Genomic DNA, 72,089 nt, shown 5'->3' on the forward strand with positions numbered 1-72,089 from the left:
TTTACATGCAAGGGCGGGGTCATTATTAGACACTGCGGCAGCCAACTGCTGTGAGACAGTGTCTCTCTCTCTGCTTCTCCTGTTCCACTCCTTCTTAGTCACCTTTCTGTTAGACTTGTTTCTTTGTCTTTCACTTTTCTCTCAGGTTCGTATGCTCCCGGCATAGGGGGTACCGCCTTTGGGAATTGTCACAGCTGAGTTTCTATGTCGCATGTGAGCGGTTGACACATGTAGCAGGTTTGCGCACCTTATATCTTGAAGCACTTATCTATTTATTAGACTCATCAGTGTTGGGTTGGTATCTGGTGTTACATGTGAGGGGGGGTGCCTCGTGACATCCAGTGAATGAGAAGCTAAATAGAACCCCAGAGGAACGATACATTATCAATGCTAGTAAATGGATGTACTTCTAGTTCATCTGAGAGTACAACCAAGTTTCTAATGATTTTTACTAATATTTTGCAACTTGGATTCCAGTGTCAAGCAGAACTTTAAGTTTGCACGATGCTGATTAAGCGCCAGGTTCATCTCTTTGTATTTCATTGTACACCACATTTTTAAATCTAGTGGCATTTCGTGCCAGAGTACCGGAAGCGATGTGTTTTATGTCAACCAACAATGATTTGTTTGCCAGAGTTGGCTACAGCAACTAGGAATAAAAACCGAGGAAGCAACCAAGAAAAGTTTCTGATGCTCCAGGTAAAAAAGAAACTCAGTTCATTCCAGAAGTAAGGCACGTAAACACCATGGTAACACCAGCATCTAAAATGGCTAAAAGTAGTGGCAGTTTAGTTCATTTTGATGGAATTGTTTGCAATTAGGGGCAACGCAAATCTGCAAAAAAATTTTGCATCAAACTTTGATAAATGTTAACCTGTGCATTTGTGCTGGGGACCAATAGCATGCCATCTTCACAATGAGTCAGAAAGTCCAAATTAGCTGTGCTGCAACATTCACTTTTGTTTAAACTCCTCTGTCGGAGTCAAAATAATCTCACAAAAGAGCAAAGAGTTACTACCATGAAACCAGAGTCACTGGTACAAGTACATCTCTTCAATGAACCGTGTGAACTTACTGTCCCATTAGCGATATTATATAATACTGGAAACCAGTCCTCCCACAATCCAAAGACATGCAGGTTAGGTTAATTGGTGGCTCTAAATTGCCTGTAAGTGTGAGACCTGTCCAGGGCCCCCCCCCCCCCCCCCAGACACTCACCACCACCACCACCACCACCAATATATGGATAAGGGGTATGGCTAATGAATGAATGATTATATTGAAACCAGTCTTTCCCAGTTCAGAGTGGTGAGTGCAATCACTCAATCTTCAGTGATGAATTGAATGGCACTGTGGTGTATGACATCCAGCGGTTTAAGGGTAGACCGCAAAAGGATATCTCCATAATCCAGTGTGGTTAGTAAAGAGTATGAGTTGTGTGATGTTTTTTTTTTTCTCCGTTTCTACACAGACAATCAGTGTGACGCACAAAACAGTTCTGAGTATAAAGGCAGAGTTTTAAAAACAGAGCCTGAACTCGTAGGTGTTGAGTGACAGAAAAAATACAATAATGTTTGACTTTTACTTGTTTTCTCCTTCTCTCTGTCTCCCTCTCTCTCTCTCTCTCACACACACACACACACACACACAAACACACACACACACACACACACACACACACACACTATGTCATTTGAAAACAACTCTGACAAATGATGTCATCCTGACAACAGGTATCAGAAAACACTCACGTGGGTCATTTTTCAAGCCACTGACAAACAATCAATTTTGTCACTCAGTTTGGAAGACTGGAGGACACCTTGTGTTTTGTAACATGCACGGTGATACTGGTCTCATCTTCCACTGCTAACACTGTTTCGGCGTCAAGGTGTTAAATTATGTGTTCAGCAATTTGGACTTGGCTTCAAACAACAGTGTAAACAGTGTAAATCTCCAATTAGCAAATCAGCACAAGATGAAAACACCATCATAATCATCATTTCCCTCACAACAGGCTTCTTGGTCAATCCAAGACATAACCAGCTGCACTAGCCACTTATAGCTACCTTACAGTAACAATAGCAGATGACTCATAATATTACTAAGTGGTCAATATCTATTTTTTCCTCCTTGCATTTGCCATTTTGTCTCATTTTATCTTCGAGCCAGCAGCAGCCACAGCTGGCTGATGGCCAGCAGCCAGCTACCAGCTGCTGTTGCTTACAGTGCTGATGCTTAGTGTTGTCTGAACAATACCCTGAAGACTGAAACAAAGAGTGAGCTGCTGGGAGCTAACAGTGGTGGCTAGCTGAAACCAACACATTCGGCTGCAGTGATTAGATTCGTTTTTTCTTTTTTTTTTTCGGGTCCCAAATGATCTCACAAGCAACCACATCTCACCTGCAGCCCTCTGGTGCCCTGGGAGTTGTACATAACAAGTAAAAACTGTGATAGAAATAACCAGTGTCACTAGCAATACAGAATGAGCTGACGATAGATTGTTTGTGACAACACTGTTTGTGAATGTTTGTTGCGGTGATTTGTAGTGGCTAAAAGTGGCTAACAGCAGCTTCTGGCAAAACGAATTCATTAATTCAGTAAGAGTGACCCTTAACTGCAGAAAGGTGCATTGCATGTTTGTTTTGCATACTGTATAACTACACGTTTGTGCATTTTGTCAGGCCAGAAGACCTGTCTGTTCAGATTGTGTCTGTCTATAATATAATAAAAGTTAAAGTGTAAAGTACTTGCAGTTTAAAAGTGTGCATTATATTATAGTTACAATAAAGAAAACTCTGTTTATAAAGGTCACGCCATCTTTTATTTGCTCTGACTCTATGGGGGAAGGAGGGTGACTGTGCCTTCACAACTACTTACTGGCCGATGTATTGAAAAAACCTACGTGACACAAACCCCCATTCATACCCACAAAATGTAAAACAGAGGCAAAATGAAAACCTGAATATTATTTCTGTCCTTTTCTGTAAATACATTTTTATTATCTGATTATATGCAAATATTACACACTGGATATAAGAGTTTTACAGATAGTATGGAAGGATAGATGAAAAAACAAAGCATCAGATGACAGGTATACTACCGACTTCATCCTGGAAGCCAGGCAAAAAAAAGGTAGACCATAGTGCCCTCTAATGGCAACATAAGTGACAGGAATCACATTCAACATTATACGCTTGAATGACTGGCTATCAGTAGAATGTGAGGTGAGGTAAAATGAGAGATGTACATGTAATTGTGTTCATTGTGTTGAGAACTTTGCAGTTCCACATGCAGTGAATGATGGATGGTGATAGGTTTGTAAAATTACAGTATGAGAAATGCATTGTCTCATACAGAAATCATGATATTTTGAATGTGGCTGTACAGCATAAGGTTTATGTGAAAACATCTTAACATGATAATGATTCTCAATAAATTAACAAAACAATCTGTCACTTTTGAAAACTATTTGCAGATATCTTTAATGACACTGGTCGCTGGGCAGGTGCTCGTGGTCGGGGTTCCAATGTGACCTGGCAAAACACTCAGCGGCCTTCCTGTCACACTCGCAGATGAACATCTCACATTCGTCGTTTTCGTCTGAGGAAGAGAAAGCAGAGAACACGTTGAGATTACAAATAAAAAAAAAAAATTAAAGGAACTGGGAACATTATAGATTCTATTATAATAGAGACAATTTGTTCCCATCAATGTGACAATAACAAAAATACAGCGACAGAAAAGGGTAAAAATGCATCTTACCGCAGGTTTTATGAACAAATGAACACGTTTATAAGAACAAATGAGCAGGAGAAGCTTTTTGTTTTGGTGTACTCACCGCTGCAGGTGACCTTCCTGTTCTTTTTATCACAGCTGTAGTCATAGAGCTCGGTGTAAGGGTTGTCGATGATGGGCCAGCACTCAGGGTGCTGCATAGCATCGCTGTAACACTGGTCGTGCACTTGACAGCACCTACAGATATAACAAGAAATACTCAAACAGACCGAACAGGCTTTTTTTAAAAGTCATTTTAGAATGAGACAGAGTAACTGAATCATCACCTGTCCAGATCATCCACAGGCGTGCCAGAGCCTCCTTTTCCACAGTAGCAGCCGTAGTCAGCATAGTCAAAAACAGGCCAGCTGTCAGGCATCACACAGAGGATCATTCTTCTAAACTGGTTGAGTGCCTTGTAGTCCAAGGACTGGGCTGAAACACAACAAAGTGGGAACAATCAGAATCCGACTAGAGGATGCATCTATTCAGAACCAACATGTATGCCGGACAAACAGCTGTGCGTTGTCAAGTTGTACTCACCAACAGAGAGGCCCGCAACCAAAAGACACAGAGTCTGGAGGGTATTCATCCTGTAAATAAAAATTTCTGCCAAAGTGTAGTAGCTCTCACTCTAAGATCAGGATCCTCTTTATATAGCAACCATGAGGACCTTGGGACCTGCCCTGTCAGCTGTTCATACGACACAGAGTCGCACACCTCACTGTGCACGGGATCTGACATTTGAACACAGACCAGCATGTGTAAAAGTGAATCAAAACTCCCACACTCTTTGAACTTTCCTTAACTCTGTCTTGTTGTCAAATATGTTTGATGTTCTTTCTGGACTCGATTTGGTCAGCTGTTACGTGAAAGACCATGTGGGAGGCATTGAATATACTGACAGGGTTATAAGTCATGCTTAAGACTCATTCATTTAAAAGGTTTGAAATATATCATCAAAAATGTCATTTTCAATCTCACTGTTTGACTTGATTCAAGTAAATCTCACCTGCCAAGTCTTAATTGTTTAATTGTTTAGCTAAATACAAGGGACACGTCTGCTACAGATCCTTCAGCATGCTTTACCATTTACTTTTAGCTGTGAAGTTTCAAAACAAAAGCATCTTATTTCAAGTTTCATTCTTTTGGCTTGCACAAGGGATATTTTAAACTTGTTTTTTAGGGACAAAATATCTAATTTCACGCTTTAGTCGGTTGTTTCTCATAATTTCATTTTTTTTCAACCTGTCAGTCTAACTACACTAATTAAGAATTCCTGCGGCAGATTTATTTGTAAAAAATCTTATCAAGTGACAATCCCTTGATACAGCAGCCATATTTTCTTGTTTCGAGCAAAAGCATGCTCATATCTGAAATGATTTCCCTTAAATATGTTTGCCAATGTTGGCCCATTTTCAAAGGAAACCTTCATGCTACATTTATACCCCCATGCAAAAATGGTGTTCCCTGACAGAAACCCCATTCAATATTTTTGGGATGAACTAGAACACAAAGTGTGAGCCAGCCTCAACATCAGTGTCAACCTCACAAATGCCCTTGTGGCTCAGTGGGAGTAAATCCACCCAACCAGGCTTCAAAATCTCCTGAAACACCTTTGAAGAGGAGTGGAGGGAGAAGAAAGAGAAAGCGATTAAAGGTCCCATATTTTACACTTTTCCAGTGTTTTATTTTAAGTGTTGATCCATAAGAAGATATATTCGTGATTTTAAGTACCAAAAACCATCTCAATGTAGTTTAACATCTCCTCTCTCAGGCTTCTCTCTGGAGCTCTAGTAACACCAGATCGTCTCTTCTGATTGGCTGACTGTTTTCTGAGTGATCGAATAAAAATATAGCAGATTTCAGGTAAACACTCAGAGAAACCAAATCCTGTATGGCTGGATGGTGGGTCCAGGTGAGCTAGGCTTGGGGCTTGGCTGAGGTTGGTGACAGCTTTGTTGTGATATCACAGTGTTACATTAGTCCTGACGGCTCATTTTAAGGCTCAGTTTCCGAACACAGGCTGTGTGTATTTCTCTGTGGACTGACCACTTTGGTACTTTCACAGTATTAATATGGAACATAGACCTGCTTTATATTCAGAAAATATATGGATATCTCACTTTATACAATATTGGACCCTTAATGCCCATGGTTTTTGAATTAGATGCTCAAAAATCCCATAACAGTGTAAAATTCACATGTCCACATGCTTTTGGCCACCTCAACCAGTAAATGATAAAAAAAATTGATGGGTCCCCAAATTGTTTATCACTACGTGTATTTTCATGCAGATCTTAATCCACATATAGAATAAATGTTTACCATCAACACATTTTCTGTGATTAAAGTAAATAATGTAGCGGACCAAGTGGCTTTAGGTGAGATTTATGCTCCCTTAATGATTTTCCGGTCTCTGTATAATCTATCTGGGCTCATAGGCATAGGTCATAGGTCAAACTCTGGTCAGACATTTGTCATCTGTGTGTGACTGTGCATGACACATCAGGAACTCCATAAATGTCCTATATGCCCCATATGCCTTGTCATAAGTGTAGCTATATTGCCACACACCAAGGGAAAAATTATTATTACTCAATGCCACTTGTTGCACATAAGACAGCAATTTATAAAAATGCATCATTATTTCTTAATAGGCAGTAAGACACACTGATAGAATCACTCTATGTGTAACATCACTGTAAACGTACATGAGCAGTCATATTTTAATTTTTTTTTTTTGGAATACTGTAAGAAAAATAGTCCTAAGTCAAACTGTTATAAAACTACAAGGTATGCTTAAGTAAAACCTTCTGTAGACACTGTTTGTTGCATAATTATGTAATAAATAACCTCATGCCCAAAATAGAGAGATAAACATGAGACTAAATTTAAACAGCAACTTCAGGTTTTCTGCCATATGCAACGGGACATGGAAACTCCCATACTTCCATAACACACCTATGATTACATGAAGAGCAGACGAAGGTTGAGAGCAAAGTGCTCAGAGGCTCAGGAACAGTGAAGTGGAATGTTTCTGTTTTCTCTGGCAGTTCTGTGAAGTAATAACAGTGACCTTTCTTCATCTGTATTTTGACTTTTACCATGTTTGCTTGAAGGTCATTCTGTATTTTTCTCAAGTACTGTATATTTTAATTAGCTTTATTAGTGTATAAAAAATAAAAATAAAAAAAATAAAAAATTCATTAGGGAAAAGCTGCTTTAAAAGTCATTTTCTGTGCAGCCTTAAAACCTCCTCTCCTTGAATACTCTCACCACAATATGTCAAATGACTCTTGTCACTTTTTTTGATAACCTCATTGGGAAGAAGAAATACATGTAAAATAAAATAATATTGTGGACAAGTCAAAGGACACTGTTTGGTTCATCATAAAAATGACCAGTACAGAATAAATTGCTTTCAAAATCCCTGCAGGGTGTCCTACAATGACTGTGAGTCAAAACAAGCCATTGGCCTCTACAGATGGACTCATGAGTGTTTTAGTGAGGCTGACAATAGGCAGATATACACACACACAAATAAAACAAACTGCATATGAATCTTTACTGCAACTTATCTTTAATACAAATATCTTCGAAAATGTATACACACCAGCATGGTTCAAAGGCTCAACATTTTTAATGATACTGCAATGTATTTGAATATCCAGCATCTTATCATCAATAAGTCATTACCATGTTAGTTCTGAGACAATAAAACAAAAGAGACTATGACTGAGGAGTGTCAGCATCCAGTGGCCTGTAATCAACATCATGGTCTCATTTGTTTATGGTAATTACACCTAGATAACAAAACTTGAAAATGATATGTTGATGGTTCAAGTCATAGGCTGCCTTTAACTTAAAATTCAGTCCAGTCTTTCAGACCTCATGAAATACACACTGACCATTAACAGTGCAGACAAACATGTTCACTATAACGCCTCTTCAGTAACAGTTCCAGTCTGATCCTATGCTGGTCCCTTTGTCAGTGTTGTGGCTCTTCAAGCAAATGTTGGTCACTTTGTCTTTAACATACTGTTGTCCCTGTCAAATAACGTTCCTGTTGGGTCTTTCTTCATTACCCATGGATCCATCTGAAGTTTCTGCATTACTACTGAAGATTGGCAATGTGTCATGGCACAAACCTAACGATCCCATATTGACTAAGCCAGCAGGGATCAACTCTATGGTGTGGAATGCATAAACACTGTATAAAAGAAGGAAATTATTATTGTGCAATGGTATATCAGTGTGACGACCACTAAACCTGTGTAGAAAGTGTGAGCATTATTCTTCTCATACATTGTCGTGGTGTAAGGGTACATATTCTACATAAAATTAAATGTTTATTATGGTAGTGCAAATCTAATAAGAGTTATTTAGACCAGATTCATTTATGAGATGGTTTTGGTCTCGACTACATCATCTTAGTCCTAACAACCTGCTAAGATACTCGACTGGAATGGTAATGACTGCAACGCTGCAACTATACTGAGAAAACTCGTGACAACAAAACAAATCACATCATCAACCAAAGTAGAAAAAAAAATTATATAACTAAATACTTCACAAATAATAGAAAAATAACTACTGTGTGCTCTGTGATCATACTAAATAAAATACAACTAATAAATACAACTATTTTAAGATAAAAAGGCAAAAGAAGACAGTGGAAAACTACTGCAGTGCAATTTTTTCCTTCTTTGACCTTCACATTCACATTCTTGATTGTACCACTGTTGTTTTTGCAACCATAGGAAGGACAACAGCAACCTCGCGTATCTGAGGTCCTTCAGTCCAATTTCCCCAGCATTACCAATTCTCCTCATTCCATTTTTGTCTGCTTTGATTATAGATGTGTGCCTCTCTATGTCTACTGAACAAAGTTACTGTTGTTGAAAACTACAGAGGGCAATCAGTGAAAAAATAAAGGCAGATTATGAAGGATTGTGGTAACTGTGTGGCATTGATGGTCCTCAGCAGATGTGTACAACAACTGGGTGTACAGTGAGTGTACAAGATATAATCTCAGAGCTGTGTGTTCAAAGCTCAGAATGGATAAAGTAATGTCATCATTTAACCAGCCTCTTGAGGCAGATTTGTACAATGATACAAATGATTAATCTGTTGACATTTTACTGTGCACACCCATTCAACACTATCATGTCATCTTGATATAGTTTATCCATTTTCAGGGCATTCCTATAGTAAACATTATTCCTGAATTTTACTTAAAATAAAAGTTTAATTGACAAATTTAACAATATCTATTTTCCTAATCTTTAATCTATCTCCCCCACCTCACTCAGAGCTGCTTCTTCAAGTCCAGACGTGGATTTAACAGGTGAAACCCATGACTGATATGAGCTTGCATTCACCTGGTCTCTGCTTTACGGAAAAAACAGGTGGAGCTCATATTTTGTACACTCAGTGTACAGTTAACACACTGGGATAAGAGAGTCTTCAATCAGATAGGCTTATATAGCAAGGTGGTGACGTACTTCTTCTTGTAGCGATGTGTCGCGCTGAGCACCATCACCCCATCCTGTGACAGAAAAAGAAAACATGGAGGAAAAATTCACTTAAAAAAACACAGGCTTTCAAAACAAAGCATGCTGGCAGCTTAGATACACATGAGCCTTGTGGGGAGAATGGTATCGGTCATACCATGTGCACCTTTACCGTAGAGATTAGTGGGAGGGCCACCCACTAATCTTGAAGACCCGCCGCTCACTAATCCCCATCAACAATCAGGCAATATGATGTCTACCATATTCCAGTTCTTATTTTCATATAGAGACACAGAGCGACTCATTTGTTGTGGTGTAAAAGCTGCAAAACTGCTGTTAACCTGCTACTATTGGGAACCAAACACTTTGTTGCTGCTTTACATTACAGGGGAGGCTCACAACTTTTCAAGTCTGTCTTAAAACAATAGTCAGGTGCCCGTGTTTACATTCAAAGACTTTTTGGTTGCTGTAATGATTCCTCGTTTTCATGTTGGCCATTAAGAGATCTCATTCTAATGTGATTCCAATGAAAGTGATAGTGGCAAACCAGCGCAAAGCAGCGCCCGCCCCACATTATTTAAATACCAAGTGCACTTGCGCCCTGAGCACCCATGGCGCGTTGGGCTTAAAATGAAGTGTGGTCAAACGCATTGTTGGCACATTGCTAGCTTGAGGAAGTGGAAAGTGAATTCGCTATTGACCAACAAAAACTCTTTCCAAATACCCAATATATGAAAAATTTGCAATCCTTCCTAAAAAAACAGTTTCTTTCATTAAATTCAAAGTTTAAGAAAATGTTGTTTCCCATGTATATACTGCCGCATTTTATCCAACACCTGTATAACTGTATGATCACAGTTGCACAGTCCCCTTAAAAAGCTTTAAAAAGAACTACACACACTAAAAACAAGGTCAATTGACCAGCCGCCAACTGATATGAAAACAAGACTAGGTCAAAACTGTTGTGGAAATGCTGTAAACAACTGAGAGAGAGAAAGAGAGAGCGAGAGAGTGCATAGCAGACAGTTGCTGATTGATGTGTTCATCCTATGTCTGTCGACCACCTGTCTTGTTATCGTTATCAGCGGCCATGGTTCCATCTATTTGTGTGTCCCAGTGCAATAGCATGTGATCCATCTACGCCGGGGCTAAAATACAATGGGGAAGGTGAGAAAAAGGCGAAGCAAACCTGGGGCACTTTGTGTCCACAATGCACAGGTTAAGCAACCCACAACGTGGACATGAAGCCAACCGACCTGAGACCAATGTAGAGGCATCTGAGTTCATTTGGAGCGTTCACAAAATCTGATATGTTGGCAACACTGCATAGAAACTTCTTGTCTCAATTCATTTTGTCAGAGAAGCGGCCAATGAGGAAACTCCAACTCAGTCACGTGACATTCAGCTGACCAATGGTGGAAATATGATCACTCAGTCTCGAACAATTGTAGTTATAAGGCAGTCCATCCAAATACTGTGCAGGATTGAAAGGGAAATGCAGGGAAGGGAAGGGCAGTCGTTTTTTTTCTGTCTTTTCCTCCATGTAGTCTGACACTGCTGTTTGTATTTATATCTTGCCATGTATATTGTGTTTGTTTTTCCTGTCACAATTTTTGAATCATCTGTCCTTCAACTCCTCTAATAGCAGCTTGTTATCATTGTTGGCATTCCACAGATAGAATCAGCTGTGCATGCTACAGCGGCAACAGCTCACACTTTCTATTTAAAAATGCTATCAAATCTGGTCATTTCTAAAGTGTCACTGAGTTTTCCCACATTTCAGCAGCTGAAAAATAGCAAATACTGAATTTATTTTTGGCGTGAGTCAGTCAGCTTCAGACCTTACCTTAATTGAAAGAGCATAGAGGTGGTTCAGCATGACATGGTTGGGTTCTGGGAGTAACGCAGGGTCACACTGGAAAAAGAATTATGAAAAGAAACAGAAACAACTGAGAATACTGGAACAGATTCTGTTTATATTTCTATTTTCCATCTTTCTATTTTTATCATCTCTATTTCCATAAATGCATATTAACTCTTCATAATTGCTTGCCTCATTTTATAGATGTGTTTTATCAGTTACTGGCAGTGTTATTTGACAGATTTTTTTTAATTTATTTATTATTTATTACATTAATGAGCAAGTTGTTGCTTTTTATTATAACCCTCAATATTTTAACTGCGTTTTAATTTCAAGGAATTTTTTACACAGATACAATACAAAATAGAGAGAAATAAAGAGTAAGCAATTCACTATATCAAGAACATCCACAATGTAAATAACTGTGTGTGGAATAGGCCTGATTTAATTACAACACAGCTACTTACAGATATCCCCGTGTCTTTGTTGAGGATGACCTGAAGCAAGTGCGGCGGGAGTATGGGTGGAGACTTAAACTTCTCTTCCTGTTTCGGAATGTAGGCGTCCTGATGATATGGTCCGGGAGGAGAGCTGGAGAGGTCTAATTGAGGAAGGGAGGAGAGCAGAGCAGGGGCGGGAGAGTATGAGTAAGAGAGAACATCATTTGCAAACATTTTCTTAAGAAGCTGTGTAGAAATCCTGGCCTCAGTTCACACAACAGCACAAAATTTCAATTTTAAAATTATACTATGATGTTTTAATTTCTGACTGAATTCATGAATCATGGTTTATATTTTATGACGTCTACTGATGTTTGGTGGACTGAGTGCCCAAATATTAGAATATATAGAATATTTTTGTACACTTTTCCATACCCGCTTCCAAAAACCTGTACGCTACCTCACTGAATTTTCACAGGGCAGACATGAAAAGGGGTTATCAGTACTCACCTGACATGTCAGAGCATTTCTGTGAGTCCACCATTAAAGCATCAAACACCTCAAAGTCAGTTTTCTTCACCTGGATGACATTATTGACTGTGCCCAGCTGGCTGGTCACAACCGGCTGTGAGGGAACACACAAGACAAATTACAAGTGTACAATAACTGAATGCGCAAGATGTTCAACCCCGTCTGTCCAATATTTCCTTCATTCCACAATTTCGCCAAGTTTACAGGATACGTGATTAATTATTTTCAGATATGTGAAACTCTATTTCCTTGCTGCAGATAAATGATAATTGTTGTTTCAACAGGATAATAGGTCTCACTCAGATTATTGCTTGCAGCCAAAATTAAAAACTCATTACATACACTTGCAGTTACACTATGTAATGCTGGCAAAGATACAACATACAATAATGCAAAACCATTCATTATGTCATGACAATATTGGTTTAGTGGTCTTTCCAGACTTTCACTCATAGCAGAGGTGTAATAGCTTTATTTACAGATAACGATGATAATAATCACAGGAAGTTGTACAGGAAATTTCCAGGTAGAATATACATAATGTATATAATGTTTTAGGAGGCCTCTATGTGTAATGTAGGGCTGAATCACAGCTGCAACAACCTCTCTAGTTGGATGGTGACCGATGAAAGCCTGTTTGACAAAAAGGGAGTGAGTATTTTAGAGAATAATAACTGCTGACCTCAGCTGGGTCGTGGGTCCACTGGCCGTCCACATAAAACTTGTACTGATGCTCCCCCTCAGGCAGATCGACAATGGCCACAAAGGTGTTTTGACTTTGAAAGATGACAAGTAAGGTGAGTTGTAACAGTAACTTCTCTTTGAGTCTTCAACCTCATTAATAATATGTGTGCCCTCTAAACCAGTGAACTGAATTTCAACAAGGCTTTATCTTTTACTTCCAGAAACTTCAGTCGTACAGTGAAATCATGTATATCAACCTAACAATTGTATCGTCCTGTTTCATTCATAAACCAAGCTGTTTCATGAAAGACACTCAAAACAACTGTCTTTGCGTGCTAGCTAGATTCAGTGAGAAATGGTAAATGTTATCTTATCAAATAACTTTAAATGAGGACACAAATTTTCAAGATACATCCTCACCTTCTAATAAGAGGAATCTTGTTGGCCCAGTTGTTGAAGGACCCAGAGAGGTAGACCTCCTTGCCATCTCCAGTCCAGCGAAATACTGTTGGCCGGTCTAAAGTTGGGGCTTTGTCGTCTGCTTCTAAGTCTTGTTGCCATGCAAGGAACTCCTCTTTCTCTAAAGGAGCCTGAAACATCATTTGGAAGAAAAAACACCACTAGCTGTTGATTTACATCACGTGAAGAGTTGGGTTTGAAAAAGTCTACGAGCACCAAATTATCATGTTGGCAGCAGATAGTCTGCCTGAGAGAGAGGAGCGTGACTTACTTTCAAATCTTCACCATGAAAAATATCAGCATCTTCTGGGCTGTCCATCAGGATCTTTGGTCTCTCTCCCTCCTTGATACCTCGGCTGTCCCTCCGCTGAGCCTTCTCCCCCTGGCCCATCGCGGCCCTCTCACTGCTTGTATTCCCCATGGCTTTGTCTTCTTGCAGGCCAACACAAGGTCACTGTTAGTAGGAGATTTAAAGCCAAACAGCAACTCAGAAAAGACTCCACACGATGTGACATTTCTCAAATAAGGTCATTAATCATTAGTGGCCAGTACTGGGCTACTGGCAGCAAGAGTTGCTTTTTAAGACCACATCAGTCAAATGAGACAGATAAAAGTCTTTACACCTTAGGCGCTAAAGTTCCTCTCTAGAATGAGTGAAGCAGCAGAATAAGCTTACTCACATGTATAGATCGTAAATTACAAAGAGCAGTGGGTCAGAATCACGTGGAAAGTTTTTTTTACTCCACTTCATAGAAAACATGCTGCCTGTATTACTGTATTCATCTAACAGCTGGAGCTATCTGTTCTTTGCACAGTATGACTGTACAAACAAAACTGTATAATCATTATAGAATCCCTGCTGCTGGGAACTGAATAACACAGGGCGGTATTGTTCGACACACCACTTGAGCACCTGAAATGTTAGAGTTTAACTTTTTTATTGTTAGGCTCAGTATGAACCTAACATGCCATTTCTTTCAGTATGCTACCTTCTCTCTTTAAAAGGGCCAGTGTTTCTGTTGGACAATTAAAGTTACTGCAGTATACTTCACAAATCCATCCCAACACATGGCTTTTATTAATTATTTCATTGATTTCTACTTACATAAGTTACTGCTGCATGATAATAATGCTGTGCTGAGTTTTAAAAATCACTTTTCACTGTCAGCTGGAAGTAAGCAATGGTAACATGACCTTGACAAACAAAAGGCAAATATGGCATTTACAGTAATGGATTACCTATTTCAAGGATGCCTCTCAGTGCAAATTAAGTTGCATACCAGTGTGAAATCAAATGAAACCAAACTCTGACATACTACTAGAGGTAACAATGAAAACTTGTGCCAAAATTGCTTAAAATTGGAAAATACATTGATTTCTTTCATTGAACATTACTGAGGCAATTCTTGGTATTTCTATTATCATGATGTGATTACTACAGTTAGTGTCACTACCACATAATCAAGATGATTCAAAATGATGACAGAAAAGGTTTGTATTTAAGAAGACATCAGGCAAAGAGATTTAAGAAGACATAACCATTTTTGTGTAGTTAACTATTGAATCTATTGGCCCTCTTGGGCCATTTAATTTTACCATTTCTTTGCTCTCTTTTCATCCTATGAAGGTAAGCCCAGGCAACGCATTTGTCAGGCAGTCCATACACATCAAACTCTTTGTGTAATACATGTGCAAAAGCCAAGGGCAAGCATTGCTCAATGCTCACACAGTGACAGCATTATTGTGGTTAAACCTCCCGAATCTCAGCCTAAGAAGGAATCTCCATGGCCACACATAAAAAGTTATTGTATATCAAACCAAAGCTGACAATCTTTTCACTTTCCTGTGAATAGTGGGGTATTTATTTTCTGGTTAATGTTTAACCTGTGAACACTTTTGGCATGTGACTTTGTTATAATTTTGTATCACGTGTTGTCAATTTGATCTTGTTTTTTGTTTTTTTTTTCCAAAATAGTTTGAACTACTTTTTCTGAGTATCTTCTCTCAAGGGGAGCTTTGCTGTAGTTCAACTTCTTCCACTGTGAAGTATCAGTCTGACTGAGGGCTTATCAAATTCTCTAACTGTCTCTGATAAAACAAACCAAAATAATCTGTCACTCCCCTGCCGGGGTCTGATCATTATAGTCAAATCATCCCTTAATTACCACATGTGACTTTATAGTAATTTGTTCAATTTAAGATCTGTTTTTCCAGGGTTGTGCTTCTATTGCATGTTGATCATGGATGCGGGGCATTTTCCCACTGTATGACAGTATCAACATTTTGAGTAAAGTACTACTATAAAACGGATACAATATCATGCAGCGTATACGTAGCTATCTTTCGAGGATGATGCTGTTCCACGGACGAGTTTGTGGCAATTTTACGTAACGCGAAATGATGCTTCCATTAGCGACCCCCCCCCCCCCCCCCCCCCGTGACCCCCGAAGAGGGCTAACGGACATTAGCTCATCTTAAAATCTGACTGCAAGAGAAGAAACAACATTACTAAATATTGTGGGATTATAACTTGATTCGCGTGAACTGACTGTACGGAAGGTGAGTTCAGTTTCAGCCAGTGGCACCTGTGCAATAAGATGCAACGTTAGCTAAATGATTTACTAAAGCTAACAGTTAGAAGCTAGCATCATTGTGTTGTGTAGCCGACTAGAGGTCCTGTAACCCAAACAGTGCTACTGCTTGCTACATAGAAGTGACACCCCTTAAGGAGTGAAAGAACTGACTATAAATACTGACCGGCGATTAGCTTTTTACCTGAGCAGTGTTTAGCGTCGTAGCTGTTGGTGTTAACTCGTCACAACCATCTCATTACGGCAGAAAACAAAACATTAGTCACAGCAAACAAACCCGCCCCCTCCGGTTTGCGCATGCGCAGTAGATGAAAAAAGCCTCATTAAAAGCTATCAAATGATCCCGCAATATTTTATTTCCCCATAAGCACGTATCATCACCTAAGCTGTTTGTCTTGCAGACTATAACTATCACTATCACATTATAATTCTGTTCCTAATGTGTAATGAGAGATGTAATTGTATGTAATAAACACTAGATGGGAGCGTGCATCAAGTATAGTGACAATGTACAGCATGAAACCATTTAGAGATGAGATCATGCAACAAATCTCTAATTCCTATGTCAGGCAGAACAACCTGATCCCAGGCCAGCGCCAAACCTCATCACCTGTGTTCAGTTGTCCCTATAGTGCTGTTGTTCTAGTGCTCCGGTGGGTGTTTTTGATTATTCTTAGCAGAAGAAGTGTGATATATAACTTTAATGGTGGCTCTGTTCCAATATGGATAGACCAATAAACCATACAAATGAGCTATCATGCATAATGCTAGGCCTCTGGAAAGTAGCCATTATCAGTGTTAATTAGTTACACCATCGCTGTACAAGCTTAAAGTGTCTCTTATTTGTTAATATTTTTATTTTGTATAATTTAACAGTTTTTCTTGGATGTTACTAATTTATTTTTTGCCATCAGCATTGCCTCCCTTAGCTGCTCTGATGCCAGCAAGATAGGGCTAATTGTTCTTTATCTCTTTCACCCCATGGGGCAGTCTCCTACACTCTCTTCTGTTAATGGAGTCATGTAGAGCTGCAGCAATAGCTCAAAGTGTCTTTTCATCTTTATTTGGTCCCCTCACCACCATTCCTACAACTACACCTATTCTCTTTTCCTCCAACATCGACAGATTTAAAATACATAATGATGTTCACCTCCCCATACAGCACACAGGGGGCAGCAAACACTGCAGTCTATGGCACATAATGAGGAGCTAAGTAAAAAAAAACGGTGTCCAGCAGAGATGTGTGAAATGAAGGGGGGGGGGTTAAATTTCACTGGACCATCTAAAAACAGAATTTACATTTCACCAAGCCCTATTATCCAGAATGTCACAGCAGACACAGCCCCAAATTATAGGCATGGTCACAGTTGATTGCAGTACACAGATGTCAGTCCACACCGGGTGTTCAATTACAGAGATTTAATTTTTCCCTTCACAGCCTTTATGCCTTGTTATTACCACCTAATATTGTTGGCTTCTTCTTTCTTCTCATTCTTATCTGGGAGAATGTATTATTTAGAAATCTGAAAACAACAAGACCATTATTGTGTGATTTAGACATTTATATGCATGTTTTTGTGCAGGTAGAATAGAAGAGAGATGCGTGCCATGCATCACTTTCACAAGAGCACTTCAATATTTCATTAAATGAGCTTTTAAAAAGAAAAACAAGAGCCAGGCATGTTAGACGACTGTCCTGGAACCAGACCGCTGTAATTGGCTCACGTCAGCTGAGGAGACTGAGTGGGCTCCAAGGAAGAAGTTGGCCTGGCTGCTGGAGGTGGGATGTGATATTTTTTTTTTTTTTTTTTTTTTCCTTGTATGCGGAGGTGGATCTAAAAATGGATTGGAGGGATGGAGTTGGATGGTATGGCATTTTGTTAGTTTTGATGTGTTGAAAATCAGTTGGCAAAGGTAGAACAAGGACATAGGTGGGATTAGGTAAATTTTGATATTGCATCATTTAAAGACTTATTTTCTTGTAATTTATCCTGTGTGATTAGGGCTCCTACTTTATTTCTTCTTATCTGTCAGTCAGACTGTTTATGTAGACATCCCATCATATCAAATATACATAATTGAGGCAAATGCTTAGGAGAGCGAATTATACATTTATTTAAATGTTTATAAATCTAAACTGAAGAAACTGACATAACATATTTTACAAGATTTTTTGTCTTTGTAATATTTACAACCTGAATGCCTGCTTTGATAGAATTTCTCTCTAAAGTCAAAAGCCCAAACTGGGAGAGCTTTCACAGTCTCATCACAAACCCTGTGTTGGCTCACAAACCTGCTGATTAACTCCGTGATGTTACTGATGTGCTGACATTTTACTGTGACTCCGTCCTGGCACTGCTTCCCCAGAGCCATGACCAGGCTGCCACTCTTATTTACCATTACCCATCCCTGCTGAGTCAAGCCATCAAACAGCAGCAGTTAGCCACTCCGTAACACCTCAGCCAGCAGCTGGCCCTGATACACTCTCCGTAGGACAAGCCAGATAACCTTTATACTGAGCTACTCGTGGGGAGGCGATGACTCACAAACTCATACTTGTTGCCGTGGCACTCTCACAGGCTCACATCTGTTCATGCAACACATTTGTATTCATGCGATTATTCCTTTGTCAAACACTGAATGAAAACTTGTTTTATTAAAACATTCAGAGCTTAACATTATGAAATAGAATTCTCATTGTTTCCCGAAGACATAAACATTTAAAAAAAGGTCACAAATATATCGTTTCCTTTTAAAAATGCTTTACAAAACAGTGGGGCACTGCTGTTTTTAACAAAGGTCACTTAAATAGGCCTATGTCAGTTTGTTTTGGTCAGGACTATTTTAAGAGGCGAGTTAATATACATTTAGTGCTTGAATGAGTACTTACAGCGGCAAAAGGGTGTATGTGGGTTTGACTCAAAACTTTAGTGCCCATGTTTGTGGTGATGAAGAAACATGTCAGCCAGTAGAAATTGCATGCATTGTCTCTAATTGATGTATTTATCGTCTATGGCCTGAAAAATTATTTGGCCGCATTGGCATCATTGGTCTGTGGAATCACTTCATTGTAGATTTTGGTCTTTTAATGGTATTTCCTGACAACATGAAAAAGTAATGTCTTGAGTATTGTCAGCCTTATCCTTTAACAACAATGTCTATATACACTATTCTATAGCAGGAATTTCAAAACGTTTCCCTTTATTTTATCTGCTGTTTCACACTGCCTGCCTGAAAGTTTGATTTGTCCATTGACCTCACATCTTGTCATGATTTGTTATGGTCTACTAGAAGTTTGAATTAATTGGAACAATTTTGTTGAATGAATGGTTCCACTGACACAGTCCATCAAATTACGTCACTGCAGTTTAACTACATGACTGTGAAAAACTCTCTTATACAGAATGTGTAGAAGAAGCGTCTGCTCTTTGATGACATCAATATCTCTGTAATTGCAGTTTAAAGGAGCTATTTGTAAGGTATGCTATTTCTGCATAGCCAACATTAGCATTAACAGCTGTTAACTTACCAGACTTGCTAAGAGTTTCAGCCACTGTTGTGTTTACAATACAGCACTTTTTCTTCAGGGCAGAACTTCTGATGCTACACTGACTCAGTATTGGGAAGTGACAAGATGGGCCGACCATGCTAGCTGGTTAGCATGCCAATTTTAGTTTTAGAGAAGAAATGATAGAAATAGAAGCAAAACAAAAGGGTTGCTTTCAACCTCTGGAGACAGCTATTGGTGAGTAAAGGAATGAAGTCTGATGTATTGTATGTTCTAATCTATTAAACTTCTAAATGTCATGACCTGCCAAGTTACTTGAGTTCATGGTTCTTTGTCTTTAATGTTTCCCTCTCTTGTATTTTGGTAACCATTGTCTTTTCTCATGTCAGATCCCACGTCCTGTCAAGTTTCCCACCTGTGTGATTACCTGCCCCGCCCTAATGTGTTTCACCTGTGTCTCATTGTCTCCCCTACCTTAGAGTATTTAAGTCCTTGCCTTCCCCTCATGAGTTGCCAGATCGTCTTTACCCACGTGTGAGCGGTCCAGCAGTTTCTCGTGTAGCCCCTCGTGTTTGTGTGATTTTTACCTGTTTTTTTGACCAGTGAGTTTTACCTGACGATTTTGATACTTTTTCCATATTGACTGATCACTTGTGTTCGGATTTCTGGACTGATTAAAACTTTGAACCTGACCCTCATCTGAGTCTGCTTTGTGGGTCCACATCCAGTGTGTGCTTGACACTGTAAAGCCTTTAACATCCATTGTAAATAATAATTTTTTTATAAAGATGTTAGCTCTTATAAAGAAATAGATTAAATAAGATTGACCATGAGAAAAGGAAATAGAGGCACACTATTCTGCCCTTTGTTGCTGCCGTGTTGCTGCTGTCATACCCAAAAGACAGAGATGTTGTTTATACTCACACTGGCATGTACAATTTTTTTGTTTCAACCCTGTAAAGTGTACCAGGCCTTTGACTGGAAAAGAGAACTTGTTCATTAGCTGAACATTTCAGATGGCATGAAGGCTGCATCACAGGGCCTAAAACAATCTTTCTCATTAGCCCGATAATTTGTGAGGCTATTTGGGTGGGATAACCTTGGACTAATTCAGAGCTCAAGTTTCACATTTGACTCAGCATTTAATGTGGCAATTAGCCTGGTCACGACCATCATCATTGAATCTGTTATGAAACAGTTACATAATATCCTCATCTAAACGATTTCTCTCCCACACACGCTGTCTCATTCTTTGTGTCCTTTTATCCCTATTTCCTGTTTAGTCTCTCTCTCTCTCTCTCTCTCTCTCTCTCTCTCTGTCTTTCGCTCTTTTTCTACTTTTTGTGTCTCTCTCCCATTCTCACTGTGTGACCTTCAGTTTAACATTTGGGGGGAGATGCTACTGCTGCACTCCTCCCTATTCTTTCTTCTACTGACAGATAAAAAGAGGAAGCTTCAGGGTAGCAGAGGGTTCATAGCTACAACATGTCTGTTTTCCTTCTCTATTTTCACCAATTTTGCTTCTTTCTTTTTTTTTTTTTTTTACCATGGCAATCCTTTGAGGCAAGGTATGGTTCATAAAACAGTTTCTGTCCAACCCTATCGCTGGCAAAACCCTTAGCGAGAAGGTGATCTTCTCGCTAAGTCCTTTTCATGTCAGTGGTTGCCAGGTGAAAGGTCCAGTGGCCATGAAACTCTGAGAGCCAGGGTTCTGTCCTCTTTATGTAAGCTAGAGCAGACACTCAGCTCCGATCTGCTCCACGATTGGCACTTTACTGTCCCTGTGCTACCATCCTCTTGACATTGATATATTTGAGATGGTATGGGTGAGATTCTCAGGGAAAGCCATTTGCGCTCTGTGGAATGTATAATCTGTGTATACATACTTGATGAAGCAACAGTTAAATCACGCCATGTTTTCTGTTCCTGCCACTTGGAATAGTGTGCGGAGGGTAATCAAGCTGAGGGAGCTGATAAATGGCTGAATTTTAAATGTAATACTACTCTTGCTGCACCACATTTGCATTTTTGCATGGTGCTGATTATAATGACAAATGCGGCAGATTTATCATCAGCTGTAGCTAGCTAGAGTAAACTAGGGCTCATGCTCAAATTATGTGGGTTGCTTAAAACACTGTCTCTAACTGTCTATAAATTGCCAACAAAAGCACAACGTTGGCGGGTCTTACTGTGTTATTTGACCAGTGGAAAAGGGGCGTAACTGGCTTTTTGATGTTTTAAAACAAGTAAAAGAGTAAAACAGTCTTAACCCTTTCACAACTCCACCAAGAAAAAGGCAATGGAAGAGTCAAAGTGTGCTAAACCATATGGTCGAGCAGGCAGTTAAAGGGTTAAATTGGACATGATGGCTAAGCTATAAAAGACTGAAGTTAAAGTTGCCCCACAGGCAAAAAGTCAGCATCCTCATCAGCTAATTAGCCTATAAAAAAGTAATTAAAATGCTATTTCTTCTAACATAATGTAACCCTCAAATGGCTTGGATACAAGCAACGCAGTGGTTGTGTTTGTATTTTCAAACACTGCTTCCCTTTCACAAGAAAACAGAATTTGAGGATGAGTAATAATGACTAAGCTACTGTAGTTGGCAGGACATGCTAGTGTTTGTATAATGTTAGAGCAGATACACACACAGTTTAATCCATTCCTTATACTTTTGCTCTTGTGTTTTTTTGGTTTTGAAAAGGCTTTGAAATTTAATTCAGTTCAATTCTGTTCAATATTATTTAATTTATTTTGTCCAAATTAATGATTTATGGATTATGGAAAAAATATTTGTATAAATTTTGTGGTACTGATTTCAACCATTTCCATTGTCCATCTCTATGGTAAATGTTTAAGCATGTTTATTCTTATTTTTTTATTTTTTGTTATTATTTTGCCTAAAAAAAAAGGACAAAAAGACACAAACCCAAGATTCTCAAGAAGGAGAGTAAATGCCATGCGTTTATTTCAGCACTGTGACAAATCCCTCAGACTATCAACATTCATATCGTAACCATACTTTATTCACTAAAAGGACATGGCAGATAACCTTAATTCATGGCATAAACACTACATGAAGTTCTATTTGTTACAGTATATTTCCAGTGATTCTAGGGGCAGTTTCATGTGCATTTAAATTGTTGTATAACTTGTAACATCATAGAATTCCCACCACATCTTCCATAACAAGTTTTAATCAGTGCTTCTGCAAATTAATTTAACAAATGACAAATGTTTGCAGCCGATCTCCCACTGTCTCTCAGTATTTCATGACATGATTATCTCACACAGTGGTCCAGCTACATCTCATTCCCACAGTGCAAATAATGACACTGGAACAGGAAGGCAGATGTCTCCACCTTGTCAAAGTGCAGCTCTGTGAGCACAACAGGAACAAAATGTACTATATGGCAGTATATACAAGTCACTTACTGGTTTAGCTTTCATTAACGTTCACATTCTTTTTCACACGTAGTACTTCAGGAGAACATATAGAGTCTTGGATGAGAATGGGGAAAAAACAGATATATCAGAGGATACAGGAATAAATATGGATTTTTAATACATAATAATAATTTATACTGGTATTTATAGCAGTTCTGATATAATATGTATGCGGATAGCTATCATTTCTGTTTGGTATATGTTCTGATAATGGCAACTGCAGGGTTAATCTACTCCCAGAAGTGTATCCATTTGTCAAGCAGTACCAGTAATGAATTTGCATGGGCCTTTGTGCACAACGATTAACACTTTTGTTGGTGAATAACACAATCCCATTACAGTAGGATGGAGTTATTATTAGGACATGATGAGGCCCAGAGGAATGGATACTTGAAAGAGTAACAGCCTGTCAAATTAATGTACCTGCATGAAGAGGTGTGTTTTGTAGGCTGGATGGCCATAGAGTGTAGTATCTGTCATTTACAACAGAGTGCGAGCACACTAGGAGCTTGTCTGCTCATGTGAATGATCTCTTCATACAAGGGCTCAGGAATATCACTGACTGACTGACTAGTCATGAGTTGGTGGTTGTCTTCCTCGTCCTATCTCTCGCATTTGTTGTTGGAAGCCGTCAGGTTTTGGAGTTGGGACCAGTGACAGCTGCTGTCACTTGCATCGTCGTTGTGTCATTCGGCATGTGTGTTGTCGGTGTAGTGGATTGAGGTGAAGCAGAGGAGGAGAGATTCCATCAATGGCCTGATCTGCTGTCTCTCAGTGCTTCATCCAGTTCACTCAGTCGCCTTCCTCGTGTCATCGTGTCATCACGTCTATCTTCCTCCGCTCATCTGTATATTATAGGGTACACCCTCTATCTCCCTGTCCCTCTCTCTGCTTGGGTGCAGTGGAGGATCCTGGACTATAGAGGCAGATGGATGTGCATGGCAGAACTATTGGGACGCGCAGCCAAAACATAGATGGCACTCTCCTTTAAAAAGTCTGCCCAGGTCACTGACCTGTTAAAGAGAGGTTTTTTTTCATTTATTAGTTAGAAATCACTGTTTGCAATCATTTCTTTTCAGTCTGACAAAATTCGATGTATGTATACGGTTACAAACTGGGGATAAGGTTGGGGTCATGAAACATGAAACACAACAAACTGCAGACTATTGACGACTAGTTTCTATATTTTGTTACTGTCCCCAAATCCCATGAAAAGACCGAAACCAACAATGAACTGATCATAATAACAAGTACTGTCTGTGCAGCCAAAGCCTGATATGTTTTATTATATAAATTATTAAAGATTCATTATAGTATAAAGTGAGATTTCCATGTCATTTTTGATTATAAAGCAGGTCTAGGTTCTATATTAATACCGTGAAAGTATCAAAGTGCTCAGTCCACAGAGAAATACACACAGCCTGTATTCAGACACTGAGCCTTAAAACAAGCCTTCAGAACTGCTGTAACTTTGTGATGTCAAAACAAAGCAGTCGCTCTCAGCCACGCCCCAAGACCCGCCCACCCAGACCCACCATCCAGCCTTGCAGGATTTGGCTTCTCTGAGTGTTTACCTGAATCTGCAATATTCTTATTTGATCACTCAGAAAAACAGTCAGCCAATCAGAGGAGAGGCTCACAGCCTTAACAACACCTAGCTGTTGTTGCTAGAGCTCCAGAGAGAAGCCTGAGAGAGGAGATGTAAATCTATATTGAGATAATTTTTGGTGCGTAAAATCACAAATATATCTTGGAAGGATATCAACACTTCTAATAAAACACTGGAAAAGTGTAAAATATGGTACTAAAAGTTAAAATTAAAGTCACTCCTTCATTCAAAGAACATGGCCACTGTAGTTATTGTTTAGAGCCAACCCTACAAATGCCATTTCACTGCCATAAATACTCACTTACCATAGTGAGTATTTATGGCACCAAATTAATATTAATCCACAGTTTTTTTTCCCAAATTTTTCCAAACAAATGCTGTATTTCCTCTTCGTTGGGTAATATTTCCTAAAAACTACAGTGTTTTTTTAGTAAGTAATTTAAAGTAACTTCAGTAGGAACCATGGAATTTATTGACAATAATTAAAACATAAAATAGTATGAGCAATTTATTGGCTACACGTAAAAATGTGATTCTGATGTTCATTTTTGGGTTTTTGTATCTTGTTCATGATAACCACACTAAATAGGTACATGTGCAGGCATGATCCCATGCAGCGTACACCATCAAACAATAAAAAACAGTTTGGTAATAGTATAATTCACTGTGAAAATTCAGTCATAAAAACAGTGTTTGCCAGACCTCTGTCTAAACATGTTCTGCTAATTAGTGTTCAACTTAGTATGACTCATGTAATGTTTTCTTTGTAAATGTGGTTCACTGTAGTTGCTGTCTGGAGTGCTGGTGCATTAGCTACAATGATTTAAAAATCTTGTAATGTGACATGAAGGAAACTCAAAAGTCGTGATATACCAAAAGGGATTTATCTTAATTTGGAGGGACAACAGAGCCTGAAATAAAGAAGGTCATTGCCGTCCACGCAGCACTCCTCTGGGTTGCATTGTTTCTCCTAAAATTAATCCCTCAGCTGCTGCCCACAAAATACTTTACTCTCTTTGCACAGAGGGGGACCACTGTGGGGTCACAACAGCCATGTGTGGGCTGGTCTGGTGGGAAAGTCTCTGTGGAGATCAGGGGGAGCAAGGTTATGTAAATTCCCCCACTTAGGTCTGCGGGCCTGTAATGCTCATTAGAAGTAAGATCCTGAGAGAATAGAGCTTCACTGAACTGATATTTACTTCGGGGTTATTACATTGTAATTGTGTCCACGCTACCTCACACACATTCACTAAATATATACTGTAAGAGGACAAACCTGCTTTCACCAGTCTTGCTCCTTTCACTGTCAGAGCTGCCTGGACTGCTCTCACATATGGGGCCAACTTGACTTATACTGAACAAAAGGACAAAGAATAAAAACAGACAGAATGAGTTAGCTGCTACATCAGTCAGTGAAGGAGAAGGCATTCCCCTTGAGCTGAAAAAAAACTTATAATAAAAAAATGCAATGTAAATTATGACATTATACCATCTATTTGAACAATAGAGCACCCATAGTTATTTTTGCTGGGATGAGGACATTTCTCGTTCACAGTCTGTAATCTCAAATAAAACTTAAAACAAACCATATAACATTGCAATGTATGTGAGGATTCACTTCCCATGGGCTTTTGCCCAGAAAAGTGTTCCGATCCTGTAGAACCAGTTATACGCTTGAAATATAGTCATGACATGCCACTGAAAAGTTAGACTCTATAAAAGTTAAACATTTCATTCCAGTTATAAGAGTCACTGAGAATCCTAAATGGAAAAATAAGAAAAGATAATCATCTCACTATGTCATAAAACATAAAAAAGGCACTGCTTGATGGATTGGCTTTCATGATTAATTGATTATCTTTCCACCAATATTCTCGATGCTCTCTTTTCCACCTTATACTGCCCTAAATCACAGGGTTATCACAATGTAAATTCAAACTCAATTTAATAGCTTTTCCCGTCACTTAGAGCCACAGTCTTCCTCGGCATTTGCTCAGTTTAAACTAGGCTAATAAAAAAAGCAGAAGGTGGACCTTTTTTAATATCCAACACCTAATGTAAGCTCTGTTTAAGGGTGGATTTTCTTTTCAATGCCAAATCAAATAAGTTACATAAGAATATAAGACACTTTCCTTTTCACACTTAAATGGCTGTCTGCCACACCTATGAGTCATCGGCTTCTGATATTTCAGAGTCAAATAGAAGCTGCACTGATTAACCCTCTGACTGATGGCTCCTTAAAAAACTCACTTTTCACACTGTAGCGAATGTGAATGTCTCTAACCCAGTAATCAAAGAGAGCAGACGTTTCTGACTCATTCGATATTTATTTGCTTTTTAATGAGAATTAGTGAGGTTGCATTTTAGTGCTATGTGTGGACCTGATGCGCGCACTCACAACCTCTTGCCCCAGATTGTCCTCTTACACGGATAAGTGAGGCTTTTAAAAAGAAGAGAACAAAAGGCTTTCTTTTCATCCCTATAATTAGAGGCCAGCATCCATGCGTCAGTATAACAAGATCTAATGAAATGAAGGACTCACATTCTGCTCATTAAACTTCTTTCAAGGATGCATTTGTCTTTGATTGCTATATGTTTAGAAAGAGTTCCACTTTGGAGTTAAGAGGCTTATCTTCTTCTTGTTTCTTGTTTTTAGTGTTAAATTACAAATGAAATCTAAACTGAGGGGTTGTCTGAGAATACTTGAGGATTGCAGAGTGCTTGAGGGTTGTTGAAGTGAGGAGAAGAAGACAAGCCATGCAGTGCTGAGTCACACTCACCCACAATTCATAGGAGAGCAGAGTCCCATGAGTCTGTGGGGAATACCGCATGTTGAATAGGTGAGAGGGATGGAATGGCACAGCATATAGGAGATTGATTTGACAGCACAAGAGGTTATAAGCAGTAACAAGCACATGCACAGACATACAGTACACACACACACACACACACACACACACACACACACACACACACACACACACACACACACACCCCATGCTGAGAAGTACATTTATTCCAGTACAAGCCTTACATGCTATTTTTCACCACCTTTCAGAGGGACAGCTTGTACTTTTCACTCCAATACATTTATTTGTAGTTCCTATACTTGTAGGATTCTGATTTTATATACAAAACTAAATATCTACCATTAGTAAAATAAAAACAACAACTAAAATACTGCTTTCATGTTACATGCATCAGTAATAATAGCTCAGTAATATACTAACATTCATGATAATGAGTAGATTCATTTTGATACTTCAGTGTATTTTTACCTTCAACACAGAGGTTATCTTTTCACCCATGTCAGTTCACTTGTTGGTTTGTTGGTTTGTTTGACAGCAGGATTACACAAAAAGCACTGAACTGATATACACCGAGTTTGGTTGAGGGATGGGACATGTGCCCATTATGAACCCATTACATTTTGGGACAGATCTGTATCATTTACTATGAATTAGAATTTTTTCCACTGAAATCTGGTGCTGGTTGTTTCACATTGGCCTTGGTGAAGGTATATGCTGAGAGCATTTTCTAGTTTATTGTTTTTTTTTTTGCTTGTCAGCAGGATTACACAAAAAATAATGAACCGATTTGCACCAAACTTGATCGAGGGATGTGGCATGGACCAGCGAAGAATCCATTTAATCTTGGTGTCGATCCAGTTAAAGGGATGGATCCAGGAATTTTTTAAAACATTTCCTTCATCATTTCTTTAACATTTCATGACAGGGTATTTATCAGCATTTTTGTTAATTTGTCAGGGAATAATGCCTGGATCTTAATGTGAGAAAATGTAACTGTAACATCTGGTACAGATCCAGATAATATTCTAGATCTCACAGACATGAATGTTTGGCCTTGGTGAAGGTATGCGCTGTATTGAGTGCCATTCTAGTTCTGGTTGTACTTTTATTTCATACAGGAGTTTCACTTGTAATGGAGTACTTCTGCATTGTGGTATTACTGCTTTTACGAAAGTAAAGGATCTTCAACCACTGACACACACACACACACACACACACACAATGTCACACAGTGAGTACAAACAAACTTAACCTCATCGGAGTCAGACAGAGCTTATTTTTCTGTCATTATTACTCTCAGTTAACTCATTTAGTTAAATAGTCATTTTTGAGGCTGAACTCTGCAGTGACTATATTGCGTTTACTGTGAATTGTATCTAATATTTTATCTCTCCTTAGTCTCAACCAAAAAAGGTAGTATAAGTTGCAGGGTTGTTGTATTGAATTGCCCTTTACTGTATATACTGTTCATATTACTGTGTCCATACCCTGTAGCCATTTCAGGAGTAAAACTTTACTTGATCTCAGCTGATCAAAGCACAAACAGCTCTGTATTGAGTTCAAGCGAGGTGAGCTCTAAGGGAAGAAACAGCTTCATTCATCTAAAACATGTCAATATATTAATAGCAAGAATACTAAACATCAAACTGACAGGCAGCTAAAAGCCTGCTAATAACATGAGTGGCAGTACAGAATACATTATTGAATGAAACACATTATGTTGGTGCCTTTTAATATGCAGGGAGTAGCAAGCTTGATTTGCTTTTAAAATTCCGCTTGTTTTACCATGATTCTCATGGATATGATTTAAATGTATTTGACTTGATAAAGGCAGAAACACTTTATTTGAGAATCCTTTTGTTGCTCAGGTCATGTCTCTTTGCTGGTTCTTTATCAGTGTTGCACTGATATAATCATTTATTGCATTCTGCACAGGCCAAAGTGCCAATCAGAAACAATGGCTGTGATTCCTCACTTATCAGTTTTAGCTGAAGGCTCCTCCGCAGCTTGACAGGGAAACAACATTGTTATGTGCCAGTCCCAGTGTTCCAGGGTGCACTGGTTAGTCATACATTTTCAGTGTCAATGTACGATAAAGAAGTAAACAGAAAGTCACTGCGGGGATGGCAACCACATCTCCCAAAGGCTCCAGAGTGTTGTGGGTTTGTTTTTGCTGCACAACATTGGTGAAACTTAGTCAAAGCAAATCCCCAAAGTGTCATAGCTGTGGTTTTTGATTTTGCGCACTGGCCAGAGGACATGTTAAATAATAAATGCTAACGCTAGTACAAACATTAAAGGAGGACAGTTGTTAAACTCTTGTTTTAATTTTTAAGTCCATGTTAACCACTGTGTAATTTATGCTGAAAGTCTTATAGGCAGCTTTTTGAGTTTTTTTGTATTGTTTTGTTTACTTATTTGATTTATGAACAATATAATCCTTTTTACCATATTGGAAGGAAAGCATGGTGGTATGCTAATTATGTCACCCGACTTTGGACTAACTTGAATTTTACTTGTCAGGGATGTAAACACTACAACACTAATTCATGGGTACAATGTGACAATATAATCATTGAATCAGATGCATTAACATACTATTTTAGTGATATGATGGTGAAACTTCAAAAAGTCAAAATATATAGACAACAGACATAAAATCAGACATAATGCTTTTGTGAGAATGTCAACTATTATGAAACAATTACATGAATTATTAATTTGTGTAATGAATAATTCATGTATATTCCTGGACGTGTTTTAGAGTACAGATATGAAATCAAACTAGAAAGCATGCAAAAATGTAATTAAATAGAGCCAACGCTAAGTAACTATGTTAAATTATGTAATTTGACACTGGCATGACACCAACCCACACAAGGCTGACAAATCAAAGTTAATGAGTTAGATGAGCTAGATTTATCTGTAGCTTTGATCTCATGCTGAAATGATCAAATACATAGTATGAAGAGTAGGCCATTTAAAAGGGTTATTTGTAAGTTTTCTCTGACACCAAACATGGTTTATTGCCAGTAGCAGGTGGTGGTGATTGTCACTCCACAAGAGCTTCAGCCATCATTGTCTTTATAATACAGGAGGTTATAATACACCCTCTGAGCAGCACTATGTCTTCAGGGCAGACTGGAGGCCACAGTGAGTCACTATCGGAAAGTGACGAGTGGTTGAGCTGGTTAGCATGCTAACTTCAGTAGAAGAGAAGAAGTGGTAGAAACAAGATTTAGCATTGACATTGCTTTCCACTGTTGGAGACAACTCTTAGCGGTTACTGTGACTTATGTCGACTGGAGGAACCATGTCTAATGAGAAAAGTATCTTATACTTCCAGTTATATTTGTCATGGTCTCTATTCCCTTAGCAGCCAAACCTTTGTGCCCTCTTCAAGCTGCAGTTAGTGTACAGATGAGACCGGGGCTCCCAAAACTCCTGCCTAATTTATACATCGACTTATGTGCTTTTTTATCTGTCTTGACATGGAATACTTCTGTTTCCTTAAAGTATTTAAAGGGAGTAATTTTTCTATGTACTGGGAATGGATATGCGGGCTCTCCTTTGGTCTACTCACCTCACATTACAGGACTGCGAGTCTTTGTTGAGATTGTGAAACCAGGACTGCTGGGCCTGGCGGCATTCTGCTCTTGTGATCATACCATCTTTATCCAGATCCAGACCCAGGAACACTGACCGTGCTTTGTCTCTCTCCTTGGCAGTCAACAGGCGCATCATTGAGTTCTAGGAAAAATAAAAACCAACAACTCTATGAGATTAGGTGGACCTACTCCTTTAAATCTCTCATAATAACTCCATTGCACTTTTATGCTTTCCTTTGCTGTAATTTAGGGGTCTGGCAAAGGTATTTTTAGGGCTCATTTCTTTGGCCTTAATCATACCCAATCACATTAGCACTGTCTGATATAATCGGCGAGCACTGATTTACACTGTGCTAAGCTAGAGCCACACACAGTCCACAAACTGTAAACTTAATCTCCCGAGCCAAACACAAAGCACAATATTTAAACTGCTGTCTGGTGATCAAGTGACAATAAAAGGGAGTAATTAAGGCAGGTGGGTGCAGGCCAAAATTTTGGTTGCTTTTGCCCCCCTGAGCAATTCCATCAAACTAACCTCACTCAACATAATCTATTTGACCCATGTTCCTCCATCCTTTACAAGGCTGATTAGAGAGTATTTTGGCTGAGCAGAGGAAGGTATGCTTTTGCCAGGCACTTGAACAGCCAAAAACACTTCTCTCTCTCTTACTGGCAGAGACTGTTGATAGTGAAGACAACATCAAGCAAGTTAAGACTCCAAAATCTTCTCCTTTTCTGTAACTATAGACATATTTTGTGATCAAGAAAAGTCAAGGTCAACCAGTCAAATCAAACTACAAAACAAACTTTGTCACAGGCTTTTATTGTGAGACTGCTGTACACGTAAGTGTAAATCTACCTTTATAGTGCCCAATACCAACCCCAAAACCTCAACATTTCTTCCCAGTTTACTGTTGCTGCATAACACAACATAGTTCATGACTGAGTATGAAGACATCGAGAATGAGGAGGAAACGTTGTGATTTTCAAAGTGACGTTGGGTTATGTAACAAATCAGGAACTGTATAAACCGCCTTATGATTATTCCTTGAATATATTCATCTCGTTTTGTCAGTCTAGTATACTTTACCTCTGTGCGAAACTTCCTTAACATTGCCAGTGACTCAAAGTACAGGAAGTCCGACCACTCGATGTGACCCTTCTTCTCAGGATCCAGAGCCGCAAACTGGGCCAGGACCTCCTCTTCTTGCTCATCAGTCAGGTCCTTATCAAACTGCTGCTTGGATACAAAGTGGCGGTACTGCAGGAGCTCATCTGACACCAGGCATGACTCTAGAGCAACAAGGAACAATTCATCACATCAAACCTAATTAGTCACCAACAAGTCTTCCAGATATAATTAACTTATGGTGACTCATTTTCTACAATGGCAAGACCACCTCCCACAGATTGCCCTCAATCCAAGCCGCGGAGTAATACCACACAATTGGAAGTCGACTGGGTTGAGGGCAAATAATGTAATAACTTTGACTGAGCAATCCAGTAATGAATTCAAGGGAAAAATTTTGTGTATGCAGTAGGCTTTTCTGTAAAGTGGATACATTTCTGTCCAGTGTTCACCAAGTGATCTTATTTAGTTTCTTCAGCTAAATGCAACACTGAAAGTTCAGTGGCTACATAGGTAGGGATGTGCAGAGATGGTAGAAGAAGGCATGTGTTCAAAGAACATAAAAAGGTGCATTGTAGGTTAGTAGTGGCAAACAGCAATTTCTTTGCCTGGGGCCTCCTGACAGGTTAATCCAGTCAATGTGGCAACAGGGACAGTATTAGGTAGGAGAATACAAGAAGGAAAGCCAGCTCTGCTATATAAAATGCTTCATTCACAAATCTTTTCTTTTGAGACATATGGTCTGGATTAAAAAGAAAAATGTCAGGGAGAGGACTTTTTTCTTTCACTTACTTTTTTAGTTTTTGGTTGAGATTCTTTTCAAAATTTTGTAAAAAAAAGAAAAAAAAGAGGAATGAGAATAGAACTCATAAAACTTGCAGTGAGCAGGCCTCTGATGGCTGCAATGGTACAGCAGAGCATAACATCAGAGTGTGGGATTAGAGGTGATTATCTTTTAATTTTTATTACTTTTTGGAAATATAAAAACAAAATGTGTCCCCAATTTATACCATTAAAATGTGATCTGTATCTGCATACATGTTCTGAGTAAAGATAAACATTACGTTTACTCATTAGGCAGACACTTTCATCCAATGCAATTTACAAGTGAGGGCATCACTAAAAACATAATGCCAAGAGTAACAGAATGCATTGGAGGGTGATGACATCAGGCAGACCACATTTATATTCCCAGCCATATGTAAATGTAGCTCATACCGTCTGACCACATCCATTAAGAAAACACCCGCACAGCAAGTTCAAAGGTCGCCTGACTCTGCTTCTTCCTGCTAGTTTAAGCAATTAGGCTAGAAGTAGGCTAATGGCTAGCCGTTCTTCCTCACAAGAAGTGATTTAGAAATGAATAATGTCAGCTCTTTAGCACTGCTTCACTTGATTCAGGATGTACCATGTCTATCACAAGTCAGCCCGCATACCTAATTTGCATATTGAGATCCGATCACAATACAGGCACAGTCGAGATAACAGGTACACATTTTATTACATGGTGTAAATGCAAAGACACATGGAACATATGTCAATATACAGATACATATCACATGTTAATACCAGGTGCAAATCAAGCTTATGAGTCTACAGCAATGCTAGTAGTTCTCAGAGGCTGTCGTTAGACATTGCAGTACTTTGAGCTAAATGGCAATGTCATCATGCTAACATGTTCACAATGACAATGCTAACATGCTGATCTTTAGCAGGTATTCAGTTTATTGTGTTTACCATCTTAGTCTGATTTTATTGATTTTGTTTTATTGCTGCCTCTGTCAACTTTGTAATGTAGATTTTGAAGTAGTGCTCCTTAAATGAAGATTAATATTATTATCATTATTATTATTTAGCATATATTTAGTAGACATTATTACAATTAAGGTCAGACCAGAAATACATTGAAGATAGTTCTAGTCTGGTGGTGGACTCACCATTCCTTAACTGCCAACACCTGCCACTGTTTAAATAAATGTTGCGCCTAACCTTGATTCAGTGACTCACCTGGGATGATCTTACACTGCTTAAAGGTCTCCATGAGGCTGTACATCTCTTCCTCTGTTAGAAGTAGATTCAGATTATCCTGCATGAAAGGGTGAAATGAGGGCAGAGAATTACACTTTGTAAAAAAAGAAAAGAAAAGTGAGGCTCATTCTGTTTCTTTTATTGAAAAATGGTGCATTACTTGATGTTTAATAAGTCAGTGTGCTCTAATTATATGAAGTTAGTCCCAGATGGGTCCCCTGCAATTAGCCACAAGCATATAAAGTATTGGATTGTGGATCATTTCACCAACTATTCTGTTTCCCAGGTGATTCTCATGATATACTGTTCTATCTCTGAGTCTCTTCATTACTGCATCATTAGTAAAACACAGCCACAAAGAGAAGGAAGATTTCAGGTTAATTGCAGTTAAGACATTTAGGTACGGATATTTCATACATTTTCATGTAATGAAAAAAAACTTGAATTGCAAAAATCTTCCATGTGCTAGTACAGGACATCAGCAAATCCACAAACAAGGAAACTCATAGGAGAAACTGATTTGAATATTAAGCCTAGATTTGTAAATTATTTCTGTATTATTTATCAGATAATTGGCAGATTACCCTTAAATTGTAATCAACTGTTACAATCCATCACTGCTTTATAAAAGCCACATCATGAAATCTAAATGAAAATGCACAGCCAACTCAAAAAATACTAACTAAACTAAAAAACCCTCAAGCTCAGAAATGCCATGAATTATAACAGTAAGAGTAGTATGTAGTTAAGTTAAGGAAGCTGATTAAAACTACTACTACTACTGCTCTACTCCCCACCTACTGCACCCTCCGTTTTTCCTATGCACAAAAATTTAATCCACCACAAATGAACACTGCCACACGACCTCATCATATCACCCACTGTGAGCTGTACATGTGTGCCAACTAACTGTATGGTGTCCTGCATTTTATCGTCCTGTCATCTAGATGACAGCAACTGCCAACACCTTGTTAGCTCACTGTCTGCAACATCTACAGACCTACAGTCTGTACTCTAGGAATATTTAATGATTCATTTATTTATTTGCTCTGCTTTGAATAGTACCCAAATCTTCCTTCTACTATCTGAGCGCAAGTGGGTGGTTCAGCTTAACTTACTTAATATTTTAAGCGCCTAATGGATCTAGAAATGTCACTCATGAAGAAACTTACTTTTATTCTTCATTCCTTCATCCAACCTTTAATCCATGCACTCATTCCTTCAGGATTACTCTATATCTGCCTGAGGTGGCCATTCCAAGGTCGAGGAAATCTGCACATGGCACCTAGACCAAGATCACGTCCTGCCTGCAACACCCCTAAAAAATGTGCAGACAAATTCTGGAACACTGTGCCCTTGATGAAAGAGCTCTGGGCCAGATATCTCACTGAAAAACCCTCCATGCTTTCTCCGCATTGACTGTACACGCTTTATAGTGGCTGTTGCAGTTTTCCGTTTTTGCACAATCACTACAACCATTCAAAAGCCCAACATGGATACATTTCCGGAAAAGACAGATAGATAGTTCAGAATAAAATATGTGGAACAGAGCTGTAGCAGTATAACTCGGCAGTAGCATCTAAAGAAGTAACCAGCTATTTCTATGACTGAGGAACTCTCTGCAGTTCCATGGAAGCATGGAAAACAATTTGCTAAAAGTTTTATCTTGTACATCAGTACATCAAATATCATCCTCAAAATGCAGCAGATCATCTTCAGCTTGGTGCTTTTAGTGCCTTGTTGAAATTGAATGTCATGCTTGTCTACAGGTGATGAAGTGAGATTACTTATGTATGCCACCTCCAATAAAATAAATATAATTTTCCCAAGCCATGTGGGAGGTAGGAAAATTACAGCATGCACAACATAATCTGTCCTATCTGTCTTGTTTTCTTTCTTTTTTTTTTCATTATTATATTTCTTGCTGCTCTCAGCGTGCTGCGTCTTATTAAGCTCCTAATTAAACTACAATTCCCACAGGAATTCATAAAGTTCAATTTAAAAAGTGAGATATGAATCAACATCAAGAACAACAACAAAAAAAAATGATTATGCTGTCTTCAAGAAACTGCTTCTTTTGTTAACTCCTTGCCAGACATCATTACTGTGCTTTTCCAATCTGCAGTGCTTCTTTTGTTCATCAAGCCCCGAGAGAAAAAAGTATAATAATATCAACACATTCTAATTTTATTCTGGCAGCTCACATCAATGGTTATTTGAGACTGTCCTGCTCAGAAAAATGACAGTGTTGGTCTTTAAATAACTCGTGATTAAACTCAGTGCCGGAGCAGGAAGTTTAAAAAAATTAATTCTTCTTACTGATGCTGTAAGAATCAATATTTCTGTGCTAACAATAAATTAGTGTGTTGCTAGCACTGATGTAATCAGTAGATTATGTCATAAAATAAGAGCATAATCAGCCAACCCTGCCATTCCCCTCATATCTGTGGAGCCTTTTAGTCACTTTTATCTGACAGCAGAAGCAGATGTTCCCAGTGAGGACATTCTCATAAACCTGTAGACTAGATTCCCTGACACATGCTGAGGCTTAAGAGTCAGATATTTTTCTCAGGAGCTGGTGAAACCACCCAGAGCTAAAAAAGAGACAAAATATTGGAGTTGGATTCATGGTGGTGGATAAAAAACAGAACTGAAAAGGAATGTTTTATTTACACATCCAGCATGTCTGCTACATGAATGCACTCCACTTTGACTCGAGCTTGAACACGTTGCCTTGGTCCTGCGGAGCTAGCGGCAAGCACCAAAAACAAGTCAGTGCTATAAAGAAGGGTCACTCATGTTCACGAACCCATCCTCGGTCTGATTGGCTGCCATTGAGCCGTGCACGCAGCCGCCTGCTTTGAAGGCTAACTGTAAATCCACTTTCAAGGAAACTCAGGCACTGGAGGGCTGCTGCTGGCAGATGGGCTGTGTGAAATTAAATGTTTAGATGTGAGAGAAGGGGTGGGGGGATTTGTAACAGCTGAGTGACATATGCTAACAAGTTTGCTGGTTTCTTTAGCTCTAAAGACTAGAGTTTAAATAAAACAATTTAAATAAAAACGTCTTTCTCCTTCCCTCACTGAATTGTCTCCTTCCGCCCCCACTCCTCACACACTGAAGGAGCGAGCCAAAGAAAGAGGACCTTTCAGCGTCCTCTCACAGATTGTGTGAAACATCTCCCTCTAAGCGCAACTTTGGCAAGTGGTTTTGCTTCTCAAGGCTGGCGAAAGACAGCAAAAGCCCCTATACTCCACTCTGAAGGGTCCTCCAGAAAAAACACCCTTCAGCTATTTATGCTAGAATTAAAACAGACTGCATTATGCCTCTCGCAGGGCGATGATCACCGGAGTCATCAGTTTTGGCATTGGCCTCGAATTCCTGATGAGAAGCTGGGCGTTTTGTTTCACACTAAAAAACCCATCCAGAACATTGCCTCACTTTATTTCAACTCAAGTTGAAATAGTTTCACAAAAGTAAAGTAAAGCATTACAGTTGTGCGGTATGATAACTGCTGTTTATGCTAATGTTGATGCTTCTAGACGATGCTTCAACTTTCCATGAAAGAGAACATGAATCCCTGTCACAACAAGGATGGTCCGCTTTCCAATAGTTCTCAAACATTTAAAACAAAATCGCAATTTGAAAGAGTGAAACTTTCACGTTACAACAGCTGCAGTTTTAATAATAATTTACATAATTAACAGTGTATCAACAAGTTGTAGCAGGTAAATATTTAATGCAACAACAGTTGATTTCGCCTGCTGTACCCTAATTCTTGTCCTAAATTACTGTGACCGATACGTAAAGGAAAGAGAGTCATTGATTCTAACTGTGCTTTTCCTGCTATGACAAGTCAAAATGTCCGCTGTGAGAACATAGAAGTTGACTTTTTTTTGACTGGTTTTAGAACTATAATATGTAAATGCAGTGTTTTATCTGATTCTCTGTATCTAGAAACAAGGTAAGCTTATGGTTATACCTGGTATAAGAATATTTTTTTGAATACCATGTAGATCATAAATATAGCCCCTAGTTTAATTTAATCGAAAGTGGGAAAAATCAAAACTGTTAAGTTCAGGGAACGATTGTCTTCATGAGCACAACTAGTCATGAAACCTTTTTCGCTGTTGTTTTTCTGGAAATAATATTCATTTTTCACACGACTCCAAGTGTCTCTGACAGGATTATAACGTGTGGTGTTTGGCTAATTCCTGTAATAGACAGTCAAGAAGAGCTTCTTTTTTTAAAGGCAACAACAAGCAAATAAATGAGTCCCTGAAGAGGCATGACATAAATCAACCAGAAGAACAACCTATGAATAGTTTCATGAAATCAAATTAGATTTAGTAATTGAGGTTTATGTATAAAATCATGAAACAAAACACGACTCAATAAATTTTGTTCTCTGTTGGACCTTTGTCATGTCCATGATGCCAAATGCAAAGACTACTTCAGATTACCTGGGCACAATAGAATAAGAAGTACAATAAACAGAGGATTGTATGTGATGGTGGCAGTGAGCTGTGCAGGCTTACACAATAGTAGCAGCTCCAGCCGGTAACAGTGTGGGCTGTATCTCTCATCTCCTGCAGGGCCTCGGCACGCAGGTAGCCCAGCTCCCTCAGGCAGCCATCGTGAAACACCCGCGTGCAGATCCTGCAGGGGTACAGGTCGTCGGCCGTCCACACCTCACACACGTCACACATCTCGTCGTTTGGTGGCTGAGGTAAAAACAAGTAGGTGTGAATCAGAGTGTGGTTTAATGATAGGAGGAGTGTTGTGTAATGTAACAGCAACAGTGTTGTGTATTTTACCATGAAGACCGGCATCTGTGGCCTTGTCTAACGTGTGCTCTTTGTAAGTCTTTGTCTGACTTCCCTGTACACTCCATTTATAGGCCATATACACTCAGATGTCAAGGCAGGGAAAATAACTGCAGGATGCTTAACTGGTTTTCCATACGAAGACACTGTCAGTTTTTATCCTTGCTGTGCTGTTTTTTTTTTTTTTTTTTTAAATCTCTATTCCAGTGCTGCTGCACCAGCTTCAGGGCTGTAGACACATCACAGATGAGACCATGTCAAATTTTTTTTTTTCATCACAGCTTATCTTTTAGTCACAGCTTATCTCTTGTGACCTGATGACCTAGTTTACATCAACAATCCTGCATCAAAGCTAGTCATAATAACTCTGGAGAGGGTCATTCATCGACTTCTAAGATGTGGTCATTTCTCTAAATATCAAGCCTAACATCTAGTGTGACCCAGCAGGCTTCAGTTTTAATAATCCCCCACATAACAAACAACATACTGACGTTTGCTGTTCTTAAACTCAGTGTAGACAGAACTGTTGTTGTTGAACTCTTGGCCAAAATATTGAAGTAAAGGAAAGGTCATGGGATCAATAAAATCCAGAGGGTTCATCGCCATGGGAGCATGATTGTGCTCAGTGACCTTCCTTGCAGTCTACCCACTGAAGTGTGAGACATCCTGTGTTCACAGCTGACATTCTAGCCTGGTAGTAGTGCAAGGGTAAAGCTCGCTGAGTGTAAAATAAGACTAAAATAAAATCCACTACAATAAAATAAATAGACAACTCAATATAATATGTTTTAATATTAAGATGACATCCAGGTTTTTACATCGACACACTAAGGTATGAATGAAAGTAAGATCATGGAGAAATGATGCAATGTCTAAAAAAAAAATGTGTGGGGAACAAAAGAATAGGCCCAAAATTGACCCTTGAGGTACACCATACTTGACAGGAGAGAAGAAAGAGACGGTTGCTAATGGAGATACAGAACTTTCAATGTGACAGAAATCAATTTCAACCAATTCACTGCCAAATAAACCCACTCACCAAAAGCATTAGCCTGCTGGCAAATCATCCCGTAATATTGCCTTACTCATTGTGGTCTAGCAAGGCCATGGATTAGTAATTAGCTTGCGACAGCACATCTTTCCTATTTCCTACAAAATTCTGATGTACTGTATCTATAATTATTGCAAGGTAGACGCTTTTATATCTGTGCCTCTTGTTAAAGTGCACCACTGGCAGAACAGACAAGCTGCCATGCATTGTTTACTCTTTACAAAACAGAAAACCTAATGGTGTCAAGTGCTCCTGTGAACTCCGTACCCTGTTAGTCAGCGTCGCCCTGGATGGGGTCACCTCTGGGAGCCTGCCCACAAGATGCTCGCTGTGAAGAGCCCTCGCATACAAAAACAACACATCTCCCAAACAACTCATACTGTCTCACCTTCAACAAGGGTGTTTAGGAAAAAGCGTAACAGTTCCATTATAGCTTGGCCAAATTGCTTTATTATAATGTGTAACTTGTGGGAGGAAAAGACATAATTTACTGCTCTTGCCATGGAAATTCTTTGACATCTGTTTAATCCCAGGACTTGGGGATTTATAATGTGTTTTAAAAATTTTTTTATGTATGTATGATTCAATGACATATACTATGATCATCATGCTATACCTGCTCTTTCTTTTCCAGCTCCACCTCTATAGGCTGGTCGTCATCGGCTTCCCTTTTGGGCCGCACAAAAGCAGGCGGTGTGAGCTGATGGGTCTTGTCAAGATCTTCGGGCTCCACTCCCTTCCCATCCCGTAACCTGGACCAGGCCTCCTGGTTGACCTTACACTCGTCCCTCGATGGAGCTGAGGCCTGCTGGGAGGTGGACGGACCTGCGCTATTGTCTGTGTCCTCTTTCTCCGACTCCTCTGTATTCTTCTCCTCAGGGTTGGCTGAAGTTTTGGCAGGCCCGTCAGCTTCCTCCGCTTCTCCGTCTGCCTGTTTGGCTGGAGGAGGGCGATCCTTAAGTCCAGCCTGGAAGGCGGAGACGACGGCGGTGCATTTCTGCACCTTCTCCACCTGCTGCTTCTTTGACATGAGCACTCCCATGGCTGCAGACAGATGGTGAGACAAAGAAACAAAGAACAGTTACACAAGTGTGCTGCATTTGCAATTCATCATGACGATCACCTACAACAGCACAGCTATTATCCAAGATTAAAGCTCCTGAAAACTAGCTTTCAAATTATAAGCATTTCAATATGTAGTTAAATATTCATGACTTAACAAGCAACAATAAAACTTAAAGTAATGAAAAAAAACATCCCTTTTCATCATTTATTGGGAGATTATTTCATATATTTCTCCCTTCTGATTGGTGTATGCAAGTAAATGACATCAGTTCTTTCCGACTAAGCTCCGCCCACTTCAAACTAGTAAGAAATGCACAGAGAAAAACATAAAATCGCATGTGAAATAACCTTTAACCTTTAAAGAACAACTTTAGCATCTTTTTTCCCAGCTGAAACTGATAACTGTGACAGTGACTTCACCCACCCACCCCCACTTTCCCCCTGCCACTCATGTGTAGTGCATACATATATGGTGGTACTTCCCAGTCAAAAGGATGCGTACTGACAAGATCAGTCATTTGAAGAATGACTCGAAACTCAGGGTACAGAGATTTAAAGAGGAGCTGACAGAGGTATACACTATGGCAGTGGTAGTAAACCTACTGAAGAGCCCTCTGGTGCAATCGTAATTTTCTTGTAAGGGATGGAGGAATAAAATCAGGACACTGTGAGAACTCTCTGCAGTCGAGCACAGAGATGAGATCATCAACCGCTGAAAACATTCACTCTCCTTGCACATCTGATCTTGTTTTTTACTGATTGTGCTTACGTTTCCTGCACACCCTGAACAGCTCGGTCTCTCCAAATCTCCCACATCTCTTTCTATGAGCAGCAACGTCCCTGAACTCCACTCCTTATTACTAATAAACCCTGCCCATCTGCTCCTGGCTCACTGCTCCTATTTCATATAGTAGTTCAATCCACATGAAGATGTGGATATTTGGGGGTGCAGACTAAGAAAGCAGGCCCCAGGAGTTTGCATATCTTCAATATACAGCAAGCGAGAGAGCGTGTCTACAATGCCTCCACATGCAAAGTAAGGGACACTGTACATATCGATGCAGAAATCTATACCTTGTTTTATGTGTCTGTGGCTCTAGGCAGCTCGTCATGTAAAAGATGACGTTGATCTGAACAGCAATAAATAACTGCTCATCAACGCTGTGAAAAAAATCCAAAGCTGAACAGTGCCACTGCCAGACAAAAAATCATGATTTGTGAAGGTTTGGAAAATGTATCTCCATCATCTTGACATATGGATGAAGATAAATAATAAATCAATAACAGAATAAATAACAGACAACTCCCCACAGTTCAAATTACCTCACACAGCCTGTAAATAATATGCTGCTACTGGCCAGCAAGCCAATCATTTTCTACAGAGTTGAGAAATTGAACACACATATTTTCTTATTCACTCTAGTGGTATCAAGCCATGCAGGTAGTTGTGGTTTCATTAGTCCAGATTTACAGATATCTGTCTCTGAGGTCTCTGCCTTCACCCCAAGTGAAATGTAGGTGAAAGGAATTTCAACTGTGCCGCTCGCAGCAATGATGAAGGACAACTTAGAAAGTCAAACAGCAATGTTTCTTTCCAGAAATAATGTCCCAGTTATTTTTGGAAGCTCTACAGTGTCCGCTGTGAACAGTTTTCACTGGAACCACCGCTACTGTTTACCGTCGACAGATTCTTGGTGCTTTGAGCAGCAAAGCAAACTCCATTCACCTCCACTGTATATTCAGCGTCATGTGTCACAGACCGTCCTATATTCCTAACCACATTACCTAAATTGTTCAGGGATTCATGCCTGTGTGACCTTCTGCCCAAAGGTCACCCTCCTCAACCTGTGGGCCGACGAGAATCACCATCTGCTTTAGGATCGGTAAATTAACGTCCATGATTATTTCAGGAGGCCAGATTTTGCTCAGGAAGAGAGTAACCTGCGAGCATGTATATATGTATACGAAATGCCTTTTTTTAATGGTCCCACAGTGGGATACACACACATGGCATCAATCACCACAACTTGCTGAGCTCAGTCAAGCCTGGCATTGCTTGTCTTCACCTCCGACTGTTCACAAAATGAAACGACTCGAGGTAAGATAAGGTAAGATCAGCGTCATTCATCCCAGAGGAGAAAATGAACTTCCCTCCCTGCCAACATCTTTAGGCTGCTGAAAGACCAAGGTAATTTGATTTTTGACAGTGTTACTGTGAAAGTTATTGTTTGATTTTGGCAATAAAAGAGCATGGTCTATCAATTCACAATATAAAGATGCAATAAGTTATTTATTACGAGACGTAATCTTGACGAAATCGTGACTGATATGGATTTTTGTGAAAACTGTCGCACTAGAAATGTTCAAAAGACATGACTCTTTTCTTTTTGTGCCACAATCTGCAAAAAGTAATAACGCGATTGCAGTGATTGCATAACTCAGTGAAATAACGCACTGTAAGATGTGGTACAACGTGCACTGACTTAGCTCTCATTTCCACTTAAGTGAGATGCAACCGTGAATTCCATTATTGAAAAAAAGGCACCGTGGTGGATTCAAGTTGATTACATGGTACTTATGGGACATGTGTCTTTGCTCTGAAATGCAATCCCATCCATCCATCCATGCTCCACATAAGTGCTTGTGTGAAATTCAATCGCATTTATTTGACGTGAAATGGGAGTCACTCCCTCTCTCTTCCTCCCAGGCTGTGTCTAATAGCCAGCAAGGCCTTATGTTCTCAGGCTGCTGGTGGACTTATGCTCCATAGACTCCAGACGATACAACGCTCATTTCTATCATCCACTGCTTTCATATATTTTAACCACCCAAACAAAAACACACACACACACACACACGGTGAAAGTCCATGTCAGCTCAGTTAAAACAAATCAGAAGCAAATTGAGACTATATTGATCACTACACTGAATATCTCTTTTGCCTAGCATCTCTCTAAAGGGAGGTCAAATGTCAAGGTAGCTGAAGCATAGCACTCCTGCAGCTGGTAAGTGTCCCCTCTGACTAATTTTATTGAATCGTGTTTTGAGTATGTCATATGTCCACGCTGGTAAAATGTCAAAATGAAGCACACTCCAAAATGCCAACTACTTACTAAAATGGCTCGAGTGTGTTGTTGATGCACTGTATTGTTCCGCACGAGAAGGGGTGCTCAGAGTCGGACGAAAAGTGAACAATTAGCTGGCTGATGGTGAAATGCCTTCAGTTAGTGGTTAGAAAACAAGAAATGAACTTGAAAAATCATAGAGGTAACGGCTTTTATGAGATTCCTGTAAACTTATAACCAAGTCTTGCTCTGTGGTCTCTCCTCCTCAAGGACAAGCACTTCATTAAATAGTCAATCTTCCTCGTAACGACCCCTCCTGCAGACTGATGAATGACAGCGACATGCCGAGAATATACAATGATTAAAATACACATATGTAGGCCTTGTGGAATACCGGCTAGACTGTTTTCCTAAGTGCTGGAATGACAATCAGCTCAGTGGGTTGTCTTTTAGCACAGATGAGCTTAAGCTGAAATGCTCTGTTCCATTATTTTGATGCAGGAGTAGTTCTGGATTTTAGATGACAGAGAAGAGAGGAACGGGGACATTGCAGTACCTGTATGTGGTAGATAACCACTTCATTTTGAGCATTTCCATTCAGGTTTCTCCATGTGTAAATGGAAAATGTGCATAAAAATTGGTGGGACGCACTTATTTATGCAGACATGCAATGTAGTACAGCAAAAAACTGTCTGTGCAGCCTCTGTCCGCACCGGGGCTGAACGACATGCAGAAAAACAATCTTATCATGATTATTTTGACAGAAATTGCGAGTGCAATATGAGTCACAATTATAGTGGGAATTGTAATTTTTGCATTTCACTTTCACTGAAAAAAAAAAAACCAAACATCACAATAATGTGATTTTTGCTGGGGTCTGAACCAAACAAGCATGTTCCCTTACGTCTGGAGAATATGATTTGTAGGCCAGGATCATCTCTGTAACAACACATTGCTTCATATATTGTATGTTGTGACACATTTTACCTTGATCAAAAAATTTCAGCCTCTGTGATTTGGATATTGCACTTGATTCAAAAATAGTTTGATTAATTGTTCAGCCCTAGTCCACCAAGTCAGGGCCTCCCAACACGGTGTAAGATGCCCCATGTTTAACAAGATAAGCAAGAAAAGGAGAAAGCATTTCTCTGTACTAGCCTTGCCCCCCTCTTCCATTCAAACAGATCTCCATCTGTCCAGAAACTGGTTTGGCCAATCACAATCATTTATCTTAAATGTGTCGATGACTGACACAGGAGCGCTGCTGAAGCATTTTCGTGAACAACCGAGGTGGATGCCGCTGATGTTGGGAGGTTGAATGAATCCACTATTGCGACAGTATTGAACAAACTGGACGGTATATTTTTTTTCTAAAAGAAGAACTACTGCACTTACATTTTTCAGTCGCTCTGTGCTCTGATTGGTCGGTCTGCGTCCATTGAAAATGAAACCATGGAACTCGAAAATGAACTGAGAGGTTCCACACCAATTCACAAATGCAAACTGGTCTGGCGATACCAGGCTACTCTGGTACATGAAATATCTTTATTTTTTTAACGCATACTTTTTCTTATGAAATTGTGATGTCATGAGACGTAGTGTAATAGAGGCAAGATACATTCCCTTCTGGTGGCTGCAGCAAGTACTACAACCCATCCCCCCCTGGCTTTCAACAAAAGACTACAAAACCCATAGTCAGCAGGGCAACCAGAATAATGGTTGCTGCCCAGTGAAATTATATGAGCTGATTCCTGTAGTGAGGGAAAAGAAAAGTTGAAGAGAGACAGTATATAAGAGGCAGAGAAAAGAGTGAGTGGATCAGACCTTTTGTTACAACAATAAGACAGAGAAATAATAAATAGAGTTTTGATTTGGACCTGTTTTTTTGATCTTCAGGCTCAACAGAATTGAGTTGGCCTGTTTTGAGAAGACAGAAGCTACTGAATTTAAGTTGAAAAACAACGCCTCGCTGTCTTTATTTCCTGCACCCCCGCCTCAAGACTTCAAGAGAAAAGCTTCCTACCTCGCAAGACATAACAAAATATACAGTTTCATCTCCCTCAGACTCAGAAAGGAACAAATGAAACATTTTAACAAGGTAGCAGCACTCTGCGGTTTGCATTTACACTCTTGAGGTCGTGAATAGCCCCTGAATTGGCTATAAAGGATCGCGAACCAGAGAGGTTAGGAAACAGTGATCAAAACTACTGAGGAAAAAAGGCGGGGCAGCCCACCTGCCTGTTTGCTTAAAAAAGAGTTGGGCTGTAGAGAAACAGAATAGATATAAGAAGAAGGAAATCAGGCTACTGGAGGATATTTACCACATAGCAGACAATGACCAACCTCACAACAAGGCAAACAAAAAAAAAAAAAAAAAACTCCCAATAGCATTAGCTTGGATATGATTTGAATCACTTGAATATGTAAAAATCTTCTTACCAGACGCCTGCTCCTGAACAGCTCATGCATGGACTGTCGATGAGAGGAAGTGGTGATCACAATACAGGATGGTACACTGATTATTATAGCGACTTAATTATCCACTGAAGTGACCTTCCCACCCGGGCTCAGAGCAGCGCTGGCGCAGACATTAGACAGTGACAGCCTTTAGATGCCAAAGATGCCTGCGATGGATCGGCTTGTAAACTGCTGCTTCTTTCACATGAACCCAAGGGAGAATTAAAAAAAAAAACTTTGAAAGCTTTTGCATGCTTAAAGGGAAGGATTAAAATAATGACATGGTTGATATATTGTGGTTAAATGCTGCTACCACAGCTGGATCCTCAATTACTGTGCAGTGCTGATAATGGACTCAGCCATTTTAAATGAGATAATCAACAATAAAGAAACTGTTCCTTAATGGCCAGCAAAGTGAGTCAGCTTCATAAACAGCAGGGGGAAAAATAAGAAACAATAACGATAAACTAAGTGCTATTACAAGCCCCAAGGTCTTCGTACACTCCATCACTTCAATGTCAGCAGGAAATAGCATGAATATCATTTCAATATCCATTGAAAGGCAAACACCCATAACTCTAAGTCCAAATCTCATTTCTCAATTATAGAGCAAAATATATGGAGAGAGAAAAAAAAACACTGGCTGTTTACCTGCATTATTAATAAATTCCATCCCTCAACTCATTTCTCAAAACAATTCAATAACAGCTTGTAATGGAAATCTACACTCATGTACTGTATGTAGCAAGACATTATATGATGCCAGAGGGAAAATGAAGACAGGGTGCTGGAGAAGCATGTACCTCTCAGCATTTGCATCCTTCAAACAGAGCTGGGAATGAAGCCACTACTGATGAGGAAAATATCTGAGCGAGCAGAAGACCTTGTCATTTTCAGGTTAACTTATGAATTTTAAATGAGGGCCTTGTGTTTTTTCTTTCCCCCTCCCTTTTACAAGTCGATTCTGACACAAGTGGGTCAGTGCATGGCTTTGATACCTCAGTGTATTAGATAGCGCTGAGTAACCTGCCACTTGGTTTCCTCGCAAGTCTGAGATCCTACAGCTTCTGACCACAGGCCTGTCAAACTGCTCAACCCTTTTCCTGCCTGACTGACAGCGACATTTGTGCAGCCTGCCACCTGCGTGCGCTTCATACTCACAAAAGACAAAGGTGATGTATTTGTCTTTCATCCGTGAAAGCTTGCCAGTACAAAAAAAAAAAAAAATGCATGAATAATTTCTGAAGAGGGTGTGTATAAATCCATGCCAATCAAACTGTTTATTACAACTTGGCTCTTTGTGTAGCTTCGGTCATGATTCCTCTCCACGATAATTACATACCCACCAGGTTAATTGCTGTGATCCGGGAGCGCGGTGATAATGCAAAAGAAAAAAAAAAAAAATGAACCTGAAGGTTAGATAATGTCATGTGGAAGACAAAATTAAAGCAGACCAATGTTGTAAACATCCACCATAGGTTGAAAACAGAGAGTATATCACCTAGTAACGCTCAGGAATTAGGAATTACAGATGTGTGAAGCCTAGCTTCACTGAGGACGGGACTTTGGCATGCTAATGTTAAGCTAGCTGTTGGTAAATGGTAAATGGTAAATAAATATTTTTGGTAATATAAGAAATTACCTTTTCTGTTGACTATTTAGTCATTAACTATAACAATGCAGACTTCTGAACAGTTCTAGAGCGAGTTGTCCACTAACCAGAGGGTCGGTGGTTCGATCCCCGGCTCCTCCATGCCCTTGGTCACGATACTGAACTCCAAATTGCCCCTGATGGCTGTTCCATCAGTGTGTGAGAGTGTGTATGGGTGTGATGTATACATGTATGAGCGAACGGGTGAATGTGGCAAGCAGGCTATTTAAAAGCGCTTTGAAATCACCTTTGACCTGTGCGCACACACATTTCCTGCACAATGATGAACACAGTTTGTGCCCTCTCACCTCCAAATAAAGTTGATTAGATAATGTAACTGAATTATGGGCTTGTTTACAACCAGTTTGATCATGACTATGTTGTAGTAAGTTCTACCACACTGCCATATCTCAGCAATTACTTTGCTGAGTACTGCACTGCTATCATGTAGTAATGATGGCCCAAACAACACAAATAACACACCAGTGGTGATAAATGGCAAATTTTCCTTCAAGTACCAACTGTTTAAAAAAAAAAAAAAAGTGGTGGTATTAAGTCTCAGCAATCACCCAAATCAAATTCACCCTTCATATTCCACCTGGGGGCAATACAAGCAGAGGAGGAAGGGATAAAAACCCCCTTAGGCTTGACGTTCACTCGACTCCTGCAGGAGCAGCTGCCTCCACTCCTCTGCTCTCTTTCCAGGACCTCTCTGAATGATTTAAATGCCCCCAGATAAATAATAAAAAAAAAAGATCTGGACGAAGGGAAAGAAAATAGGGCCACGGGGCCAGAGGCAGACCTGACATCTATGGCTGAAGAAATGTTATTCTGTCAAGCTGCACTGCGACAGAGTAGTCTCAAGATGGTGAGGTAAATCAGACATTCACTCATTTGTATGTCTTATGTCACCTGACAGGATCAAGGCTTTTCGTTCCAAAGTAAAACACGAGTTTCTTGGAGGGGTAAGTGAATCATTCATTTTGTTTCCCCATTTTCTCTAATACTTGATATCATCTTCTTTTTTTTTTTTTTTCACAAGGAGTCTACATTTAAGATTCAAAATGCATTCAGGCTGTTGACTCAAATCAGCGTGACAGGCTCTCACATGATGAAGCTCTCAGGAGAATCTGGGTTTAATTAAATATTGATAATTTCAGAGGGAGGTGGCACCAAATAGCTCTTCAAGTCTTTGGGATTTTCTTCTGCTCCTCTGAGTAACCCTTTTGTACGTCCACACCTCACAATTGAACACTACCAGACCATGTCGGGCAAACACACACTAACTTCAATTCACAGCAGCAACATAAAAAACGACCGACAACAGGGAGGACCGGCGTTTTATGAAATTCTCAATTCCACCTTAAGTCGTTTTGTGAATGTTATGCATTACAGACAGAGCAGAAAAAAAAAAGAATCATGGTTAGTGGCTCTATTTTCATCTGGAGACAAGAGCTGAGTGCATTTATCTTTACCCTGAACAAGAATCCATTTTCTCCCATACGCTGCAGTGTATTAGAGACCACCAGGGACAACTTAAGGTCTATATTAGTATTCAGTCCTCTGCTGCCCAAGTGTCACTATGAGGAAGTTATTTAGATCTGCAGGAGCTCATGTAACTGCCATTTATCAGTCTAAGGAAAAAAAAAACTGCACCACTGCTAAGAAATAGAATATCAGTGTCAACGCTCAGCTACGGCTGCTGAAATAGATTATGCTTTAAATCAGAACTGGTCATAGAAGCAGGTCTGTTGTCTGTTCAGATGCTACTGAGAAAAACCTGAGAGGATATTACTTGAAGGTCAGTGTGAGAGGGCTGCGTTCAACTACTGCTAATATTCTCTGAAGACAACTTCATTCAGTGTGTGATCAAAATAATACAGAGACATTGCAAATGAACATAATCCACTGATCTATTCAACTACTTGAAGGTGTTTTTACGGGGCAGAGAATTTCTAATAATCTGTATCAACGCAACACTTAACCTCAGTGGTTCCCAGCCCTTTGACTTGTGACCCCTTAAAACCAAGCAATTTTGCAGACATCCATCACAGGTTATAGCCCTAGTGTGGACGTGTGTTGTTAGCAGTTCAACCAAAGAGTGAATTTTACTTCTAAGATTTTTTCCTTCCATCAGCTTGGTGAGGTAACGATTCACAAAAAACAATCAAAATTGGAGAAGTCAACAAAAAAGTGAAAAAAAAAAATTACTATCCCTTTTACCATCTTGTGACCCCTTATATTTATCTTTTTTTAAAGGTTCTTATCCTCAGGTTTGGAACAACACACCCAAACAAAAGCAGCTTTACGTCTGTTGTGTTGGATTCTTTTTTTTCCCTACGCATAAACAAATCAGACTAAATTTTCAAGCCACACTATTCCAACATACTGTTATGTATTCTTGCATTTTAGATCATAATATCACGACAGCGATGCTAAACAGTATCTGGCTTTGCTCTCATGTTATGTTGGTGTGGTGTTCCTCCAACTGTATGATTATCTTCCCAAAGCTGTTGGATGTCACTGGTATGTGCTGATTAGAATCCCAACCAGCCCTTCTTTTCATTCCTTGTTTCAGTGGAGAGGGAGGGAGGGGTGGGATTTTTTGAATGGAAGCACCACAAAGCATGCCTTTTCATGAGAACGAAACCCCCTTTAGCCAAAGATCTCACCCACCGACCAGGGGAAGCAAAGACCTGGAACTAATTACACTAACGAGTTCACCCAGATCCCTGTAATAGCGAGTGAGTGGAATCATTAACAACCATTTAAAACACGCAGATGGACGTGCACTCGGACACACAGGGCTAAATAAATCAGATCAGAGAGATTGAGGATCTCTTGCTGCCCCTGGCCTGCACTGATCAGATCCATCATTGCTTCTAGAAGAAACATATTGCTATGTGCATGAAACAGCAACTCTCCCTCTGGCATTTCATCACCTCATCTCCTGTCTGTGTGTTTGTACCTGAGCACAGGATCAACACTCACCACAAAAAGCATCATATGCTCAGGGCTCAACAAATGCATATGGAAGGCTTTGAAATTCAACTTCTGAACAGAACAAAAAAAGGAAAAAAAAAAAAAAAAAAAAAGTACCAGAATGGAAGAGGAATGTAAATCTCAGTGCATCATTAGGCTGGAGACATCACGTTGGCATTCAGGCGCTGCCAGCCGGAGAGCCTGTGCCAGCCAAACGCTCTGAGAGAGTCTGACAATAAGCACATAGCAGGCAGCAGCGAAGCAGCTCAGGCTGCAGGGATCTGCCACAGATCGAGGAGCAGGACTCGGTCCAAGGTTAACACCGAAACCGGCTTTTTTTTATGCACCTATATGGCCTATAGAAGATAACAATAACAGGGTTGTAAACAAAGACTGATGGAGAGCCTAATGGACAGCAGCACTCCCCTGTGGGACAGAGCTGAGGAAAAGTGGACAGCTGGAGACAGAGCAAACAACAGTGTGTCTGCTGCAGACAGGAGCATCAATCCAGAAATGATCCAGCCATGCATTTAGTTGCAGGATCTCTCATTGTGACAACTTAAAAGGTCATAGAAAACAAGCAGCAGCAGCAGCCTATTGCTTTAACAGCTATCCTCCCAATGACGTACATGCAGCTAAGTATAGTCCGAGAACTCCCCACAATTTTGGTCTCTTCACTCCAGATTTCTGCAGATTCTTTTTTTTTTTTCCGCACAGCTCACTGCTATGAAATGAGAGGGATACAAAAGCTGGCACACACAATGCGCAGCAGTGGGAACTCCTGTAGTTTGATAACAACCACAGCGCGCATCCACACCCGTGTGTGTGTGTGTGTGCGTGCGTGTGTGTGTCTGCTGACCTAAATGTGCTTCTCACACAAGCATCTGTAACGAGGCTTCCCAGCAGAATCCAGCCGTCACTGCCCCATGTTTGCAACAGTAACCAAAACCTGAATCTAGAGCAGCACATAGTTTGTTATGTAACATTTTACAGAGGAAAGTCAATCAGCCCATATGTATATGTATATGTATATGTATATGTATATATATATATGTATATATATATGTATATATGGACTCACCTTAAAGGGTAAAGGCTGGTGTTCACCGCGACTTGTTGGGGACTTTATCCTTTCTGTCTCAAGCCCGGTCGTCCAGCATGGCAGGACTTTGCTGGAAATGAAGAGTGTGCGCCCTTTACTCGCCCCGCAGAGAGATGAATGGCACAGCAGTTTATTATTCCTTCCCCCTCACAGTACCACGGAGCAAATGTTCAGTCGGGAGCAGCTTCTCTCTCTCCAGCAGGACTGGAGACTTCTCCAAGAGCCGCGGACAGCTCCGGTGCTGAAATCTGAATTTTTTTTCTTTTCTTTTTTTTTTTTTTCCTTTCCACCCTCCTTCCTCCCTGAGCTACTCCCTCGGCATCGGAGGAGACATGCAGTAAGCTGAGGCAGGAGGAGACCTTGGTGCGGACGAACAGACAGCCAGCCACTGAAGTTCAATCACGGATTTATGACCGTCATATTTGCTGCCCCCTCCCCTCTCCCAAGATCCCCGGGAGTTAGTGTGTGCGTCAGGTTAATAACTTGTGCGCTCCTTTTAGTCTTGAACCAAGCGTCTTGATTGGCCAGGACCCTACAGTTCATCCAAAGAATGACGTTAGGAGAGATGCTCTCCTCATCAGCCAATTATTACACGGAGAAATTTAAAACGTAATATAGAGGGGGTTCAGTTGGAGAATGAGTAGCTTGAAGGTTTGAATCCCATTTGAATCCCATTTTGGCATTAAGAGGCGGAGAGGAGAGGAGAGGAGAGCAGAGGAGAGGAGAGGAGAGGGTATGTTTACAAGGCAAGCCTGGAGTCAGAATTTTGATTTAGCAGATGTGTGACATGAAGGCATCATATGCATGTAGAGCTGCGTCTGCACACTGCAGATTAAATATGGGCCACTGCTGTAATGCAGACCAGGATAAATCTATCTATCATAAAAGCCAGATATAACTGATTCCAACTTTTTTTTTAATTATTTGCTGAATGATCCACACCGCAATAAGCAACTCATCATATATGAGTTTAGAAAACAGCTTATTGTTGTCAAATGTTTTCCACAACTTTTATTTGGAAATTGCATCAATCTCCAAACAACTTCCTGTTAAGCCCAGAAAAACCTCCTCATCAGTGAGGCATCCTCCTATTATGTGATTAAAATGACCAGTGAAATAAGGCTACATTTAGTTCAGGCAGAGCAATCAATGGCTATTTATGCTAACCATGGCTATTTTATCCTTAATGGACCATATTTATCTTTGAATGTGAAAGCACTTCCACTCACCAAGATGACAGCAGATAGGATGCATTAAACATCTGAATTATTTTTGATTTGACAATCACTATTATTATAACCTTTTTTTTCCAAATGGCCAGATCAGAATTAGTCTTTTTACACACATATTTTTTGACATTTGTTAACATTATCACTTTATAGTGAGTTAAACATGCCCAACACTCATATACTATATGCAGGGGTTGTAATTAAATATTATTTTAATTATAGATTATAGATTTTAATGATGATTATGCCCATCACAATTTCCCAGAGCCCAAAGTGACATCTTCAACTTGCTTGTTATGTCCAACCAACAGTTCAAAACTCACAGACATGCACTTTACGATATAAAGCAGACAAAAAACAGCAAAACCTGTCATTCAAAGAGGCAAATGTTTGATACTTACTTAATTGTTCAAGCTATTTATGAAGAAAAAATACCAAAGTATGTATGTCTCAAATAAGTGTAACAGTAAAGGTGGTGGTTTCATTGGCTAAATTGCACATACACTGTACACACTGGATTTGCAAGAAAACTGAAAAAAAAACTATAATGCAACAGAAAAACAAACAGAAAAACACCCCCAGAAATTTATCAAAAAAGGAGCCCACCCAGAGAATTCAGATGAACGTCCAAGAAGTCTTCCCAGGCTACGGGGCTGTAACCTCATGTGGTTCCTTCCAGTGTCGGTCTCACATGACACTGATTTACATAATAGTGACAGTTTGTACAGAAAAAATAATAATCCTCTACATGAAGAAGAGTAGAACCTGAAATCCATCTATGTCAGCATGTTTTAATACGTTCATGTTTAAATAATGGAAAATCCATCCACACAGTATATTACAGGAAAAATAAATTGCTGCTTGCACATAAAAATCCAAGCACAATTATATACAGTACCTAGATAAAATACATGTATATATGTGGCATCTGACAGTGGTAAGAAATTGAGTCAATATCATCACAGCCGTCTGAAAAGGCAGCTTCTCCAGAGCCTGGCCACAGCAGGGTGTATGGTTAATGTATGAACAACTCTATGCACCATGTGCCACTTGTTCCACGGCCTGCCGGTTCAAATGGAGGCCCATGCATTATTGATGAGGATGTAAGTGCACACTGACCCGTGGGTCTTGAGGTGCTTGGCCTCTTTTCTCAGCGGGAGGGCAGAGGAAGAAATGGTCATCTGGAGAGTAAGTCACAGAGGGAGACCTGACACCACCACCTCACGGTCACCTCGCTTTACAAAGCATATAGGATATGGATTTTTTTCTTCTCTCGTGTTGGTTACATTGTGTTAGGCTACTACAGACATTAACAGAAAAGATGTAACCTTGAGAAATGTGTGAAATATAATGATGGCTTTTCTTTTCATTTATAGTGTGAATATGTGTTCCTGGCCTTTTCCTTTCACACAGGAAGCACAATTTTTTCTCTTCGTTTATGTTAAAATCAAAAACCTTTGGCGTGTACTTCAGCTAAAGTCTTTAGAAGAAGAGAAAATGGTAGTACAGCTCACTATTTAAACTTTGCTTCTTTTTTTTAAAAGACAGAAACTGGCTCTAAGTGAAGGGAAAAGGGCAAAGGAAAAGCCAAGCTGGGAACATTTTTAAAAGAAGAATTAGGCTGGGAAAGCAAATAGCAGTGGCTTCAGTTCCCCTTTCTGAATAGCTGTAATGGTCTCAGTGGAGCAGTCTGTCACTATTAACAGTCCATTCACAGTCCGGTTGCATTCTTAATAGCATTCCCATGGATTTGGAGTTGGATTTTGGAGCGCTGCAATCACCGCCTTTTCAGCACCGAATTACTTTTCCTGTGGAATGAGAACAATGGACCTGATGGCACCTGATTGGCTCATTTTGAGTGACCGGTAATTGTACCTTTCTCTTTATTTTCTGCCACTTGCTCCGTTTCTGTGGCGAAGGAACTTCAGCGCAAAAGCGCCAATTATAGAAATGACCTCTGATTCAGTGGTCTTCAATAGTCACGTTATTAATCTCCCATCACATCTATAGGTCGAACATGGTGGAAGCACTGCAGGGAATATTTTGGCAATATGGAATATTATATTAATATATAAGCTTCTGTAAAGTTCCTGAAAGCAATTCTGCATAACTATAAGTTCATTTATATGAATCAGAAACAATAGAAAATAAGAAATGAATGCAGAAAAAAAGCCTTCACACTTATGTTTAAATTCAAATTATCACATATAAATCTACTGTAAACATCAGCCCATCTCATGATTCACTCACCATTCTTAGGTTTCTCTCTTTCTCTGTATGTTTAGCTTCTCATCCAATATACGTAGGTTTGTATACACTAGTCTTTTATTTTATTCCAAGTACTTCTGTTTCCTTCTGTCTTCTCATGGATTATTCATGAATTATTGTCAGTTTGTGCATACACCATGTACACATCCTGCTGTATTTTCTTCACAGAATTACCAGTGTCTCGCTGTATTCACAAAGTCGTCTTTGTCTTTCAGACTCATGGAAAACCTTCATGGTTTTCCACACAATGTGTGGCTTAGTTGGTTCTCACACATTCTCTTGGATCATGAGCCTTGGCATGAAAGGGTTTGAATATCTTACCGGACACTGCAGGAACAAACATCATTTTATTCCTTTTGGTCAGACGCCTGAAGAGAATATAGAAAGTACTCCAAGTGCTTTTCATGTGATTCTCGACACGTTCTTCTTGCTGATGAAAAAAACAGGAGGATTGCGGTGATCTTGTCCAAGCACTGCTTTGGTTCGCATTAATTTCCTGAGATCATCAATCATATTCAATGTGTGTATTAGTTTTGCAAGTTATAGCAACCATGTATATCACTTAAGACGGCTATATGGGAAGTATACAAAACAGGAACAGCAGTAGCTTGTAAAAATGTTCTGTACTGTACACACTGTTTTATTGGATATGAACATATATGCATGAAACATAAAATTTGAAAAATAAAGTATGAAAATACGATCAATAAAGCATAAATCTGTCTCGTTTGTCTAAGTATCTAAAGTAAGCACCCAGAGTATTATAAATATGAAATAACACTTACATTTTTTCTTACCTTACCTTACCCATGATACAAGAACAATGCTGTTTCTTTATTTCCATGTCTTCCTAAACCAGCTTCAGCCTCAGTCTCTCAGCCCAATATAATGTATGCAGCCATTAAGTGTTAATTAACTACGGACAGGGTTCTCGTTACAAATAGTAATGTTAAACATTTAGCCGTTGAAGGCTTTTACAAAGTTGTCATTTCAGCCAATAAAATCATTGGTTGCAATCTAGAAGTGTGACTTGCCGCCATTATCATTGTAAACTGCATGCGCCATAAGAGAACAGAGAGCTTGACAAGTGTAGCAAAATTAACTGAGGGGGCAAAGAGTCATTTAAATTCATACATCATTACAGGTTTCTCCTCTCTCCCCTTCTCTTTTATAGTTCCAATCATCATACAGTACATTGTTAGAAAATGATGTGTATTCATCACTTTCAAAGAGTTTTTATCGCTTTCACTTCTGGACTGAGTCTTTTGTTGTTCAGCTCACATCGCTGAAAGCAACAAACACAGAAAGTCAAAGGTGCAGAGGTCAAACACTCTTATTACCCAGAGGGAGTGGGAACAGCTGCGACGGCAAAATTAAGGTGAAGTTGCTTTCCTTGTGGGAATGATAAGGAAAGTGACATTATCGAAACATTTATTCAAAAGTATATAGAAATCTCTTGACTGGAGGGGTTTAGGATCAGCCAGAGTGAAGGCTGAGGATGAAACTCAGCTTTGTTTGATGTTTAATCATTATCAGATTAGCTGGAGGATGACTCAGCCTTGCATCTGAACACAGTGTGGATTTGAAAAAGAAAGATGGAAAGATGTTTCAGACCTTCACTATAGATGGGAAACATAATCAAATTTCTTTAATATTATGATTTAATAAAAATTAAATAATAATGATGCTACGGAATATTTCTTTTTCATTCAGAAATCTATGTTTTATACCTATTGTCATGTAGCCCCCCTAAGCATGACTTTAAAGGGCTGTAGGCTGGAAAAACCTGTTGATGCCAATACCAGAGCTGTTGCCTGGCAACTGATCAGTCTCGCAGCTGATTTAAATTCACTCAAATTCAGCCAATTTTCCTTTGCGAAGTTTAGAGTGTGAGTTTAGGATTTTTAGAAAAACTGCAAATCAGTCCAGCTTTGTATCTCAGAAGAATAACAGTGTTGCAGTCATGCCAAGCAGTGAAAGCCAAAGACATTTCAGTTTGTGTAGATTAAACATCCCTTTATCATCTGATATATGTTCTTATACAGTAAACTATTGCCAAATAACTTGTTCTTACACCGCTTACATGCTTACACTGAATTTATTTGGGGTGCTTAGCATCCATTTAAAAATATGGTGCTTAAGAATTTTATACAGCATCTGCAAACAGACATTATCTCATTTTCCAACTGTCAGGACTCCAAATATGCTAATTATCAGTCACTCAATTTTGGTTTTTTTTTAAATTTCTGTTTCTATGGTAATAGTCCACATGTAGAAGCCATTTTAGTGGAAGGGAAGAAAAACATTACGATCTGCTGATTCTGACTCTAAACTACCAATATGCAACTTTTTGTGCATTTTAATATTGTACAATATCAGACTCACCATCACCCAATGGTGGTACGTAGAAGGAAAAGAAAGCCTGTCCTTAAAGCTACAAATCAAGGATACAGGTTATCATGATATAACAGATTTCAGGCTCATGGTTGCCCTAGGTTACTTAAAGTTATACTGTTTTCTAATGTTTTACCAGATTTCTGTTAAAGTTTTCTTTAGGGCATTCATATTTTTGTACAAAGGATGTAATTAAAACCTTCCTTCTAGGATTTTCTGACTTAAAATCTGATTGGAGTCAAATTAGGTCAGGTCAAGACACCACATTACGTACAATATATTGTCACCCATGTGCTAAAGAAGCAGACAGTCTGATAGTCCAGAAAGTCTGTAATAAATTGAAGCAATGATGATGTTGAACTAAATTTTGTTAAAGGCCTTGTTCAAAATCCATTTGGTTTTGTTTCTTTATTGTATTGCGTTTTTTTCTCTCATTTTATATGTTGATACAGATTCCTTCACTGTGGCCTCTAGCCTCAAACCAGCTACAATCAATATTGTTTTACATTAACACTAGCTCTTCATTACCTGTAATGAAAGGGGTTGCTCATAATAGACACACAGGCCTGCGTTTGCACTCCACTCTACAGAGCTTAATAGTGTCTTTCAGGTCATTTTGATTTTAGAAAGGCCGCTTTATTCGGTTTCTCTCTCGCCAGTGTCATTAGTGACTGTACACTATATAAAGTGTATAAATCGACTGTTTGCAAACTATCCTGCGGAAAATGGTGAGCAGATAAAGTAGCGACTAGCGGGTGAGAGAAGTGACGCATTTAGCAGCGAAAGAGCCAAATATTTCCCTCAAGAGTTGGTGGAGTGCTGCAGTCACAACATCTCTTCTAGACTGGTAAGTAAACAAGTGTTAATGCTAACGCTGGCTATGTAGCAATAGCAAAATTTATAAATAGCTCCTTTAAAAGGTGACAGTTTGTAACCAATTTGTTTTATAGCTTGAGCCAAAATGTTTAATGTAGGGTTAGAGATGTACTGTATGCATATATGTCATAAAAACCATGTGTAAATATTTGTTGCTATATTTTTCATATTTGTGAAACAATATTTCTGCTGATTCATCCTGCAGTCGACAGAATAAACTTACAATAGCCAATCAAATGTGATTTTGTAGAGGGGAGCAGGCCTCTACCCTAAGATGAAAGTAAAAACATAGAGGATACCCTGGAATAGCCACACTGGCTAACTGCATATCTAATTGTGTAGATGGTGATGGGCTCTATAGTTTTACACAAACTCTTGGAATCCAGCTAAAAGGTACAGACGTCGCAATAGTAAGTAAGCAGGGAAATCAAATCCCTGAACAATTTCATCAAAACCCTCCTAATCTATAGCTCACTCACATATTTGTTTCACTCAGAAATATGTCTAAAGCTAAAGACGCTCTACCATTTTACTATGGTTTTAAGTTGACAGCCATAATGAAAACATCCTTGAAAGCCAAGGTCAGGAAAATTGTGATATTCCAGCTTTTACAGATTATATGTAATATTTATATTTCTTATTATTTAAATGTGAAAGTGACTGCATATTGCAGCTTTAAACTGTGTTTGTCCCTCTTTAAGACTACTCCTAATATCTCTCCTCTTGGAGTAGCTTATCCCACACTCGCACACCCCTGCATGGTATGATAGAATGAAGTAATTGGATTTTCATCCTCGCGATGAAATCCGAAAGACTGCTGCCAAATGTTAATCTCTTATCTACCTGTCCATCACCGCAGAGCAGTATGACAAAGCTAGAGATGAAGAACACTGACTAATCTGGTGTCGGTGCTACTTCTGGAGGACAGCTGCTCTTTGTCACATCGTGAAGCCCGTTCAGCACCATGTGGCTTACCTCCTGACTAAGCACAGTTGGTGTGATTTTATCCAGATGCTGCCTGCCAACTGATGCTGCTCTAGCCTTCCTATTAAGTAAAGCCTATATAGAAGCGCTGTCCTTTCCCCGCCTTGTCAAGGCGGATCACAAGATTTGCCCTGTCAGACTGAGCATTGTTTACCTTTGGTTTAGCAAATTACCCGTCATGTGTTACACAAGCTTGCCATTTTCTAAATTGAATTGCACGTATATGGTCATTTCCTCAATCCTCTTGGCCTGATTAATCATTTGGAGATGCTGTCTTTTCCTCAGACAATTTGACGTCTTCTTCTGGCGATGTAGATTGATTACCAGATCTGACAAAGCCCCATTATTTAGTATCACCCCCCAGAACTGACACAGTGAATCTGGCACCGATGTATAATGGACCACAAGCATCCATTAGGACCAAAAGAAGGGAGGGCCAACACAACGTCTGACAGCTTGAGCTTTTGAATTTAATTAAATGTGTCACAGGTTTCTGCCTATTTATGGCCTGGATGGAGTAATAGGGACAGGCTGTAACTCCAGTGAGCGCAGCATGAAAATTTACCTCATTTATCTCCCACTGTGAACAGAGAGCTACGTACATATTCTCAAAATGTGAGCACTTGGCGCTGGAGCTTTAACAACATGCCAGACTTGTAAAATAAATTGTTCAAGAGGAGATAAGGTCGATAAAAAAAAAAAACATTTTGCAGGATGAGTATTGCTTGTCAGCTCCTAATAACAATATTGTTATTCTTCATAAAAAACTTAATGATATGACTTAATTTAAGGATTTAGATAAGACATTCCCTTAAACTAGAAATCTGGAGCCAATATTTGTGAGTAAAAACAGCTCAAATCCACCGACCCAAGTCACACATTTGTGATGTCTTGTGATCGTACCACAATGCTGCTCAGACATTAATAAATCGGAGGGAGACGTTATGGATCCATATTAGATTTGTCTGAGCATTTGTGATGAAATGAACTTTTCTGGCAGCAACAATCAATCTGTGCTGGAAAAATTACACATTATCCGAGATTTAGCAGCAGCACAAGCTTTTGTCTCGGCTAAAAAATTGATCCGTCCTAAAGCATACAGGCTTAATAATGTATTTGAGAACTGATAATCATTCATGTCTTGTTTTTTATATTGCGCAATACCCTAAGAAGTGTGATTTGACAGTAAAATAGGTTGTGCTTTATCTATTTTTGTTACATTCTGCTGAACATCAAAGTTGAGGCCTAAGTAGATAAAAGTTTCCCTCAGGCCGTCAAGTGTCAGTAACAATTAAAGTCATGTATAAATAGCAATGAATAAATTAAAGGGACTGAATTTAAGGCAGTATCCATGGAGCCATCAAAGACCAGTTTCAAGCACAATGCCACTTCATAATCTTACAAGCTCTAAAAAAAAAAAAACATTTTAGCCTTTCAAGAGCTCAATTTATTCTTAGTATCATGGGATGATTACAAAGCTGAAAGGATGTAAACTTCCCGAACAAAATGCTGTACATGGACACCAAGACATTACAACCATATGTGAATGGTACCCATTCCACCTTGGTACTGTATATAAGGGTGGACGTAGCCTTCTTGACTTCACCCATAGGCTTCTAAGGAGCGATTTTGAAGCTCAGAGTGGGTATTGCACCGTCGCCATCGTGGCAGGACCTGACTACGCCAAACTCCCAACTTATCCAAAAATTTAGGAGCCAGCCTCAAGTGGTCATTTGAGGAACTCCAGTTTTTGTCACTTCTGCATTGGCTTCATTTTCCTTGTAGATTTCCACTTGGTATTGATATGCTGCTATAACATCCTCAACTTTTCTCAGAAGTCTTTCAACAAGATTTTAGAACCTGGGGGGATTTGCTCCCACTCAGCTTCAAGAGCATTAACGAGGATGACCACAGATGTGGGGTGATAAGGCCTGGTGCACAGTCTGTGCTCAAGTTCATTCCAAATGGGGTTGAAGTCAGGGCTCTTTCACACCCAAATGGGTAAACCATTCCTTCATGGACCTATGTACACATTGTCATATTGAAATAGGAAAGGGCCTCCCCCACATACAATATGTGTGACTCACAGCCTTTATCCTTGCAATTCAGAAACTGCAGACACTCATTTGCTACTACTCCTCTCCTAAAATGAATCCATGCTAAAAGCTATCCACAGCCTCACACATGTAAACAAACGGTGTCCAAATTTCCCCGAATGCAGATCCTGTTGCAATTAGTTGTAATTTCCATTTCAGGCAGTGACTTTCAGTGTTTATTTTGGGTCAGACTCAGGGACAGACATTCATGTAATTCAAAGTCAGCTAAAAATCATGTTTTTTTTTGGACAGCAAGTTGTAGAAAGTGAATAAGCATATTGCTCAAATTCCTTTAATTGGAAAAGAAGGACCCAGCCCCAACTATGTAAAACATTATGTTAACAGCTCAAGTACACACACATTTGACCATATACTGTAGTGTAATGAAAATTATGTCCCCTGAAAAATGATTAAATCATTCAGAGGCAGCAAGGGTTGAAACAGTTTGAACTTTACCAACTTCTTGTTTCACTTCCAGTGTTCTGTTGCCCTGAAGGCTTGATAGATAACCATTTGTGCTTAGTCATCCCTTCATGTCCCAAATCAAGTTTAGCCTGGACTTGTACTGATGACCTAAACTTGTTTTGTGCAAAATAAACAGCTTACTGATGCAGTTTTTTAACTAATAAGATATATGAACAATAACTGTAGGATCTATAGAGAGAGTATGAGAGTATCCACATGTATTACTATACTGAAACTCAGTTAAAAGACATCTGAACTGCACATACAGATATTCAACTGTCTACATTTCTCTGATGTCAAGTAAAATAGAGCAACTGTCACTGCTTCCTAATTCTGGCTGATAGCAAAAATAGAAAAGTTGGAAATGACTAAAAATACCTCAATTAAACTACAATCTACCCCACTTTCACATTGAAGTACTTTCTGCTCACACCAGCACAGGTAGAGATGAAGTGTTATCAGTGGCTACCAAGGTAACCCGCTTCTGCTGCTGAGGGCTCTGAAAGGACCTGGCAGGGTTAATTAATTAGACGTGAAGTGACAGAAACAGCCACAACATCTGAGACCGCCACAGACAACCGGGGCAGAGTCAGGTTCAGCTTCCCACGGTAATTTCAACTGAGAACAGGAGCCCAGAGAAGTTTTCAGAGAGGGTTTTTTTCCCTTGTTTATGTGGACGAACTATCAGAATCACTTCCACACATGACATCCTCATCTTTTAATATATGGAGGCTAATTTCTGTGCACTCTGAGGAAAGCAGTAATGAAAGGAAAAGCCATTAGCTGTGCCACCTCACCGACTCTTTTGCGAGCAGACAATCATCTCAAAATCAGAAGTAGATAATGTTTACAATGTACAAATGACAGTCCATATTTCCATGGCAGCAGCCCAACAGAGCATTTTAGCACAATTTAATATTTGATAGGAACACTTCCTGTAATGGAAACCTTGTGTTTCAGATGCACCTGATGGGAAAAATAAATAAATAAATAAATAAAAACAGGATAGGGTTAGCAGTCTGGATGTTAGCTACAAAAACAAAGAAATCAAACAAACTAGCCACAAGTCATCTGTTTGAGTCAACACACATTTTTGGAGTGGGTAAAACACCAAAAATGTTAGATATTTAATCTCATGAAATCATCACCTTAATTTGAACACGGTGAGGAATCCATTGCCCCATCCACTGCGGATTAATCAGCCATCATTCAATGCTCAGTGAATTATCATACACAAATAAAAAAAAATAATTGGACTTCTGTATGGACAGAGAAGGAGGGATCTGACAAACCCATTTAAAAATATTGATGAAAAACAGACAGCTGCAGGCAGCGTTGCAATGATCTAATTACTTTCTTCCGCACATCCTCCACAATTACAGTACAGCTGCCTCCCCAAATCACTGGGTATGTTAATAAGTAAACTATCTAATGCTACAACTCTATTACACTGAAACAAACAGAAGTTGCTGGCTGAGCAGGCCAGATAATTGGAGCTCCATGTGAAGTCATCAGGTGATTATTACAATTTATGTCACGTATTTAGTTTTGAGATAGTAGGTTTCATTGTTTCATGTTCCAACTAGGGAAATGTTTAACCTGCAGTGAGCAGAAAAGACAATTTAAAATCCACAAGTAGAAAAATAAATAAATAAATAAATAAATAAGATGGCTACATGACTAAAGCCCACTTAGCTCCAAACAAGAGAAATGTTAATCATACTTCCAACCTTGTGCTTGCAAAGAGCCTTCGTGACCTCAACCTCACCCAACACCTTTGAGGTGAATTGGAACGCCAACTGTGAGCCAGACCTTACATTGTTGGATCTCCCAACATCAGTGTACATCCATCCATACAATGGATACATATCCAAGGGAGGAGAAACAGCACCCAGTTTGTTTTGTTTTTTTAAAGGAGCTATTTGTAGGTTTTGCTATTGCTACATAGCTAACGTTAGTATTAACCTCTGTTTACTCACTGGTGCAGAAGAAACGTTGTAAGTTCAGCATCAAACAGCGGTGGAAAGTAACGCCAATGTTAACGCTTGACTCTATCACGTCTTTTCTTCTACTGAAGTCAGCACGTTAACCAGCTAGCCCCAGCCCATCTCTTCACTTTCTGATAGCGACTCAATGCAGCCACCACTCTGCCCTGAAGAAGTAGCGCTGCTCAGAGGGCTTATTATAAACTCGTGTCTTATAAAGACAACGATGGCTGAAGCTCTTGTCAAGTGACAATCATCAAACTTACAAATAGCCCCTTTAAAGTGTGAGAAATGAAACCCTCTAATAAATATTTAAAAAATTAATATTAAAAAATATTTCACAATAACATTAAATATCTGACCGAATAGGCAACAATCAAATTAATTTCATTTAATTTCAGAATAAAGTAAGCTTATGTACTGACTGTGTGTCGGATCTGATCAGATTTGATTTGACAGTGGTCTGGCAACATAAAAAAAAAGCCTCACAACTGTCATCAGTTTTTCATTAAAGTCGTGCTAAACCCTGATTGGTGCATGGAAGTTTGTGACATCACCTTTTTTTTTTTCACAGCTAAGCCCCACCCATTTCAAACCAGTGAGAACACCATAGTTAAAACCTCAAATACAGGAATCTGTCATTGAAATGAGCAAACTTGTTCAACCTTTGGCAGAAACCGTTGTATTTATATAGAACCCCAAAGCTTGGAGTCACAAGCTGATTGAGAAAATAGCTTTGACATCATCATTAATGCCAGGATATACTGTGGCGCTCAGCTTACAAATCCCTTTGTAGCAGTCTTTACCGCCTCAGTGAGCATGGCTTTTAAGGGTGTAGGATCACCTTTGCAGGTTGATGCAGATCTACATCGCCGGTCAAAATATCAAATGACTTAATAAGCTCGAGGTTCATTTTGACACTTGTAACATATGAGTTGGAGGTCTGGTCACAAACGGTGGTCAAAAAAAGCACGAGAGACGACACCCTGTCATGATACACAAACACCTTGGCGCCACACTATATCAGCTGTGATGCTCTCATGTGCTTGAGTAAGAAAGGCGTGCTTAGGTTGCATGCATAATTGATTGAGTCACTGGGTTAGATGAAAGACAGATATGCTGTTGAGCACAATGAGAGGCGGAAAAAAAAGAAACGTTTCCCTTTGGCCGGGCCCTAATGTGAAAGGAAATGGACTGCCACTTATCGCAGATGCACTATTATGGATGTCTTGCTTCTTCCAAAGTGGATACACGATGATCAAAAGGTTAAGTGAGAGGATTTATTAATAGGACTGCATATATACATGATTTGAGCATTTATTTGATTAAGAAGAGTGCTCAGCGGGCTGGGGCATTATGGGCAATGTTTTTACTGTACAAGGTCTTGAATTTGAATTCTGTGTTGGCCTGTCGTGGATCACTCAACTCTGAAGTGTCAAATAAGGGCAACAAAGACAAATCAAAACACTTATGACGCTTATCCACAGTATAACCTGTGATGCCTTTTTTTTAATAATAGTAGCCATTTACCATGAGACTTTACATCTATATACCTCCTTTGATTGATGCGCATGTATCAGGATAAAAACTGACAGAGTGATGCCGCTTGCATTCTTTCCAGAAACAAAATTGTCACATTACCTTGATTGATGAATGAATGAATATAGGATATAATGGACTAATGTAGGTCTATGGTGCTCACAGCTTTATACTGCCAGCTGGCACACTCTGGGATTTCCTTCCACCTATGACATTATCTTGGATCATTGGAGAGAATCTCTGTTCTTTAAGGTCACAAAGCAGCACTGACTGTTCGTCTCTTTCTGTCTCGTCCTGAAAGTTTGATATTTTATTGAAGATGCTTTATTGCTACTTTATGTAATCTGTCATCTTCTGTGCCCACCAGCCCTACGCAATCTGTCTGTATAATGCTGCAAAATGAATTTGTGGAGGCAAGTTAGACAGAGAGCTACTTTAAAAAAAAAAAGAAAAAAACTCAATAGCATCAAAAGGTTGGGACAGCTACATTTTTTCCCCCCATCTTTTATTTTTTTCAGTTTTTATTTTCTTTCTCAGATGGTTGTGTGTGGGACATGGTGGCAGAGAAACGGAAAAAACAAATAAAGCCTCTGTTGTAAGTTATTTTAGGATCGTTCATTGTTAGCAGAAGAGATGGAAAATTGTGTATCAAAAGACGTCACCCATCCTTGGACAAAAGCAATAGTTTGTCTCATGAAATGAAATGAAAGTAAGGGCTACAGCTGACGCTAGACCTCCTCTTAAGACCTCTCTGTTCACAACGATGAAGTTTTTATTGTTGTTCACTGCTCGCTGCTCCGGACTGATCTTCAGCCAGCGTGTCGTGAAATAGATGCACAATGATATTTTGTGACAACAGTGTTCTGGTACTTAGAGCCACATTCAGCTGCTATGTGCATGGCCTTACAGCAAAATCTGAGCCCCTGTGGATTCCCCCATTCCTCCGCTTGTCTTTAGTATGCATCATGTTGCCTTTCAACACCCCACATCAGGTAGAGTGCACACAGCAGAACCATTTTCTGCCTCTGGTTGGCTTGTGCTGGGTAGTTTGCAGTTTATTTGAGACTATAAACAATGCAAATGTACAAACAACTGAAGTAATAAACTACATTTTGACACAGGCAGTTCCAGCCATTGTAGAGTTTGTTATACGGAGCTCTCTGTCTTTTAGCTTCACTAGCACTCAAGTGAGCGCAAGTCCTCAGTGTACGAGTTTGCACCAAACAAGCAGATAGGCAGCTGTCTCAGAGGAAGTTTAGCTTCTTTTCTTTCTCATTCTCTGTGCTAGGATTTTCACAACAAAAGCCCAAGGCCATCGGTCAGTGGGGATTGGGAATAAATTCTTATAATTTGACACCCACCCCTTTTCAACTAACGTCTTCATTCTTCTACCATTGGTGAAGATGACATAGCACCTCCCAGTGGTTCGTGCATGGACAGCTTTCATATTCTTTTAAATCATGGCTCTCCTTGTAGCACAATAGCAGCAACAGAAGAGGCTGTTTTGTAAAAGCTATCAACTGACCAGTCCCAGAAGATTCAGGATCCTGAGCACAGACTAACACGCCACAGGATTCAACCTAAATGTTTGCTTGCCCTCTACAAACCAGGGCACTGCAGAGACACAGCTCCACAGAGAGCTGCTTCTTCACTGTCTTCACTTTAAGTACTTTAAGTAGCATTTTGTGTAGGTTCACCTCTTCTACGGAAAACACTGGGTCTGCTGAGTTCATAGTGGACAGATTCTACTACCATAGCTCTGGAAACAATATTAGGCCTTGACAGGAAGTTTACTTAGAACTATGGTAAAAAAAAAAAAAAAAAAGGCGCATTGGGCAGGCAGTCAGATCCAGCTGAGACTGAGACAGGAAACAACAGGCAGTCAGAAAGTCATATAAAGTATATATGGGCAGAAAGCACTGAAAAAGAACTGAACAAACCTCAGTCGGCCCTTGGCTGTGCAGTATTTACACATTTTTGCAGCAGTTTGCTCTGTACATATACAGTAGTTGCTGCAGACAGCAAACACAGTATACAATAATACAAATACTAATACTGGGACATTATTTTTCTTACTTCAATTTTTGAAAATACAGAAAGATAAGTTTGTTTTTTCCCTCCCAGCAGTAAGAAAAACATCTAGTGACATTATAAATATAAAAGATACTATGAAACAACCTATTAATGTTATAAAATCAGGGTTATAGATTTCCAAAGCATGATGCTGGTGTTATGGGTACATGATGAAACTCATTATTAGACCTGTGGCCCTGAGTTTTGTTATTGTAGCCGAGTTCATGCACTCCCATCTTTAAGTGCCTTCAGTCTTCAGATAGAAGTTTAAAAATTAAAAGCTGTTTTTAATTTTTAGCAGCAACACACTATTTTCTTTTTTCCAACGTCGAATATCTCCAATATATATTTGTCGGGAACCATTAGCCAAGGAGTGTTATGGTGCAGTCTGTGACCCCATTTACCTAGTATTGGTTGACTGTGTTGTAACCATAAAGCACTTAACCAAAAACTGTGAATGCACTCAAGACACTTTCATGATGGAGGCTAATCTAACCACCCTAACCACCCAAACCACCTACAGAGGTGGTCAGAGACCCAGTCGACCATATCAACAATAACGTTTAAAAAGGCTGTTTCTCAAGCCCACATAGTACAGCAACTTTAACAAGCTGTTCAGACGTGTTTGTCAGGATATTGTTTAATGGAAAACAAGAGAAGTATTAAATACAAATGTTAATGAGATGATGCAATGTGTATGGACAGGTTAATGCTTTGTGTTGACATGTCAGTGAAACATCTGATCTAGTCACAGTCCGTCTATGAAATGCATGTTAAGAGATAAATGAGAAACTTAAGTCAAAAAACAAAATGTAAGGAGTGCTGCTTGGGTGTGGGAAAACAGGCGTCCCTCTGGTGCTCTTCAGCGTGGGGATCTAAATTAAGATTTCTGCCATAGAACATGTAGAAAATTCAATAAGAGATGGAGACAGATTAAAACGTCTCTTACAAAGACAACTGTTCTGGACATACATTTTGAAAGCTATGCGATTCCCAGGTTTAAATGGGGAACCTGATTTCTCTCCTTTTTTTGTAAAAGTTGCTTCTTTGTAAATGTTGTTGACTGAGGAATCTGATTTCTTGGGCCTCTGAGAAAGAGAGTCTAGAAACTATTATTTTAATGCCTTCTTCGAGTGTACTGACATATTGAGATGTTCTAAGATGTTATGTATATATATCAATTTGTTGTTTGTTCTCTCAGTTTCACATGGTTGATTTTGGGATTCCGATTGCCTAATTATGGACTACACCTGTTCATGCTGACGATGTGATTGTTTGCCCACCTGCAGATTGAAGATAGTGTGCCATATGACTTCCTGGACCTATCCTGTTACAACTTCTCTGTCCTTTCTGATCATGTGATTAACGCTACCTTATAAATGGAAGAGCTCAAAGGTGGCCATTTTATACTTGCCCTGATGAATGCTTAATGGCTGAAACGCATTGGCATGTTTTTATTGTCGAAATGAGGCCATGAGAAAATAACAGCTTTTTAAAACACCGCCCTCTTGAGTGCCTCAGATTTTGCCAAGAATCCAGAATAAATGAGAAACTGTTGTCTGGAAATGCTAGAAATACATTGTAAGATTTTGACTGCTGTTGGCAGATTTGTGTTTCTGTTGTGTTTCTTTAAGAAAATATGCCTAAGTTGTCAAAAAACAAAACTTAAATGAAGAAATGTAAAAATGATTTACTAAATTCTTAATCAATGATGTGCATGCATCTGCAGAATCACACATTGTTTACTCCTTATAAGTAAAATGTATCCTCCACTGCCTAAAATCTTCAGAAGTTGATTTAGCTGCCTGACCTGTTGCACTAAAAAGAAGCATCTTTTGTGTTTCAGTCAGTAGCCTAATGTTAGCCAACGTTACTGGCTCTGAGAATGAAAAAGTAAACACTAACTAAACGCTTCCACAATCTCACTGATATTCACACTTCTTGTGAATATGGGTCCCAATATCGATAAATTCATTTTATTACAACTCTCTTCCCCCACTCCGTTCTTTCACTTAATCTCTCCTGACTGACCTGAATTTGCGTTTGTTGAGTCCCAAAACATTACTTAGATTTAGAGCACTATTATGGAGGAAAAAAAAAAAAAAAAACGGTTACTGTTAAAATATCAAGAACACAAATACTGTGGTAGCAGTAATAATTGTCATCACAAGATGAAATAAGAGTGAGAAGCATGTCTCTCTTGTTCGGAGCATTTTAATGGCTTGCATTTCTAGATATTTTCATCAGTTGAAATGGGACTGACTAAAAACACTCTGCTCTCAGTGTAAATGATCTTTCTTCTCCTCCTAGTAAATCACACTAACTCTATTGATCTTCTTCCCATCTGGAAATAAGTGGCTGAGGTGAGAGAGCCTCCACCATGTTTTTTTGCTCTCACATCCATCTGTGTCTTCTGGCTGCTTACAGCCACTGTAATAATATGAATTTGATGGACCACTCCTGACCGTGTTGGCCCCATTCCCCAATGCATGGATTTTATTATGATTATAGTCCCCTGAGGGCATGTGAGACTAAGATCAGCTCTGCCAATACCCATGTCACGGCTTCTCAAGAGCACTTAAAGGTAATAGGAGGAAATAAGGGACTAAGTATCCATTTTCTTCTCAACCTAGATCTGTAATTTACCTACCAACAATAAGAATTTCCCATAGTCCACTGCCTCATAATCTTTGACTCTTAAGTGTTAGGCATTCAGTGGTTCTTAGAGTCAAGCGTCACTCTAAAATCCAACAAGCCTTACTGCTAACAACATGCCAGCTGGATGAAGAAAGTGCACTTGGAAGGTTGCCAAAAGAGACGCCAGCCCTTGATCACTCCGAGGCATTTTCTGGTCATTCTGGATAATTGTGGCTTTGCTAATTATTCACATCAAACTGTGGCACGTATCGGCACCCTCCCTGTCATCATTAAAAGCTGACGAGCATTATCATCGATTCAGAATCCTATTTCAGTACGTCAGTGTGGATGTTATCCTCTCTGCATCCAAAGTCCAAACTGGTTAGCCTCTGGAAGCAAAACCATAAGGATGTTACAGGAAGTATGAAGCTGCCATAAAATGAGCATCAAACATCAAAATCTGGCTGCGAATGTTGGACCCACTCTTTATTGTCATAGTTACATCCAACATTTAGTTTTATATACCCGTCACTCTTGGAAAAAGTGTAGGTTAACAACAATTAGCATCAGCATTAGACTTATTTTCTTGCTCTTTTTGTGAAGCATAATCTAAATATGAATGCCTTATTTTGTATGGAAATATTTAACATAGGAATGAAACGATGACTGATGATGAAATTTTTAGATGAATGGAATATCCTGTATTTCATTTTCAAGAAAAGCTTAGCTCAGTGATTCAGCAAAATTATGAAAGGAAAGCATGCTGCAGTGGTTTGAGGAGTTTCTATGGATGTTTTGATGTGTGCCCCCCCCCCCCAGCGGTGCTGTGCATCTTACCACAGCTGATGTCCTTTGTGGAGAAGTGAGCACTTTTTCAGGACTACATTTCAATTCGACACAATTGAAAAGATTTTTTTGGTGGAGTTTTGCTTTAAAAGGGGAAGTGATTCAGTCTGGAGCACATTCAGTGTGACACTATAAGGGTCTTGGGGGGAAAAAAATGTGTCAAAGTGGCTGATACTAGCAATTTCTTTTGTTTGTTTGACATACATTCCTTTGTGTTACCTGATAATAGCATCATTGTGGAAGATACACTGAAATTCGAGAATGTGTTTCTACTAAAGCTTCAGTCCGTGGCTGATATTAACCTTTCTCAGACCTCAGGTTGGAGCACTTTCTCTTCCAAAATGCATCCGTAAAAAGCATCCCATATAATCTCTTAGGGAGGATAGCAAGTGTCCAACACGAGTCAGATGGATGATACATTAGTGCGTAGAGTTTTAAAGAGCAGTGCATTGGCTTCATCCATTAGCTTAATGTGTTCTTTTCCACTCAATAGCCAATCCCCT

General features: G+C 39.4%; 3 protein-coding genes across 3 annotated transcripts; all 3 read right to left on the bottom strand.

The window, feature by feature from the left end:
* Positions 1 to 3,466: 3,466 nt before the first annotated feature.
* On the bottom strand, positions 3,467 to 4,411 carry LOC111237503 (phospholipase A2-like). The gene is made up of 4 exons (XM_022766627.1): positions 4,318 to 4,411; positions 4,062 to 4,209; positions 3,839 to 3,972; positions 3,467 to 3,600 (listed from the first exon to the last, which is right to left on the bottom strand). Exons 1-4 carry the CDS (start codon positions 4,364 to 4,366, stop codon positions 3,482 to 3,484), a joined length of 450 nt encoding a protein of 149 aa, XP_022622348.1. The 5' UTR covers positions 4,367 to 4,411; the 3' UTR covers positions 3,467 to 3,481.
* Positions 4,412 to 7,346: 2,935 nt separating this feature from the next.
* LOC111237513 (5'-AMP-activated protein kinase subunit beta-1-like) lies at positions 7,347 to 16,129 on the bottom strand. The gene is made up of 8 exons (XM_022766637.1): positions 16,041 to 16,129; positions 13,537 to 13,719; positions 13,227 to 13,396; positions 12,805 to 12,898; positions 12,102 to 12,216; positions 11,619 to 11,752; positions 11,137 to 11,205; positions 7,347 to 9,325 (listed from the first exon to the last, which is right to left on the bottom strand). Exons 2-8 carry the CDS (start codon positions 13,684 to 13,686, stop codon positions 9,248 to 9,250), a joined length of 810 nt encoding a protein of 269 aa, XP_022622358.1. The 5' UTR covers positions 13,687 to 13,719; positions 16,041 to 16,129; the 3' UTR covers positions 7,347 to 9,247.
* A 6,202-nt stretch (positions 16,130 to 22,331) lies between these two features.
* Positions 22,332 to 52,416, bottom strand: phf24 (PHD finger protein 24). The gene is made up of 8 exons (XM_022766626.1): positions 52,174 to 52,416; positions 40,489 to 40,916; positions 38,534 to 38,719; positions 33,975 to 34,053; positions 31,929 to 32,131; positions 30,814 to 30,980; positions 25,697 to 25,774; positions 22,332 to 23,824 (listed from the first exon to the last, which is right to left on the bottom strand). Exons 2-8 carry the CDS (start codon positions 40,912 to 40,914, stop codon positions 23,728 to 23,730), a joined length of 1,236 nt encoding a protein of 411 aa, XP_022622347.1. The 5' UTR covers positions 40,915 to 40,916; positions 52,174 to 52,416; the 3' UTR covers positions 22,332 to 23,727.
* Positions 52,417 to 72,089: the final 19,673 nt, after the last annotated feature.

This window comes from Seriola dumerili, unplaced genomic scaffold, assembly GCF_002260705.1.
Source record: "Seriola dumerili isolate Sdu_G_001 unplaced genomic scaffold, Sdu_1.0 BDQW01000877.1, whole genome shotgun sequence".
NCBI lineage: Eukaryota > Metazoa > Chordata > Actinopteri > Carangiformes > Carangidae > Seriola > Seriola dumerili.

Excerpts from the sequence above, each read along its gene's own strand:
- phf24 (XM_022766626.1), bottom strand. The coding sequence starts at position 40,914 with ATGGGAGTGCTCATGTCAAAGAAGCAGCAGGTGGAGAAGGTGCAGAAA. Across the intron at positions 25,775-30,813 it reads TCGCAGTCCTGTAATGTGAG|TATAAGTCAAGTTGGCCCCA; the intron begins GTGAGTAGACCA and ends CCTTTTGTTCAG. Across the intron at positions 23,825-25,696 it reads AGCAAGACTGGTGAAAGCAG|GTCAGTGACCTGGGCAGACT; the intron begins GTTTGTCCTCTT and ends TCTCTTTAACAG.
- LOC111237503 (XM_022766627.1), bottom strand. The coding sequence starts at position 4,366 with ATGAATACCCTCCAGACTCTGTGTCTTTTGGTTGCGGGCCTCTCTGTT. Across the intron at positions 3,973-4,061 it reads CCTGTGGATGATCTGGACAG|GTGCTGTCAAGTGCACGACC; the intron begins GTGATGATTCAG and ends TTATATCTGTAG. Across the intron at positions 3,601-3,838 it reads CAGGAAGGTCACCTGCAGCG|ACGAAAACGACGAATGTGAG; the intron begins GTGAGTACACCA and ends TCTCTTCCTCAG.
- LOC111237513 (XM_022766637.1), bottom strand. The coding sequence starts at position 13,686 with ATGGGGAATACAAGCAGTGAGAGGGCCGCGATGGGCCAGGGGGAGAAG. Across the intron at positions 13,397-13,536 it reads TTCATGGTGAAGATTTGAAA|GCTCCTTTAGAGAAAGAGGA; the intron begins GTAAGTCACGCT and ends ATGATGTTTCAG. Across the intron at positions 11,206-11,618 it reads ACAAAGACACGGGGATATCT|TGTGACCCTGCGTTACTCCC; the intron begins GTAAGTAGCTGT and ends TTCTTTTTCCAG.